Below are 72089 nucleotides of genomic sequence, written 5' to 3' on the forward strand. Positions count from 1 at the left end.
TTAGGCAATGATTTAATCGTACGCATGTAAGTAGGACCAATTTTAAAAACACTCATTTTGTTTTCTTTTCCTAAATCTTAATCTATTTTTAGTATTTTGATAAGGTAGACAGATATATCACACATTTAAAAAACACTTCATTCTATCAAGTATTTTTCTTATTCAGTGAGAGACTGGACAAAATTGGACAAATCATACAAACATCTTAAATCATAGTGTAAGTTTTGTCGATAATTAAATATTTGTTCCATTGAGTTGAAAGAACTCGATTGTTTTGAACAATATAAAATAGAGGTTTCAAACATTGTTATTAATTTTTTAAAACTAGTAATCCAATTCTTCAGATTTATGAACAATTACAGATAAGTTAATTTGATTTGTTCAAACTTGTGCCATTAGAGACCTTAATGACAAAGTTATTTCCTATGTAAAATAGTAACCATCGTCCACTTTTTAGAAGTCATAGAGGCTTTGTTATGAAATTCAAACAAAAAACTCATTTTCGCTCTTTCTGAAAAGTAAGAAAAAAAATTAATTTATTTACTCTTTTTTTTTTTCTTAAACATAGAAAAAAAAAATTAGAGAGAAAATTTATAATGACCAAAAATTAGAGAAAATTTAAGTTGGTGGTTAAATCTATGTAGTAAATTTTGAATAGTTATGCATGTGAATCTATCGGGCCATCCGTAGCAATTATTTGGTATTATGAAACACAGGCTTACCCATCAAACCTAGGAAATTGCTATGGACTATTAATTAGAATATTTTAAGACTCTTTTCATGCATATATTATAACTAGTGTAATAATGACTTCTAATTATATAAATCAAAATAAAAATTATTAAAACATAATGTTCAGATTTTCCTTTCAATGGTGGTGGACAGTCACAAAGCAGAAATGGCGATAAGTCCCTTCGTTCAATACCCATTTCAAAAACTATTTCAAATTTTCTTAAGTTTTGCGAGGAAATTTTAATTTCTACTATAATGCTATTATATGTATTCCAAATTCAGCTCATTAAATTTTTTAAAATTTCTATGACAAGATTATAAAATTAAATGTTAGTATTTTATGATGAAATGTCTTCAAATTATTCTAATATCAAAGTTGATATTTTTTATAAAAATTATTAATTTTATTGAATGTATATTAAAAATAATACATGATATATCAGTTTGGTTTGATTTTTTAAATTATTTTTTGATTTTTTTGAAAAATATAAATAAATTTGACAAAAATAAATTGTTTGGTTTGATTTTCCAAATGGTTGTGGAAGAATGTGGCACCTCCCAAAATTAAATTTTTTTGGTTGGTTAGCTTGGAGGGGCAGAGTGCAATCCGGTCTTACATACAATTTACAAATGCTTATGTGCTTATATGCCGACACCTGCAATAAGCTGTCCTAAAGTAAGGATTTAGATAGTTAACAACTAAGTGGAAACCTTTAGCGAAACCCAAATGAAATAAATCCTAAGAATTTTTTATCATATTTTGGGTGTCTGACCCCAAATACAGTGAAATAAACCAAACAAAACTAAACCAAACAAAGCTTTATATCCCAATCAAGTGGGCTACGATACGTGAATCCTTTTTTCGTCATTTCATACTATTAAAAGCTATATGCTCGGTTAAATTAAATAAATTCGTTTAATTTTTTTACTATCACATCCCAAGTCAATTTACGTCTTCCCCTAACATTTCCTTTTACAGTGATTCTATCACATTATTCTATACCATTTCATGAGCTTGTTGTTTCTTAATTGTCCAATATTATGTGAACTGCAAAGTATCACTGGTCTTACAATTGTTTCATAAATTAACAACGTCAATTTTGTTAGCATCATTGATCACATAATATGCCAAAGGCACTCCACTTGAACCTACTTTGATTCTATTACAGATGGAAATTTCTAACACAACATGAATCGTACACAGAGTTAGGGGTTAGGGTTGAACATTTTCAACACAAACACAAATATGACACTATATAATAACATGATAAATAAATAGAGTTATGTCCAAGTTGCACAATATAAAATTGACACAAATAACCCATTTAATAGATAATTAGTTACAAATTTTAATGTTATTTTCATTAAAGGATGTCAGAAATGTTTAAATCTCTTATGTAACCTACATAATTAAATAAAAAAAATACATCAAAAAGTATTTGCAGGTTAATATAATCATTTTGTCTTTTATTTGAGAGAACATGATCTTTTCATTTATTATTTTGAAGTCAATAAAAATATTTTTTTTGAATAAAATAGAGTCAAAATTAAAAAAAAAATTTATATAATTTCATTTAGTAGAGATTAGTTTCATGAAATTTAACTTATAAAAAAACGTTAATCTTTCCATACACTTATTATTTTTAATTGAAATTCATATTATATTTGTCATTTTTTTAAAAGATGAAATTGACTTTAACCCCATTTGCTTTACTCCATGTGTGATTTACCTCTGATATTTGAAAATAAGAACATAACCCCTTTATGACCTAGCACATGTTTCACACTTGATGTTAACTTGGATTGAACGTCTGACGGTATACTTCATTTAGGAGGCTTTTCCCAATATAAGCCTTTTTTACATTGTATTTCCAAAACTAGGCCGACTTCTGACGGAATTCCAAAACTAAGCTAAAGCGCCGTTACTATTCGCGCTTTTACTGTTAGGAACGCAAAAGTAGATGAACAGAAAAATCGCTATTACAAATAGCAACTTTGATTAAGAAGTCGCTGTTACAAATAGCGCTTCTAGGGTTAATTTTTTTCCCAAGGAAAACGCTGTTAAGAACAGCGCTTTTAACCCAAATCCATTTTTCCCAGAAAACGCTATTACGAATAGCGATTTTAACATGAATAAACGCTATTACAAATAGCGATTTTAACAGAATTTTTTTTTTTCGCCCAGCGTTTTTAACATAAACTTTGTTAGAATAAAACGCTATTTTCAAGATAAAACAAAAGAAAAAAAACATAAAACATATTTTAAAAAATATATTTACACTGTATATTTTAGTACTTGGCTTTACTAAAGCCATTATCATGTTAAAATATGTTTTTTTTTTCTTTTGTTTTTGTTTTTGTTTTTGTTTTTGTTTAGAATGTGTAATTCATAAATTTTACATAATATGAAAAAAAACCTCTTTTCATATATTAATTTTACATACTATTTTTCATATATATAATTTCAAAATCATATTCATGTAGATATTATTAAGCCAATCATGTTCATTTATTTGGCTTTACTGAAGCCGTTGTCATGTTACATTTTTCATTTTTTCTTTTGTCTTTGTTTTGATTTAGAAAATGTAATTCAAAATTTTTTTCGTCTTCACTAAAGTTGTTTTCATGTAAATTTTTTTTTTGCTTATTGTTTTGTGTTTGTTTTGGGTTAGAAGGTGATAATGTAATTAATAATTTTTTTTTTCGCTTTACTAAAGTCGTTTTCATGTAATTTTTTTTTTTCTTTTGTCTTTGTTTTGGGTTGGAAGGTGTTATTTAGAAAATTATTTTGGCTTTACGAAAGCCGTTTTCATTTAAACATACATATATATTTATTCTTTTGTTTTGGGTTAGAAGGTGAGAATGTAATTCAGAAAATCAGTTTAGTAAACCAGTTTAGTAAAACCGTTTTGTACCCGTTTTCATTTATAAAATTTATTTTTTTGTATCGTCTTTGTTATGGGTTAGAATGTGATATGCATGCTCTACAGTTCGAAGCACACCCACACACTGTGCAACTCGACGAGCAACGACGAAGGGTGAGACGCGAAGACCACCGCGGAGTAGGCCAAGAAGACAAAGGCCACAGCGAGAGCTCCTAAAATAAATTTTCTCAACATTTTTGTAATAATACTTAATACATAATATACGAAGTCAGTACTTTACAAAATACTCATACGGGCATGAAAACAACATAACTGAAGTTGCAAATGTAATAGTTTTCAGTTACATAGGTAGTACAGACATAATTCTCCCACAAAAATACATTATGGACACCATGAACTGAACACACATTACATACATCCTGGACACTTTTAACTGAACACACAATACATAAACGTAACAGTTAGATAGACAAACACCTAATTCATGACCTAATATTGCATATTAATAGCCGTAACATTTGACAGACACAATACATAAACATAAACTTAAACATAAACATAACATAACATAACAGTTATACTTACTCTAACACAGACATTACATATTAATGCAAGTTGTTATATTGCCGAAGTGTAGACATTAACACCTAATTCGCGCTTAAATCGGCAGGTGGCTCAGAGTCTGAACAATCCGAAAGCTCAGCGTCAGAGACAAGTTCAGGATCCACCATGATAGCCTTGATAGCCGCAACATTTGGTTCTGTTTTGTTCTTCTGGGCATCCTTCTTAAGTATGAATAGCTGCATATCGCAGGCCAATCTACGACCCATTTGAGAAATCTCACGTTGTAGTGTTTGACATAATCGATCAACATTATCAGGATCTTCCTTTTGGATCTCAACAGAACGTGCTTTTGGCACCTTCAGTCGTCTTTCCCGACATAATCTTTCGTTTTGCACTCGCTCTATAAATAGTGCGGGCCACTTAAGAAGTCTAGCCTTTGCATAACCATATCCTGTTTGATTTTCTGATGGATCCTCCACCAAACCACATGGATCTCGATAGTACTTGGGCATGACAAAATGTCGCTTCCCAAACCTATCATGATAAGCACAAGAGGCATCCAAGAAAGGAAATGGTGTTTCATCTTCAGCATCGCCACTTCCCCTTCCCCCTCCTCGTCGTGAACTTTCACCCCTTTGCAAGTTCCTACCACCTCTGCGACTCCCACTCCCTCCTATGAACCATGTAGCCATGCTAATTTTTTAAAACAAATGAATGATAATTTCTAGGGCGAAATGAGTTGTAAGGTTGTGTCTTCACCTTTACTCGTTTATATAGTTGATTATGAACAGATAAATGAGAATCCCACATATATGCATGCTGACTGTAAGGTAAATGCATGCTGACTGTAAGGTAAATCAGTGGATTCACTGTTGCCATGTGACTTTCTGAATTGAGAATCCCACATATATCAATACGAGATGAGTTGTCACTGTAATAAAAAAGTCGAGCAAAAAATGAAGAAAACCAAAGCATGTGCACCAAGTCACATGACTTCACAATCCATCTGTATATACGAACAAAATAAGGGCATGCTGACTGTAAGGTAATTCAGTGAATTCACTGTTGCCATGTGACTTTCTAAGTTGAGAATCCCACATATATCAATAATAGATGAGTTGTCACTGTAATAAAAAAAATCGAGCAAAAAATCGAGAAAACCAAAGCCTGTGCACCAATTCACATGACTTGACCATCCATCTGCATATAAGGACAAAATAAAGGCATGCTGTTTGTAAGGTAAATCAGTGAATTCACTGTTGTCATGTGACTTTCTGAGTTGAGAATCCCACATATATCAATAACAGATGAGTCGTCATTGTAATACAAAAAATCGAGCAAAAAATCGAGAAAACCAAAGCATGTGCACCAAGTCACATGACTTGACAATCCATCTGCATATAAAGACAAAATAAAGGCATGCTGACTGTAAAGTAAATCAGTGAATTCACTGTTGCCATGTGACTTTCTAAGTTGAGAATCCCACATATATCAATAACAGATGAGTTGTCACTGTAATAAAAAAAATCAAGCAAAAAATCGAGAAAACCAAAGCCTCTGCACCAAGTCACATGACTTCACAATCCATCTGCATATACAGACAAAATAAAGGCATGCTGACAGTAAGGTAAATCAGTGAATTCACTGTTGCCATGTGACTTTCTGAGTTGAGAATCTCACATATGTAAATAAGAGATGAGTTGTCACTGTAATAAACAAATCAATAAAACCAAAGACTGTGCACCAGGTCACATGACTTCACAATCTATCTGTATATACTGACAAGTCTCTCCACGATTTGACTACTCAATGTGTGAAAAAATGAAGCTTATGAAGCTTACGACCCGCTATTTGTATTTCATTGAAAAGTATGACTATTTGAATTGTTCTTGTCATTTGGGAAGCTATTCACCGACCTACCTGTTATGTTTTATGTGTTGTTGAAGGCGGTAGTTCGATTCACCGAGTTTAGTTTTTTGTCAACCCCTCATTCATTACCGGAGTCATCATTTTTACTGGACTTTCAAGAATTGGAAGGTGACTCTTTCTTCTTTCCCGATGGAGATTGAAATTCGTTGTAATTTCATCCTTATTTCAGCAGCCCCAGTTAAGGGAACCTTTTCTCCGAGTTGCCTGATCTATTTTATGTGTTTTAAGTATTCACATAATTGAACATACATTAATCCATTCATTAATCCAGAACATTCATTAACAAATTGCAATTCAATAAAGAAAGTCATGAACTCATAAATGTGTACTTATAAATGTAGTTATTTCATAAACTTCAGGTTCATAACAAAAATACTTGAAATACATCCGTACGTTAGACCAACAACAACATTGTCTTACACTCCAGTAACGAACATATGAAAGATAACGGTGTTTGATTTCTTATTCCTCATCTAACATGTAGTAGTCAGAGAGATATTTTTCATTGTTTAAGACATTATTTCGCTCAACCATTGTCAAATCTCTGTTGCTTGCTTCTGCCATTTCAGTGGCTAGCTGAAGCATGAAATGTCGACATCTCCGCATCAACATCCTGTTGTTCTCCTTCTTAATTCTGCTAACTGCTTTTTCATAGTCACTCACATTTCGTCTAGCCATGGTCAATGAACGACGATGAGGTACCGGTGCCCCAAAGTTACGTAGATCATTATACAATCCTTCTTACTGCGTTACCCTGAACGTCCATTCTGCTCGGATACCAGCATAATAATCCTTCGGACTCGAGTACTTTTCGCTCTTGTAGTCATACATAAATGGACGTAGCAGCCACACTTTCGGATTTCTTTGCCGGCGTGAACTTCCTGCACCTCTTGAAGACATTGTTAATAAAATTAAAAAAAATAATAATAATAGTAATTGTATATATATTACTATTGTTATGACTTCAACAAACATCATACTGGGGTATTTATAGACATCATAGTGGTGCTAGGGCACTATGGAATAAGTGATACACGTGATATTATTTGATGTTATTCATTTTATGTAATTTTGATTACCCGTGACTTTGTGTACCTGTGATGTAGTCACGGACGTGGTTGTAAGATAAAATCATAATTGTAGGCCATAGAATCACAATGCAATCCCTTCATATTCGAGCAATGCGTTGTCAAATAAAACAAAATGCAGTGAGTTGTCACATCGCCACATGAAACTATTTTGTCATGCTTACTTTTGTAATACAATAAGTAGTCACTTGGAATTGACGATTTCAGTACGTATAGGTGTTTTCGAGAAATTATAAATGAAATCGAAAAATGAGATTTTCTTTGTATTAAAGTAATATTGTTCATAAACTATCATTGTTTTTCTCACCAACATAATAAAATGGTCACCTGCTAGGTAAACACGATTGGAACTTTGGTGCCTATATTTTATCTTATTTTCAGTTAATGAACTTCACAGTCATCCGATTTTTATTGTCATTACACAACCGTCCATCATATTTTTTTACCAACATAATAGCATTTTCTGCTTCTTTTCACAGTCGTAATAATGTGACTTGGATGAATTCTGAAATGTGCGGAAAAAACAAAACATGTAAGTTGCACTGCAGAAGTCACATGCATCACGTAATGTCAAGAAAAAAGTCACAACGTATACAAGCATGGCAAAGTCAAAAAGTCACATGCATTACTGCATCACTGTATAAAGTGACATGCAGCATTGCATCACTGCACAAAGTCACATGCAGTGATGCAGTGATGCACAAAGTCACACGCATCACTGTATCACTGCACAAAGTCAGATGCATCCCTGCATCGCTGCACAAAGTCACATACCTCCTACCTACTGTGCCCAGTGGAATTATGCACAAAGTCACAGGCATCACTGCATCTGCGGCACAATAGCCGATGCTACAGGCCGTTGATTCGTTCATGACTGCACAAAGTTGAGTCCTGACAGCCGAATGCACTGGATAACGTCAGTGGCATGCATGTGATCGAACAGGAAATTGCATACATACAGCTACCATGTGTACATATGGTATAAATATCGTAGCATACCACAACAAAAGTTTTACAGCTATTTCTAGCGATATCATCATGACATATACGGTGGTTGATCTATATTCAGCAATGGGTCGCTATTGGGTTGCAGATGGAGATGAATTTCAATACCCATTAAATCCAAATTTGCGTTACTCACGTGCCACCGTCAATACCATGAGAGCTGAGTGGGAATTTCGCAAAACTCGAGCAAACGTTCTTGTTGAGCTATGCCGTGAAGTTAATCTTAAATTTCCTCGCCGGTTAGCCATGCGTATGCCAACTGACACTCCACAGTTGTTGCAAAGGGCATTGCATCGTATCCGCGACGAGGTTAATCGCATGACCCAACGTTTGCAAAGGTCCGAACTAATGAAGACCGCAAATGAGCGTGCCGAAGATGGGTTAATGGATGATGCACACCAGTACTACGCCTGGAGCATGGATGTTATGTATGAATCTGATATTGAGATGTCAGATGATGATGATAATGAATGAAATTGTTTGGATGAACGCCCAGGGCATTTCTGTAATGCATGCAATTTGTAATGCTTATCCATGACTTATCAATGAAGCGAGATATTTCAATTATTTTTAGCCTTGAACAAACATATTTTTTATAGCTTCTTTACACGTTTTGTTCAAACCAAACGCGTTTGTAATTTATGTTCTCCTAAATTACGGATAATGAGAGGGGTAGAGATGTGAAAGAGATTTGTGTGATTCATCAATATAAATAAGAATAAAAAATTGTGAAATTATAATTGCGAATAAATAAGTATGACACTTACATCAGCTGTACAAGTTTGACACATACAAACAAAAAAAAGAAAAAAAAAAACCTATATAGTCCATATCGCAACCGCTAATGCCCTAACCTGCCCCCAGTCCCACAACCCCGACCGTGGATCTCCCTCCTCGGTCTCCTACGGTAGACTCTCTGAATATCTGGCACTCTCTCCCTTGCATGCGGCCCTCCACTGACTGCCTGTGGAGCCTGTGAGTGTGAGTGTGACCCCCCCTCTCCTGCATCTGATGCCCCTGATCCTGCCTGTGCCTGTAGATCAGATACTGCTGTGAGCTGTGAAACTCCCACTCCCTCGTCTGGTGCAACTGTATCACGATCTGCAGCTGGACCCCGACCTCTGCCTCTGCCCGCACCCCGACCTCGGCCGCGACGTCCCCCACGACCATAACCTCTCCCTCGCGCTCTGGGAGGGGGCTCAATATGGGCCTCATCATCAATGTGGGAGATGTCAGTGAGAACTGCATCATGTGTACTCCTGGGCGCGGTCGAAGTAGTCCCCATAAAAGCAGGTGGTAACTGGGTGGGTGGGGTAACATCATGCATGAACCGGGGCGCGGTCGAAGTACTCCCCAGAAAAGTAGGCTGTAACTGGGTGGGTGGGGTAATAACATCATGTATGAAGCGGGGCGGTGACCAATCAGGGTTAGGGTCAGCATGCTGGGTAAGATGTACGTGTGGGGAATATGGAGAAATGTATGGGGTATCATGTGGTGGGGTGACTGAAGTCGAAGGACCTGCCGTGGCTGGCGCTGAACTGGAAGGCACTGACGTGGACGGGACTGATGTATCTGGAGCAGCTGCTGCACTGTGTACACCGTAGTCCCCAAAATGCAGACGATCTACCCGATGGGCATGCTGGATCCCCTCGTACAATAACTCTCTGATCTCTACAAGGGCCTGCAGGCCAAGCTATCCATCACGTCTGAAAATGGCGTCCTCAGCCAAGTGATATGACCTCCCAGCTCGAACCACCTGGAAAAAAAATCAGATATATTAAGCTATAGTTGACTGAAAATAATCAATTATGATATTAACAATTATCGAACATATAGTACGATACTCACCAATGCCTCAAGAGAAGGCCCAACTCCCTGATATCCGGCCTCGGACAGGTGGCTCGGATTACTGACAAGTAGGTGTGTATGTCGCCGATACTACAACATGTAAGGGTCGGGAGAGGGGAAGACCCCATCGCTCCAGTCAGCCTGTACAATAGTGTCGCGACGGGCATCCCACAACTGTATGTATCGCATATGATGCAGACTCCAGTCAGTGCTGGCTCGGCCACGTCTATCCGTCGCATGCAACCGCCACTCGGTGTCACACCGATCCGGCACGGCCTGGACCCGACCAAACTGTCGGAGGACACGATCAGGGAGATGCCACTCAACCACGTCAAAACAAATGAGTGGTACTCTCGCCATCCATATATCCTCACCTAGGCGGCAGTAGTCTGGGAGCGTCTGGAGGACATCAGCATAAGGCTGCCAGATAAACTACAATAACGACAAGTCTATTAAAAATCGCTCATAAACATATACAGTCCATATGACAATTAAAATTTAGGTATTTAAATTTGATACCTCGCCGTCTATCATCCGGTCAAGCTGGTCTCTATACACGACCACTACGTGGGTCGATACGACCTCGTGGCTCATGTCAACCCTCCACCGGCTACCTCGAGGTCCGGCCGGCATCTGCATGTCTCCCTGCCCGATGGGAACCTCACCAGGAGCAACTAGTTGCCGCCTAGACGAGGCAATGCGAATCAATCTCTCCCACGCCCAAATCTACAATAGTTTGAATGCAATTACAATACTGATATATGCCATACAATATGAATTGACATGTAATAAAATTCTTACTAACCTGTAGCAAGACAAGGGGTCCTCCGATCTGAGTCACACCCACCTGAGTGGCTCGACATAACATCCTATACAAGCATGCCAAAGCCGCGGCGCCCCAGCTGTACTGGCCGATGACGTCAATGTCTCTCAACAGTGGCAAATACATCAGCTTGAGCAGGTTCTGTGACTTATCAGGGAGAAGTACCCCCCCAATAAGCCACAGAATGTATGCTCGCGCATGCTGCTGTACTAACTCATCTGCAGCATGATCTGGAAAATCGCCCTGAAAATGCTCCGACAGCCACCTCACCCTCACTCTACCTGCCTGTAAGTCTGCAGGTGTAGGTGCTACTCCCAATAGCTCAGCACATAGCGCTATCCACTGCTCCGTCGTCAATGATGGGTCAAGTCCAGTAATTGCTCGCCCATCAATCCGTAGACCGTATAGGACAGATATGTCCTGCAATGTGACGGTGGCCTCACCGGTCGGGAAATGAAATGTATGAGTCTCTGTGCGCCATCTCTCGACGAGAGCAGTAATGAGTGGGTGGTCCAGTCTGATATGGCCTATACGATATACAGCATAGAATCCCGCGCGTAGTAGACACTGCAAGACTCTATGGTCCAATGGACGATAAAATAAACATTAAAGTTTGCAGAAGCCACAAATAAAAGCAACCCTTTAATTTTTTATCAATTTATATTTTCCAGGGTTGAAGGAACTGTAGAGGTGAAACATTAATTCAATTTGTATTTTGTCAACTATATATTTGTGTCTCAACTTGATTATTACTGTTTATTTTCTCATTTTTTTCACTTATTTTTATTCGTATAACAGAACAGCTGAGATTTCATCTATACGTGGAGTTATAGATTGTGTCTCATTTACTTCCTATGTGAAAACTCTTTTATCTTTTCAACGTGAATGTTCTTTGTTGTCATTGCTCTATTGTTTTAATCTAAAAAACACATAACAAGAAGTATACTTGTTGTCTTAATTCTTTCAAATTAGTGGCGAAAAATAAAATAGGTTGAGAGATATTTAGTAGAGGGTGACGCGATTGATTTGGACAATATAAAATACAGGGTGCAAACATTGAGAGATATTTTTTTAACTTGGTGATGTAATTGTTCAGATTTATGGAAAATATAAGTTAATTTGATTTGCTCCAACTTGTGCCATTACGGACCTTAATGACAAAGTTATTTCCTATGTGAACTAGTAACCCTCGTCCATTTTATAGAGGGCATAGAGGCTTTCTTATAAAATTAAAACAAAAAACTGATTTTGAATCATTTTGGATCGTTCTGAAAAGTAAAAAAAAAATTAAATTTATTTACTCCCTTTTTTTCTTACACATACAAAAACAAAAAAATAATTACAGAGATAATTTATAATGGCCAAAAATTAGAGATAATTAAATTGAAGTTGGTGGTTAAATGTATGAACTACATTTTGGATAGTTATCCATGTGAATCTATCGGGCCATCCGTACCAATTATTTGGTATTACAAAACACATGCTTACCCATCAAAGTGCCAATTTTTTTTTTCCCTACGAAATTGCTATGGACTATTAATTAAAATAATTTATTACTCTTTTCATGCATATATTGTAACTACTCTAATAATGACTTCTAATTATACAAACATGAATAAACATTATTAAAACATAATGTTTAGATTTTCCTTTTCAATGATAGTGGACAATCACAAAGTGAAAAACGCGATAAGTCAGTTCGTTCAATACCCATTTCAAAAACTTTTTCAAATTTTCTTCAGTTTTCTGAGAAAATTTTAATTTGTACTAGAATACTATTATATGTATTACAAATTCAGCTCATTAAATTTTTTAATCATATTTTGGCTGCCTGACCCCATATATAGTGAAATAAACCAAACGAAATTAAACCAAATTTTTTTTTTTTTAAATCAAATAGAGTCAAATTTAAATATTTTGAGAAACCAATAAAAATATTTCTTTTCAATAAAATAGAGTCAAAATTAAATATTTTGAGAAACCAATAAAAATATTTCTTTTTAATAAAATAGAGTCAAAATTAAATATTTCAAAGAACATGATCTTTTCATGGAGAGAAAATTAAATATTTTTTTAATCAAATACATTCAAAATTAAATATTTTTTTGTTTAATAATTATATCTTGTAGAAATTAGACATTAACAATTTCTGAACCATAATTTGATTCAAAAAATGTAGACATTTTGATTCACAAGCATAATTTCAAAATTCCAATTTCTGATTTCAAATTTCAAAATATAGACATTTCATAATTCCAATTCAACAATTCTCAATTACATGAATTTCGTAATATGACATTAACAATTACGAATTATATGAATTACAATTTTTACTAATTTTATTCTTAATTAAACAAAATTACTTTTAAAACCATAATTTGAAACCCTAATTTCCTTTTAATTCCTGTTAACAAGCAAAAAAAAAAAAAAAAAAAAACTCACAAGCATCATTTCAAAATTCCATTTTCTGATTTCAAATTTCAAAATATAGACATTTCATAATTTCAAATCAACAATTCTCAAATACATGAATTTCATAATATGACATTAACAATTATCAATTATATGAATTTCGGATTTTTTAATCGCAATTCTTAATTAAAAAAAATTACTTTTAAAACCCTAATTTCCTTTTAATTCCTCTTCACAAGCAAAAAAAAACAATTTCCAATTCAACAAATGTACGTTGGTTTATTCAATATTCAAAATATAGACATTTTGATTCACAAGCATAATTTCAAAATTCCAATTCCTGATTTCAAATTTAAAAATATAAACATTTCGTCATTTCAATTCTCAATTCTCAATTCTCAATTATATGAATTGATGATTTACGAATTTCATCATTCCAAATTTCAATTCTCAATTCTCAATTCTCATATTTATGATTTATTTAAAAAATTCAAAAAATTAAAAAAATTCCAAACCCGATTTATGATTCAAAAGCATAAAAATTCAAAAGCATTAGAACCCTTAATAATGGGAACCCTAAAATGACATCCTAATTTGAACAATCCTAATAATGTGAACAATCTGATATCGAACCCTAATTTCATCACCACAACCACACTGACAAAGCATAAACATTCATAACCATATTCAATTCACAAGCAACATCCAAAAATTCAAAAGCAAAAAAATTCCACAAATTCAAAACCATTCGCATTTCTGATTTCCAAACCCTGATTTCTGATTTCAAAAAATTCCAAACCCTAATTTCATAACCACAATGATAAAAACCCTAACACATTTAATAATTCACATGTAAAACCCTAACATTGACAGAAAAATACAACACATTTGCAAACACAAAAACTAAATACATAAAATTAGGGTTAATGTCATACCACGGAGAGAGAGAGAGAGCAGAGATAGAGAGTGAGAGCAGAGACAGAGAGCAGAGAGCAGAGACCGAGAGCAGAGAGCGAGAGCGAGCTGAGATGAGCTGAGATGGAGGAGGGTGAGAGATAGAGAGTGAGCTGAGAGCGAGATGGAGAGCAAGACCCGAAAAACCTAAGTCTGAAAAACGTATGCAAATGAGGGGGGGCTTCGTATATATGAGGGACGTTAAAAACGCTGATTGAAAAAGCGTTTTCATTTAAGTGAACTCGCTATTAGCAATAGCGTTTTTCTGGCAAAAAAATTTTATGTAAAATCGCTATTAGCAATAGCGTTTTTCTGGCAAACAATATTGTGTAAAAAGCGCTGTTCTTAACAGCGTTTTCCTTGGAAAAAAAATTAACCCTAGAAGCGCTATTTGTAACAGCGACTTCTTAATCAAAGTCGCTATTTGTAATAGCGATTTTCCTGTTCATCTACTTTTGCACTCCTAACAGTAAAAGCGCGAATAGTAATGGCGCTTTAACTTAGTTTTGAAATTCCGTCAGAAGTTGGCCTAGTTTTGGAAATACAATGTAAAAAAGGCTTATATTGGGAAAAGCCTCCTTCATTTAGTCCACAAACCACAAGAACATTATAGTTATTTTCAAATTATATGGGTAGTTTGCACATGCCCATTGAAGTGAAATTTGCACTTTATTAAATATGCACAATGTCTTGAATTGAATAAATACACCTGGAGGGTCAAATAGTATAGTGAAATAAATCAAGTAACAAATACCATTTCTCATATAGTATAATAGGCGGCAAATTCAAGTATACAACCCCACCTTGATATTACGTGAAATACTGAATAAAGGTGTATATATATGTAGTACTATTATAAAGAGAAGTCTTCTCTTGGTGTTTACGTCTCATATTTTGGATTTTTCAAAAAACACCCCTATATCAGTTATATGGGCAGTTATGCACTAAATTCATTTTTTTTTTTTTTCAAATCTCTGAACTTTTGATTTTTTCAGATTTATTTCAATTTTCAAATTTTGAATTCAATAGTTTACAGTCTTATTTTCTGAAACAAAATGATCATATATATGTAAGCATGTGGACCTCGAATTGAAATTGTCAGTCCACCTTAATTCCCTATTCATGAATTTCATAATATGAATTTCAATTCTCAATTCTCAATTATATGAATTTCATAATATGACATTAACAATTCTCAATTATATGAATTTCAATTCGCATAATTTTATTCATAATTAAAAAAAAATTACTTTTAAAACCCTAATTTCCTCTTAATTCCTCTGAACAAGCAAAAAATAAAATTTCCAATTCAACAAATATAGGTCGGTTTATTCACAATTCAAAATTCCAAACCCTAATTTCAAAAAATATAGACATTATCATTCACAAGCATAATTTCAAAATTTCTAGTTCAGAACCACGCTTTCTTCAAAAAACAAATTAAACGACATGCCCAGTGAAAGCGTGGTTTGGAACCACGCTTTCTTCAAAAAAAAAAATTATGTTAAAAGCGTGGTTTCTAATAGCTCTTTCACTGTTCATCAAATTTTCGGCCCCAAACAGTGAAAGCGTGATTTGTAATAGCGCTTTAGCCTAGTTTGGGAATTCCGTCCAAACTAGGCCTAGTTTGGGAATTAAGATAATAAATTGGCTTAATATGGGTAAAGCCTCAGTATTAAGATGTTTGCGTGTGTATGCATATGTATATTTGCAAGGTTATTGTACATTAATACAAAGTGAAGTTTTGAAAAGTGCTTTTAGAGCTAGATTTTGAAGTTACACCAAAGTGTGCAAGAACCAACAGTTGGTTAACCACAAAAGGTAAAATAAGAAAACACCAACCAAATTAATACATGAGCTACAAAATATGTTAACCAGATTTTTTATTTTTCTCGAATAAAAATGTTTCATCAAATTACTAAGTAAAATGCAACATTATTATAAGAGTAGAGAAACTATTGATTGAAACATTTAAACAAAAACAAAACATTAAATAAAAATACTATAAAAAAACAATCTAATTAAATAAGGAAAATACACACAGGATAATGAGAAGCGAAGAATACCTTTATTTTATTTTTTTCCAACTCCACTCATGCCATCAAAACTTCCAAGTAAACAACCTATTTTATTACAAATGAAAAGAAAAAATATATATAAGAAACTATTTACTCTTGTTTCCAAGCATTGAAACCTATTAGAAAATAAAACAGTTGCACTCCAAAAGTTCTTGTTCATTAATATAATATATATATATATATATATATATACTAATAACAATAATGCACGGCAAAAAAAAATAATGCAAATAGTGAACTTGAATCTAGACAAAGATGAACTAAAGAAAAGAATGTAAACCCCTAAGAAGTATTAACATGTCTAGCAATGACAATGAAGTAGAAACATTACCTGAAGACTGAGGGGGCATGTCTCCCAGCCCTTTCGAGTCTCAACCCATTAAAATGATGAAAACGATGTGATGAAGAGTGTGATCCAGTCTCTGTTTATTATGGAAAATTCTATTTCCACACTGTTTTGTCTCTGTGTACACAATTAATTTTTCAAAAAAAAATTATGACAATTTTATCATGAAGCAAAATGACCATAATAGACATCAATACACACTACAAATTAAATCTAGATTTTCTCTATACACATCTTTAAAAAACAATAATTCTCAATGCACATCTTTTAAAAAAAAAAATGAAAATTAAAACTTAGTTCCTACATTGTTTCTCACTACCTCTATTGTTTTCCATCACTTGCTACACTCCATTGTTACACTCTATCCATTGCTTGCATAAACTACTTTGATATCAAGTACTGAAAAATTGTAAAACATTCGGCACAACAGAACTGATTTAATTTAAAAAATTCAAAAATTAAGTATCGAAAATTTATAAATAATTCGGAAGTATATAATTGAAAATGTACAATAATTTCGAAATATTTTTTCTGATTGGTGAGTGACTTCTTGTTTCTGAATATTTTTTCTGATTGATCTTTCAGTTCATTCAGGTTTCAATGGCTGCCAACAACAGCCCCTCTGCCCTAGAAAAGGAACAGGTACTTCATAGATATACAGACACTAACACTATATATGTATGCTTATGAGATAGGCAAAACTATTAACTGGAAAAGATTACCTTTTTTTTATGATTTTGTGCAGATCACGAAACCCCTCTTCTTCTTCTTTTTTTCTTGAGATCGTGAAATGGAAGAACAATAACATATTATTGCTTTTATTGTTGACAAATACTGTAGGGTTACGGTGGGATGGTTAGGGAAAGAGGAGAGAAAGTGGAATTACCTGAAAATTTTGGGGTTTTCGCAGCAATTGCTTTGCTCTTTATCCTCTGTTTGCGGCTAGGGTTTCGCAGCAACCACTTCGTTTGCTCTGAGGGATCAGAGACTGGAGAGAGAGAGAGAGAGAGCGCTTCAATCTAAAATAGTTTTAGTCCAAAAAAACAAAATCTGAAATAGTTATGAAATTTAAAAGGAAGGTTCTAGATGACATAGTTATGTAATTTAATTTTTATATTATCATTAATGTATGGTAAGGAAATTATAAAGAATAATGGTGTATGTACCAATTGATATATTAATTAGTGTATTAATTGATGATATTGCATAATTTAAGAAGTTTTTGAAATTTGTAATGTGATTAGTGAGTGAGGTCGATAACAATGTCATAATTAGTGTCGGTACACTAGTTAGTATACTAATTGGTGCATGTAGCACCACCGAATTATAAATACATTTCTTAAGATTTATTTAAAGTATAAATTGCTTCTTGTAATTTGAAAGATTATAAATATTTTCTTTTGAAAAAAAAAATTTTGACAGAATTAACTTAAAAAAATAAAATTTATAATTGCTCTCCTACAAAATAATAAAATTATTTAATTATTAATTTAAATATATTTCTAACATCATTAAAAATTATTAATTGACTTTATTATTTATTAATAAAATAGGCGATTTGTTATAAAATTAGAAATCTCAGTAGATGAAATATAATTTTCAAAACCAAAAGAGGCGATTCGTATTTTAATCAAATCTCGTGGGATGTATTTATAATTTACCGAATGTATTTTTTTATTGAAATAGATAGTATTTTAAAAAATATATATTATTATAGTATGTGAATGGTGGATGAATTATAATTTTTTAAAAAATCAAAATTTTTAAGTTTTAAAATTTTTTATATTTGTCTAGTTGTTTAAATATATAATTTTTTTTAAAAAATTTAAAATTTAAAATTTAAAAAAATAATTTTTTAATTTTTTTCTAGTTGTCTAATTTTTTTAAAAAAAATTTGAAAGTCATAAAAGACAAAAAAAAAATAATCAAAAATTATTTTTTAAAAATTTTGCAGTGGCATGTAAATGGTGGAGTGAATTATATTTATTATTTTTTAAAATTTTTTATATTTATCTTGTTGGGTAGAATATAAATATTCAATCCTTTTTTTAAAAAAAAAGTTTTAAAAAGATGATAAATAAATTTTTTTTAAAAAACAAAGATAATAAAAAAACTACTCAAAAAATAATATCCAAACACTTAAAAATATGTGGAAAAGTTGTTTAGGAATATGCCAAAATGACATTACACCATTGGAATACCATTACTATAGTTTAACATTTTACTATTGTACCATGTCAAATTATAATTTTAACAATGCTACTATGACAATTAACATTGGAGATGCACTTAGGACAAATTATGCCTGTCCCTTATATTTGAAATATATATATGCATATAATAAATTCTATAATTTTAATATAATTATATTGAAATACTAAGTCTCATATTAATTAATAATTTATTAATTACATGAATAAAAAAAATGATGTTCTCATTTCTTTTACTCAACAACTTATATCTTAAATTATTTTATGTTTTTCTTAAATTATTTTATGTTTTTACATTAATTCTGATCCATTTAGCTATATTAAAAGAAAAGTTAATATAATTACATCAAAACTTTTATAAAAAAAAAATTTAAAATTTTAAGATTAGTGTAATGGGTTTATTACACTTTATACCCGGAAATTATCGTCAAATTGTCAGTCTATTAAATCACTAAAGTATGGAAAATGTAATAGGCCCCAAATTTTTTACTAAATTAAATGACCAAATATCTCGCATGGACCCCACACTCATGTGAGACACTTGGTCATTTATTTGGCAAAAAATTCGGTATCTCTAGCATTTCTCCTAAAATATATAGATTAAAATCTATTTAGTTCCCAAACTATCGATTAAATCTATTAAGTCTAAGATATTTAAATCAAACCTATTTAATCCTTGAAAAGATTATAAAAATAAAATATAAGCTCATAAATATTATGAATTGGTAAAAGAACCTAATATAATTAAAATTTTATTTCAAAAAAAACCTTAATTTTTTATTCTATCTTTAAAAAGTAGATGTTACTTCTTAGGGTGAATTTTCGTTATGAGGATAAGAGTAATTATATATAATATTTTCTTATTTATCTTCTAAAATGACTATGTGTATTTGCCTTTATTTAATATTATATGTCAAATTTTGTTTATAATTATTAATTTATTGTTTTTAAGCTTTTCACTAAGTACTTTTTATAATTTAATTAATATATTATTTTTTCTATTATTATTTGTAGCAGAATATTTTTATTTAAATTTTCTGTGGTGTTTTAGAAAGTTGGTAAAAAGTTAATTTTTTGACTTTTTTGGCTTTTTGGTGGCTTTTTTGGCTTAAAAAATTGGCTTTTTTGTGGCTTTTTTTATGTAAAGAAACTAAAAAGCCAAAAAACTAACTTTTTCCTAAGTTCCCAAATTGTTCTACTTTTTCAATATATCAAATGCTTATATAATTTTATTAGCAAGGCTGAGAAATCAGATTTTAATATTAATTTAATCACACAACAAAATAAAATACTTAATACAGACAAAATAAAAATCTTTGTAATAAAATTTTAATTAGATAGGGTCTTTTACTAATTTATAATATTCACCGACATATATTTTAATTTAATAATTATTTTAGGAACTAAATATATTTGAGTTAAATATTTTAAAAATTTAATAGATTCAATTGAGAGTTAACTAGATTTTAATTCATATACTTTAGGAACTTAGGAGAATCAATCGATAGTTTAGAAATTTAATAGATAATTTAATGATAATTTAAGCATAGAAAGTGTAATAAATCCTAGTGTAATGTACCCTATATGTTATTGGGAAGCCAAAACCCAATTTAGAACCTCTATATATAGAACACTCTAGATGGTGTGACTTATGTATCAGTAAAGCCTATAATGTGTTCAGGAATGAGACACCAAATAATCTTTCAATGTAAATTAATAGAAACCATATAGAGGCAATTCCTAAAACAACTCTAAATTAATCAAATCAGACTGGAAATAAAGAGCATCTATGAATAAAAAACAAAAGGCCTAAAGAACATCTCTGAATAAAAAACATAAGGCATATTTTATAAACACAAAGAAAATAATCAGATTTTTAATTAAGAGATTATTATGTTTAAGGCAACAAATTTGAAACTTATCTCAGTCAAGTTCATTAATTGAAAAAATATATATTCGAAAGTCTTTGTACAATAACTTATTTTATATTAGCCAAAAATTATAAAGAAAATCACTAAACAATGGGATAGGGGAAAAAAATATTATACAAACATTGGGGGTACTACGCAAACATTGTTGGAGTAAAAACTCCGAGTTGCACCCCTCCATACTTGGTTTTTTTTTTTTTTTTTGGAGAGGGGTTCTCAGTATTCAATAATTCCCCCAAAATTATATATAAATATATATACAAACATAATTTGCAAACCCTCATACCATGTCTAATTGTCCAATTATAAACAATCAATTTGTCAATAACACTCCTAGAGGTAATACTTACTTCCACCAATGGCTAATATGGATGATACAACACACTGATTAAACGATTCAGTGGCATCAAAAATATATATATATATATATATATATTTTGTTGAAGCTATTTATACATTACAAACTATCATTATTTATGTTTGAATCAGATTTTACTTACTGGCGACTGAATCATATTTTATAAACATAGTGCAAGCCAGGGAGAGACAAAGGGGATGAACATTTTACCGTTGGCTGTGACCTAGTCAACAATCTCTTTGGCCAGCAATGGTGACTTGAAATCACAAAATCTCGAAACAGAGAAAAACAGAGTGAGGGAGACTAAAAGAGGGAGGATCATCGAGAGAGAGAGAGAGAGCGAGAGAGAGCTTACCTGAATCATAGATGGAGATAATCCAGAGAAAGGCAAACAACGACATGGATTTAGGCCTAATGTTGTGGGAAAAAGCTATTTATATCTAAAGTACAAAACAACGTAGTTTTATGTTTTTTTTTTTTTTTTTTGTGTTTTTTGTGACAGTAACTAAATATTTATGGGAAAAAAAATGATAGTAGGGAATGAAAGGCGCCAAAATGGGAAAAAGGAGAAGTGGGAAATAAAAAGATGTAGACTAATTAAGACCGTGTATTTGCCAATGCAAAAAATTATCTTTTGAGATGGCAAATTCTTTTGACCCAAATAATTTTATGAAAATGTCTTTTTTGAGATGGTGATTTTTGCTAATGCCAATTCGATGTTTTGCGATGGCAATTGTTACCAAGGCAGATTATTTGATTCAAATTCCTCTTTTTTCTTGTAGTGATAGTGATCCAAGTTAAAATGACTTTGACAAAGTCTTCTTTTTTTTCTATTATAGCGTAACTTGTTATTTTGGCACAATTAAGTGACAAATTCAGTTAATTTTTAAACTTTTCAACCATTGAATTGATAGATGTAGCAAATTAAAGTTAATTATACATAAGAGATATAGTGAATGTTATTCCTATGCAGTTGTAGGTCTTCAAATGATAAATTGTGAATAATTTACTTAATTTTAATTATTTTTTAATATTATTGATTTTTTGTAATTTGTAGATTTTTTTTATAATTTTTAAATTTTTAATAGAAATTTGATTTGTAAAAATTGTGAATTTTTTTTCCCAGTTTTAGTAGGAAATAATGAAAATTAGTGAAAAAGTCCATTTTGAGCAACTTGTTTAGCTGAGATTCTATAATACTTGTGATACGATAATTATTACATACTCATCTAAAAAGAAAATGATATACAAGTCAACTTTCTAAACACATTAATGTGTCAATAAGATGATTGATTAGAAAATAGTATGTTTTATTTACAAACCCACTTTCTAAAAAAAAAAATTGATATACAAGCTCACTTTCTAGACCTATTTAAAAATAATATATTTTATTTATTAGAAATTGAATTATTTTTAGTTAAAAAATTTAACTGGATGATTTTCTTTGGCTCACTATAAACTCATTTTAGATCAGTTTTGATGATTCAAACTATTTATTTTGTATGATTTTTTGAGAAGATCATGCACACTAATCAGGTCGATTCGACATTGGGAGCTACTTAATCGAAACACATTTGCTTGAAAAATAATTAACAGAGAGCATAATTTTGAAAGTAATCTGTTAATTATTTTTCAAATAAAATATGTTCTGATCGAATGACTCGCAATATCAAATCGATATTTTCCTCCTTTTTTCTACCCAAGACGATAGTTATAACTACCATAATGTGGGCAGAAGAAAGGAAGAATGAGAAATAAAGGGAAAGAGAAGAACAATGTCATTTCAAGCATATCACAATATTTAAAATGCCACCTGCGAGATACATATTAAATTTTCACTGGTTTATGTAACGGATCATTAATAGAACGTTCACGTTGATACAAATTAATAATTTATTAATGTGAAAAAAATAACAATTTTTAGTTTAAGGGGACAAAATCATTATGGATGATAATAGTTCAAGGGTAAGGTGTAATTTACCTAGACATAAGTAGATAGCCGGTGATTAACAGAGAAGCTGTACTGCCCCAACTGTTTTGATCAAAGGGAATTGATATTTAAAGCACAAAAAGGTTTTTCCTGGATGAGCTAGAGCGGTTACAATTTTCCTTTCACATGTAACTCACATTTTTCTCTCACATATCCTTATCAACTCGTTGTAAAAATTGAATTACACTAGAACTATAACCCTCAACGACAAGAAAATCGCAAATCAATTTGTTTTTGTATACCAGTTTCATTCTATCTCCTTATTTTTTCCCCTGGATTTAGACAGTCATGACCAACACTGATGCTCCAAGACATCAATCTCATGTGCAACTCTGCAACTCATCCCCTATTTTGCAAACTCAAGTGTTAACTTATATCTCACCACAAGGGTCATGATTTTGAATTCACCACTCAAGGAGCACAATTGCTTAATTTACTAACCAATATTGTAAAACTATCCGACCATGCTCTGTCCCGGTGCTTTGTTGATTCTATTTTCCATCATCAACGCTCTCACTTTCTCGACTTCATCCCATTTCCCTCTTTTTGCATAAATATAGCGACCCCGGTCTTTTCCCATTTGGTTGTTGTATCCGGAATTACGTTCCGTTGATCCTGTTGTTATATATTTGTTGTTGTCATCCTTTAATTTCTTATTTTTGAGTTATGGGATGTATTGGGCAGGTTCGTTACAGGTTGGGAGTGTTTGGGAGCAAAGGGTTGTTGCCCAGAATTTTGGTCCTTTGCTCGAGCGAGCATTTTGTCGCTCGAGCGAGCTCTTTGTTTTTGGTACTTCGCTCGAGCCAGGGTTTATTCGCTCGAGCGAGCGACTGCGTCTAGTATAGACCTGAGAGCTGTGTTTTTTGGCGAGAGCGAGCTTTCCTTCGCTCGAGCAAGCCAGGTGTATGTTTTCGAGTTTTTCGCTCGAGCGAGCTTCTGGGTTGCAGACCTGAAGCTTCGAGTTTTTGGCTCGAGCGAGACTTTCTTCGCTCGAGCAAGTATTTCTTGTGTCTGGTCGCTCGAGCGACCAATCCTTCGCTCGAGCGAGCCTGTTTTATATAAATACGCAACAGCGGTTTTTAATACATTTTTTCAGCCTCTTTTTTATTTCAAAACCCTAGGTCTGTGTTTTCTCTCTCTCCACTTACCTTCTCTCTTAGGTTTCATCTAGTTTTAGGGTGTTTCTACCCTAGGCTCTTTGTTAAAAAGATAGAGGGACACGAGGGCTTTACTTTAATCTAAACGTTTGGCGATTTGGAGCATTTTGGATTTTGGTCTCCATCTCCTTTTGAGTTCTTCACTTCGAGGTAGGGATACCCTACTCCATATTATATGTTTTGTCCTAAGTTTTTGGTCATTTTGATATGTTGGTGTTGTTTGAAAGTTTTGGGAAAAACTAGGGTTTGTATTGTAATTTGGGAAAATTGTGGAATTAAGTTTAATTCGTGAAATTGGGGAACTATGGAATTAAATGGTGTAGTTGGATAGTTTAATCATTCACCTATGAAAATGATGAGATTATATTTGTTGATACATTTATTTCCAGTTTAGAAATAACTGTTTTGGGCTATCGGTGGAGAATAGTTGTGATTGTTGTAGACATTGCATGTTGATTAGGGAAAACTGAAACTAATCACATTGAATAAGTCATTGAATATGACAGTTGAATTAATACAGCAAATACGTGTATTGTTTGAGTATTGTGTATGACAAGTGTTTAATACATTGTATATGCATATTGTTTGGGAGGAGATAGAGGATGTACTCCACGGTTTGGGAGGAGATAGGGGATGGACTCCTAAACCGGATATTGTTTGGGAGGAGATAGGGGATGGACTCCATTAGTGCCACTAATACGTGTACTTATCGATTTATGGAAGTGTTTCAGTATGAGCCTTAGTCTCATTTGAATTGTTGATATTGGAAGTAATGTTAATGTAAGATGTAGTCTCCTTTGTAGTTTGGCCAGGTTCTGAGCCATGTATGTATAAATGGAAAGTTGAATAATAATGGAAAGTGAAACATGTCATGGACAGTATTGTCATGAAACCAAACGGTGTTATAATTGATTTTCTGTGTTAACCATCTATCGAATGCTATTTGCTTTAGTCAATTCCTATATTTGGTTTAGTATATTTCTACTGGGCTGTGGCTCACCCTATACGGGAACATTATTTTCAAGTCCAGGTGATATGCTACCTCCAAGGACTTATCTTGGAAGGATTTGGATTTGAAGATTTGTTTTAGTTAGTTGTTATTTTGTTCTATTTGATTATTACATGTAAACTCAAGCCAGGGGCTTAATGTGTAATTGAGTTAGTACTCAGTCTTTTGTGTCCAAGGGTTGGCTTGGAAAGATGTAAGCCCGTAGGGCATTTACTTTCGTTATAACATGTAATGTCTTTGGATAAGATTACTCTGATGAATGAAATATTGTTTTATTTTCTTAATTAATGCATGTCATTATTGTATATGTTATGGGTAAATTTTGAGGGCGTTACAACTTGGTATCAGAGCTAGGTTTGAATACTTTGGGTACGTGGGAAGTGATTAGTATCACAATGGGTTCGTCTCGCTTGATAGAGACTTAGATGTACTGTTATATGCTTATATGATAACATGTTTATGTAACTATGTGGGTATGGAATGTAGTTTCTAGGATGTTGATTGGATCCTTGAGTTTCTAGTAGTCTTGTTGGAAAGGCACTTGATCAATGCTGCTTCCAACCGGAACTCTAGTAACGCCTTGGGACTATCATTATCCAGGAATGAAATTCGTAGGTGCTTATGTGATTACGTGCTTACGTGGATTGAATTATTGTTGTCCAATGCATTAGGACGCGAGTGTTATAGCTTCGGCACATTTATTAATGTGCTAACGTCTTTGTTACCTTTATTAGAATGTCAGGACGAGGACGAGGACGTGGTAGGCAGGGTAGGCAGGAAGTGCCTATGCCGGAGGAGATTCCGGAGTAGCAGGAAGGAGTTGGCCAGGCCAATGTGGCCGAGCCAGTAGGCCAGTAGGCTATGGGCGCTTTGGCCCGAGAGATAGCAGGGGCATTCAGGGAATCCGTGGGTATTCTCAGGGCTGAGAATCAAGCCTAGGTTCATGTTGCAGATGCAGGACCTTCCTTTTTGAAGAGGGAGTTCTTCCGGTCTAATCCGGACGAATTTGTAGGTGATCTGAAAGAGCCACTTAAGGCAGATGAATGGCTTGAACAGACAACAAAGACGTTTGAGATGCTAGGCATCGAAGACGGGGTGTTGAAAGTGACCTTGGCATCTTTCCAGCTGAAGGGGGATTCGGGTCAGTGGTGGAAGTTCACGAAGAGCCGTATAGGAGGGACTTGGGAGGCTTTTGTAGGTGCTTTCCAGGAGAAGTTCCTGTCTCCGGCTGTTAAGGAGAAGTTGAGGGATCAGTTCTGCCAGCTTAAGCAGCTGAGTTCTTCAGTGGTCGAGTTTGAGGCCGCACTTACTAGTTTGTCCAGGTTTGCACCTGAGTTGGTGGCGTCTGAGGAACGCTGTTGTATAGAGTTCGAAAAGAAGTTGAGGCGTGGCCTCAAGCTGAGAGTTGGAGGGACTATGATTCGAGATTATGGGCGTATGGTTGATGCTGCAGCCCATATGGAGATCATGATGCAGGAGGAGGAAGAAGGGCAGAAAGGCTCCAAGAGGAGTCAAGATGGCCAGAGTGATGGCAAGAGGCAGAGAGGTTTTAACCCTCAGCAGTCTCAGGGTAGCTTTGCTAGATCGACTTTTCTAGTGCCTAGTGCAAGTTCTGGGAAAGGCAGCCTGGGAGACGTTACTTGTTTCAAGTGTGGTCAGCTGGGCCACAAGTCTCCAGTTTGCCCGCAGAAGGGAGGAGTACCGAGAGCAGCATCATCTTCGACTCGATCTCAGAGCCAGAGTCAGGGTAGAGGCCAGCCGCTCTCGTGTTATCAGTGTGGTCAGGCAGGGCACCTGAAGAGGTATTGCCCACAGTTGAGTGGCACACCTGGTGCATCTAGTTTGAGGCAGACTTAGAGTCATCAGCCAGCTCAGTCAGTTCAGGCCTCGAGGGCCAATCAGGGGGCTTCATCGTCCCAGTCTGTGCAGCAGTCTTATGCTCCTAGGGGTGAGCAGGTAGATCAGAGACCATCTGGGCGCGTGTACGCTGTTACCGCGCAGGATCTTGTACCGGCTCCATCTGTTGTGAGAGGTACCTTTTTGTTTTGCAACTCGGTTGCTAATGTGTTGATTGATACGGGAGCATCTCATTCTTTTATATCTGCTGCATTTGCATCTGTTTTGGGATTGGAGTTGACATAGTTAGCATTTCCTATATGTGTAGTATCACCTGTTGGGGGTGAGTTGATTTTGAAACACGGTTGTAGAGGTTGTGATATAGAAGTCGCTGATCTTCGGCTTCCGTTTCCTTCTGTAGTCATGCCCATGTCGGGATTTGATGTTATTTTGGGTATGGACTGGTTATCGTCATACCGGGCAGTTATCGATTGTTACCGCCAGAGGGTCACAGTATGTACCTTGAGCGGGGATTATTTTCATTTCTTGGGGGATCGGGTTGGTAGTGTTTTGCCACCGGTGTATGATCCGCGAGGGCGGAGTGAGTTGAATGGTCTTCTTGCTAGCCTTTTGAGTAGTGAGTGTAATGAGACCCAGACTGTGTTGCCGAGAGTGGTTTGTGAGTACTCAGACGTCTTTCCCGAGGATCTTGTTAGTTTGCCACCTCACAGAGAGATCGAGTTTTCTATTGACTTAGTGCCCGGCATGACGCCGATTTCTATGGCACCTTATCGTTTTGCCCCAGCTGAGTTAGTTGAGTTGAAGATTCAGCTCCAAGAGTTGCTAGATAAGGGCTATATACGCCCTAGTGTTTCGCCGTGGGAAGCACCGGCCCTCTTTGCTAAAAAGAAAGGTGGTGCCTTGAGACTCTGTATCGATTACCAGAAGTTGAATCGGGCTACGGTCAAGAATAAGTACCCTATACCTCGTATAGATAATCTGTTCGATCAGTTGAAGGGTTCCCGTTGTTTCTCTAAGATGGACCTGAGATCGGGTTACCACCAGTTGAGAGTCAGGGAGGAGGATATTCCGAAGACGGCATTCCGTACGCGGTATGGCCACTATGAGTTTCTGGTGATGCCATTTGGGCTCACCAATGCACCGGCAGTGTTTATGGATTTGATGAACCGGATCTTTCGGGAATTCTTAGATTGTTTTCTAGTCGTTTTTGTGGACGACATTCTGATTTATTCACCTTCAGAGGAGGAGCACGAGGAACACTTGAGAGTGGTGCTTGAGTTACTTAGAGCCCACAAGCTTTATGCTAAGTTCGGGAAGTGTGAGTTCTGGCTAGAGGAGGTGAAGTTCTTAGGCCATGTGGTATCTAGGGAGGGGGTGTCTGTTGATACATCCAAGACTGAGGCAGTGCAAGATTGGGCACAGCCTAAAAGTGTGTTTGAGATCCGTAGTTTTTTGGGTTTAGCTGGGTATTACCGCCGGTTTGTGAAGGATTTCTCCAGGTTAACTTCGCCGTTAACTAGACTGACTCGGAAGGGAGTCAAATTTGTATGGAGTGAGACTTGTGAAAAGTCGTTCCAAGAGCTGAAAGTTAGATTGACCACCGCTCCGGTCTTGATTATTCCAGAGAGAAGGTTGGGTTATGCGGTCTATTGTGATGCCTCACGAGAGGGTTTGGGTTGTGTGTTGATGCAAGAAGGGAAAGTGGTTGCCTATGGCTCACGTCAGTTGAAAATACACAAGAAGAATTACCCTACACATGACCTAGAGTTAGCAGCTGTGATCTTTGCCTTGAAGATTTGGAGGCATTATCTTTATGGTGAGAGATTCGAGGTGTTCTCGGATCATAAGAGTCTGAAATATCTGTTTACACAGAAAGACTTGAACTTGAGGCAGAGGAGGTGGATGGAGTTTATTGAGGATTACGACTTCGAGTTGCATTATCACCCCGGGAAGGCCAATGTGGTGGTCGATGCCCTTAGCAGGAAATCTGTTGGTGACGTAGCTAGTATTGCCATCCGGGAATAGGAGATGTTGGGTACACTTGGGGAGTTTGATTTGCTTCTGGGCGAATCCGTTGAGGCTGCGGCCTTATTTTCTGTTGTTGCGCAACCTACACTTGTGACTCGAGTGTTAGAGGCACAGAGAGGTGACCTTGAGGTAGATTCCCTCTGAGAGAAGATCTCCAGTGGGAAGGTTGAGAGGGGTTTGACGGTGTATCCCGACCAGAGTGTGAGATACCGAGACCGTCTGTTTGTGCCAGAGTCTCGCCGAGAGGAGGTACTCCGAGAGTTTCATCATTCACGCCTTGTGGTGCATCCGGGAGGTACTAAGATGTATCGGGATTTGGGTCGCCAGTTTTGGTGGCGAGATATGAAGAGAGATGTGGTAGTTTTCGTGTCTAAGTGCCTTACTTGTCAGCAAGTGAAGGCCGAACATCAAAGGCCAGCGGGTTTATTACAGCCCTCGCCTATTGCCGAGTGGAAGTGGGAGCATGTCACTATGCATTTCGTTGTAGGTCTTCCGAGGACTTAGCGGGGTAGTGATGCTATTTGGGTGATTGTAGACCGGTTGACTAAATCGGCGCACTTTATTCCTATGCGCATGAAAGATTCGGTAGATCATCTTGTCGACTTGTATATTCGAGACATAGTGAGGTTGCACGGGGTCCTAGTGACAATCGTCTCAGATAGAGATCCTCGTTTTACTGCCAGGTTGTGGCAGAGTTTGCAGAGTGCCTTGGGCACTAAGTTGACCTTTAGCACGGCTTATAATCCTCAGACTGACGGGAAGTCCGAGCGTACTATTCAAATCCTTGAGGATATGCTTCGGGGTTGTGTTCTTGACTTTAGTGGGTCGTAGGAGAGGCACTTGCCTTTGGTGGAGTTTGCCTACAACAACAGTTTCCAGTCTAGTATCGGTATGGCACCGTTTGAGGCCTTGTATGGCCGACCGTATAGGTCTCCAATTTGTTGGGCCGAGGTGGGTGATACACCTTGGTTGGGTCCGGAGTTGGTGAGGGAAACGACGGAGAAAGTTGAGCTTATCTGTAGGAGGCTTGTTATAGCCCAGAGTCGTCAGAAATCTTATGCCGACCGTAGGAGGAGACCTTTGGTGTTTGAGGTGGGTGCTCATGTCTTTCTGAAGATATTACCTAGGCAGGGATTGATGAGGTTTGGCAAGAGCATGAAGTTGTCCCCTCGGTTTATTGGTCCTTTTAAGATCCTTGAGAGGATTGGCGAGGCTGCCTATCGTTTAGCTTTGCCGCCGCAGTTATCCGGAGTTCATGACGTGTTTCATGTGAGTATGCTTCGGAAGTATGAGCCGGATCCATCACATGTGTTGGATTGGACCGACTTAGAGATTGACGAGGATGTCTCGTATGAGGAGAGACCGGTTCGGGTCTTGGATAAACGGGATCAAGTTTTGCGAGGCAAGACCATCCCTTTGGTAAAGGTTTTATGGAAACATCACGGGGTGGAGGAAGCCACTTGGGAACGTGAGTTGGAGGTCCGAGAGAAATATCCGGATCTATCTGTAGATGCTTGAGCATATGTTGTTTATGTTGTTGTAATATTGAACCTTAAGTGTATTGAATATAACTTAGGTTGTGAAACATGGTTTATGTTTTGGTTTAATGGAAGTATTTTGAAACTTGCCTCATAATGGAATTTTAGTCTAACATTGCATATGTTGAATGTGTTGTAGAATTGGAGTTATATCATTAAATTGAATATGATATGGAAAGGGAAATCACATATATTGAAAACTATTGAAATTGAAAGGGGATTGCATAATGAGAATGCAAGTTGAAATCTATGTTGTTTTACATATTGTGAAATGCCTCTTGGTAAGAGATGGAATGACCGGTAATGGGTCAGGTGGTTGATTAATGCAATGTCATATTATTTTCCAAAACTTATGCTTAATTTCGGGGACGAAATTCTTTAAGGGGGGAAGGTTATAGCGACCCCGGTCTTTTCCCATTTGGTTGTTGTATCCGGAATTATGTTCCGTAGATCCTGTTGTTATATATTTGTTGTTGTCATCCTTTAATTCCTTATTTTTGAGTTATGGGATGTATTGGGCAGGTTCGTTACAGGTTGGGAGTGTTTGGGAGCAAAGGGTTGCTGCCCAGAATTTTGGTCCTTCGCTCGAGCGAGCAATTTGTCGCTCGAGCGAGCTCTTTGTTTTTGGTACTTCGCTCGAGCCAGGGTTTATTCGCTCGAGCGAGCGACTGCGTCTAGTATAGACCTGAGAGCTGTGTTTTTTGGCGAGAGCGAGCTTTCCTTCGCTCGAGCGAGCCAGGTGTATGTTTTCGAGTTCTTTGCTCGAGCAAGCATTCTATCGCTCAAGCGAGCTTCTGGGTTGCAGACCTGAAGCTTTTAGTTTTTGGCTCGAGCGAGACTTTCTTCGCTCGAGCGAGTATTTCTTGTGTCTGGTCACTCGAGCGACCAATCCTTCGCTCGAGCGAGCCTGTTTTATATAAATACGCAGTAGCGGTTTTTAATACATTTTTTCAGCCTCTTTTTGATTTCAAAACCCTAGGTCCGTGTTTTCTCTCCCTCCACTTACCTTCTCTCTTAGGTTTCATCTAGTTTTAGGGTGTTTCTACCCTAGGCTCTTTGTTAAAAAGATAGAGGGACATGAGGGCTTTACTTTAATCTGAACGTTTGGCGATTTGGAGCATTTTGGATTTTGGTCTCCATCTCCTTTTGAGTTCTTCACTTCGAGGTAGGGATACCCTACTCCATATTATATGTTTTGTCCTAAGTTTTTGGTCATTTTGATATGTTGGTGTTGTTTGGAAGTTTTGGAAAAAACTAGGGTTTGTATTGTAATTTGGGAAAATTGTGGAATTAAGTTTAATTCATGAAATTGGGGAACTATGGAATTAAATGGTGTAGTTGGATAGTTTAATCATTCACCTATGAAAATGATGAGATTATATTTGTTGATACATTTATTTCCTGTTTAGAAATAACTGTTTTGGGCTATCGGTGGAGGATAGTCGTGATTGTTGTAGACATTGCATGTTGATTAGGGAAAACTGAAACTAATCACATTGAATAAGTCATTGAATATGACAGTTGAATTAATATAGCAAATACGTGTATTGTTTGAGTATTGTGTATGACAAGTGTTTAATAGATTGTATATGCATATTGTTTGGGAAGAGATAGGGGATGTACTCCACGGTTTGGGAGGAGATAGGGAATGGACTCCTAAACCGGATATTGTTTGGAAGGAGATAGGGGATGGACTCCATTAGTGCCACTAATATGTGTACTTATCGATTTATGGAAGTGTTTCAGTATGAGCCTTAGTCTCATTTGAATTGTTGATATTAGAAGTAATGTTAATGTGAGATGTAGTCTCCTTTGTAGTTTGGCCAGGTTCTGAGCCATGTATGTATAAATGGAAAGTTGAATAATAATGGAAAGTGAAACATGTCATGGACAGTATTGTCATGAAACCAAACGGTGTTATAATTGATTTTCTGTGTTAACCATCTATCGAATGCTATTTGCTTTAGTCAATTCCTATATTTGGTTTAGTATATTTCTACTGGGCTGTGGCTCACCCTATACGGGAACATTATTTTTAGGTCCAGGTGATATGCTACCTCCAAGGACTTATCTTGGAAGGATTTGGATTTGAAGATTTGTTTTAGTTAGTTGTTATTTTGTTCTATTTGATTATTACATGTAAACTCAAGCCAGGGGCTTAATGTGTAATTGAGTTAGTACTCAGTCTTTTGTGTCCAAGGGTTGGCTTGGAAAGATGTAAGCCCGTAGGGCATTTACTTTCGTTATTACATGTAATGTCTTTGGATAAGATTACTCTGATGAATGAAATATTGTTTTATTTTCTTAATTAATGCATGTCATTATTGTATATGTTATGGGTAAATTTTGAGGGCGTTACGATAAACAATTGACAACAACACATAATTACCGGAATTCCAGGGTTCAAGATCAGTAGGCTCCTTCACTGCACTTTCTGCAAGCTCCATGTTATCATGAGTACGACAAGCCCTTAGCAATGCACCCCAGATAGTAGCATTAGGGTTCATAGGCATGGTGCGAATTAAATCGTGAGCCTCCTTCACACATCCACTATGCCCAAGAAGATCAACCATCGATCCATAATGTTCAAGTTTTGGTTCAATTTGATGCTTTGTAGTCATCGAAGCAAACAAATCCAAACCTTGTTGCACCAATCCTGCATGTGCACAACATGCTAAAACTCCCACAAAAGTGGCATCATTCGGTTTCACATCTTTCGACAACATCTCCTCAAATAAATCAACTCCAAGCTCACCCTTTCCGTTAAAAGTCAAACCGGAGATCATGGCATTCCAAGAAACCACATTTTTTCGGGGCATGTCCTTGAAAACAGTGAAAGCTGTTTCTAAAATCCCGCATTTGCAATAGAAGTCAACTAGTGAATTCCCTATAGAGATGAAATCTCGATATAGTCCACTTGACTTGGTGTAAGAGTGGATCCACTGTCTAATATCAACTGCCTCCAAACAGACACAAACTGGCAGCACAGAGACCACAGTTGCTTCATCCGGTTTAAAACCATTGTCCCGCATTTGGCAAAAAATCTCCAAAGCTTCATTTTCCCGACCACTTCGAGCTAAACTTGAGATCATAACATTCCAAGACACAACACTCCACTCGCTCATCTGCCTAAATAGACGAAACCCCATTTCAAAATCACCAATTTCACAAAACCCACGAATCATCAAGTTCCAAACAATCACATCCCTATGAGGCATTTCATCAAACACCTTCATCGCATCCTCCATCATCCCACAAGACACATACAATTCAACAATCCCAATCCTAATCGAGCTAAAGTTCTCAAACCCAACTGAAATAACCTCCTTATGAACTCCCTGACCCATTTTGAGATCAAGAAGATTGGAACAAGACTTGAGCAAAGGGGCAAAAGTGAATTCATTGGGACAAATTCCTCGAGACTTCATTATTGTGAAAAATTGGAGAGAATTTTGAAAGGGTTTGGAGAGGGAGTGGCCTTTGATCATGGAATTGAAGAGGAAGATGTTTGGGTTATGGGTTTGGTGGAAGATGAGATTGGCGTAGCAGATCCTGTGGAGTGAGAAGCAAACAAAGATAAAGTGACAGAGGATTTGATTGGATTGGTGAAGGTGGTGGCGGAGGAAGTGGGCGTGGATTTGAGTGAGTTGGGTTCGGGTTTTACACCCGTGGAGGAGGTGGAGGATCCTCCGCTCCACCTCCCGCTAACTTCCGCTCATCTTCTTCTCTCTCTATATGCTGTGTCTTTATGACAGTTTGTATGTTTCTATAGAAGAGAGAGAGAGAGAGAGGTGGTTGAAGAAGTAACTAGAAAAAAAAATATAAATTCAGATTTGATGGATCGTCTGGAATAAATATAAAATAAAATTGGGAAAAAAAATTCAGAATTGACCCTATTTATTTATTTATTTATTTTTGTGGGGGTATATTTTCTGAGTACCAACACGTGGCATGGTGACGCCGACGTGTCAGCCGAGGTGCCACGTGTCGTGGTAGTTATGCCGAGGATATCTTTGGCGAGGCCGAGGTGATCTTCGAAGATATCGGAATCCGAGATAAGCGGATAAGGGACAAGAATCCTAGAGTAAAGAGAAGACTTAGCCAAGATAAGGATAAAACTCTTAGGGAGTTTATCTTTATCTTTATCTCTTGAAGAGTCCAAAGTCAGTACTGAATTGGAGTCCATAGAAGTCAGGCTTCTAGTAGGACTTGGATTGAGTAAACTATAAAAGAGAGGCACCCCCATGGGTCTAAGGTACGCAATTTATGTTTTGAGCAATAAGTTTAGCACTTGATTATCTTTGAGAGATATACTGACTTGATCGTCGGAGTGTCCCCGGGTGGAAGAACCACCGCCGGAGCCTTTTCTTTCTGTTACAGGTTAGCTAAAGCCATCTATTCTGCCAGTGCTCTCCAACTGATTACTAAACGGGCAGTGTGGTCAGATTTTCACCCACACAATTTGGCGCCGTCTGTGGGAATCTTAGAAGAATAGATGGCCAGTAACGGACAGAGAGAAAACATTGGGGTGACACTCCTGCTGGGAGTGGCAGACCAATTGACCTTGACATTGAAGGAGACAACCATAATACAGAAACTCATGACCAGGGCCACGGAGAGAAAGACGTCGGCCAGGAGGGCGACGCTTCGAAGAGGATAGACCAAAACAAGTATTATAACGAAGATAACCTTCAGGTATGGAGGGATAGGTGCCTACGGAGGGATGAGGAAGTAAAAGACTTGGCAAACAAGTTGGCAGACCTACAGTCAGTGGTCAACTTCATGATGCAAAACAATGTCATGCAGCCACCATACTTGCTGCAGGATACGCCGATGCCAGCAACTAACACCCAGAAGGGAGGAAGAAGAACAATCCCCGAAGTCCCTCAGCACACCAGGAGCGGAAGGCACTCTCACCGACCTTCTAGGGAAGCCGGACGAGAGGAGCCGAGACGAGAGGAGTCCCGAAGAACGTATCACACGAAGGATCCAGAGCCCAAAGAACATCGGCATGTTCAAGGGCAGGCGCTTTGCTTTGACACAACACATGGAGAGAAATCAAAACGAGCCCACCACGAGGCTGAAAGTAGTGTGCCAAAGAGATTGAAATCCAGAGATAGCCGAGCTCCAGGAAGGAGTAAAGAAGACTTGAGAGATTACCTCAAGAGGAGGCAACAGAATGCTGAAGCCGAGGTAACTTCCCCAGTTAAGCCGAGGACACCATTCTTGGTGGAACTGGACAAATTTCAAGCACCAAAGCGATTCAGTATGCCGAGGTTCCAAATATATGATGGTAAGACAGATCCCAACTTCCACGTCGGTCTATATCTGAATTCGATGGCATTATATAATGGTAACGAGCCGTTGCTCTGCAAAGTGTTCGCCTCGTCCTTTGGGGAAATTGCATCAGATTGGTTCCATAAACTACCGAAGGGAAGCGTAAAGACTTGGGAAGGCCTGTCCGAGATGTTTGTGGCCAGGTTTGTAACAAATAAACTACAACCCTTGAGGGTCGACGCACTGATGGCTTTAAAGATCGCCAAGGACGAAGGCCTTAGGGCCTATGCAAAAAGGTACTACGAGGTGTTCAATCGAATACCTGATTGCAACCAAGAGGTGGCGGTCGTGTCCTTTAAGAACGGCCTGAAAGATGACTGCCCACTACGGAAATCTTTGGCAAAAACATTGCCAAAAAGCATGGAAGAACTCATGGTGAGAATAAAGAAGTACGCCAGAGCCGAGGAGGATACGTCGGGAAATAAAGAAACAAAGCAGGAGAAAGGAAACGGCTCGCCGAAGCGAAGCCGAGGCAACAATGGACCAACCAAACAAGAAACGGAACTGAGGGGTAAACAGGCAGTAACAACTATATTCCGAGTCCTGATCCACAAAGTCTTGGATCAAATACGAAACCAACCCTATTTCAGAGCCCCAACAAGAGCACTAGGGGAATTCATGGGAAGAAACGTTGGTAGGCGTTGTGCTTACCACAACAAAGAAGGGCACCCAACTCAGGGTTGCAGAGCCCTAAAAGCACACTTAGAAGACTTGGTAAGGCAAGGCCATCTGAGGGACCTTGTTGATGAGGCCAGGACAAGAGAAGAACAGGCAAGATTGCCTCAAGCACTAGCAGCTCCGCCTCCCTCAGCACAGCAACCACAGGCAGGAGGACCACGGGTGGTTAATGTAATTCACTCAAAGGTAAACGAAAGCGACATTCGGGGAGAAACCCAAAGAGTAAAACACCTACAGCACGTGAACCAGGTCGGACATAAAAGACCTCGGCCTGAAGAGTGCCAAGGACCGATGATAGCCTTCACTGAAGCTGACCTAGAGATGGTCCAGCATCCGCATAATGATGCCTTGGTAGTATCCCTCCAGGTTGGGGAGTGCCAAGTGAAACGCATCCTAATAGATCAAGGCAGCTCTTGTGACATCATGTACGTTAGATGTTACAAGGAGATAGGCCTTCACCCAGACGACATGGAGCAATCGAATGGCCCGATGGTCGGCTTCAATGGAACGCCGACGTGGTCACTAGGGGCAACAAGCTTGGAAGTACAAGCTGGCACTAAGAAGATCAGGACAGAATTCATGGTGATTGACACACCTTCACCATATAACATCATTTTGGGAAGACCATGGTTGCATGCAATGGGGGCAGTTCCCTCAACATTGCATCAACTACTGCGGTTCCCAACAGAGCATGGGATTGAAGAAATCAGAGGAGATCAACTGCAGGCAAAAAGTTACTCCATGGCAGCAATGAAGTCTACTTGCAGCGTTCGAGAGCCAAAAGAGGCAAAAATTGAAGATGAGGACATGGAAGTACTAGAAGACGTCGGCAAAGAACCAGCCGAGAAGAGCGAAGAGACACTAAAGAAAATCCTCGTCCAGGAGGGCGACGAAGAGCGCTTCTTTCTTCTCGGCTCAGGCTTAGCCGAAGAAGAGGAAAGAGAACTGGAAGATTTTTTGAGAACAAACATAGAGGTGTTCGCCTGGACACCTTACGAAATGCCTAGCATTGACCCCGAGGTCACTTGCCACAGACTGAATGTCAACAGGTCGGCAAAACCTGTGATTCAACGAGCCAGAAGACTGACGTTGATGCACGTCGAAGCAGTAGAAGAAGAAGTAAATAGACTTCTGGAGGCCAGGGCCATCCGAGAAGTTCACTACCCGACATGGCTGTCCAATACAGTAGTGGTAAAGAAGAAGAACGGCAAATGGAGGGTCTGTGTAGACTTTGCCAGCCTCAACAAAGCCTACCCCAAAGACAGCTTTCCGCTGCCCAAGATTGACCAGCTAGTAGATGCTACTTCAGGGCATGAAAGGATGAGTTTTCTAGATGCATACATGGGGTACCACCAGATTCCTATGTACCCTCCAGACGAGGAGAAGACCGCGTTCATCACCCCTAAAGGCCTGTACTGTTACAAGGTAATGCCTTTTGGGTTGAAAAACACAGGAGCAACTTACTAAAGGTTAGTAACAAAGATGTTCAAGCACGTGATTGGCAAAACGGTAGAAGTCTACATCGATGACATGGTCGTGAAGACCAAGGAATCTAAGGGTCATCTTGCCAACCTAAAAGAGGTCTTTGATATACTCAAAACATACTGGCTCCGACTCAACACATCAAAGTGCGCATTTGGAGTTGGATCAGGTAAGTTTTTAGGGTATCTGGTAACAAGAAAGGGCGTTGAGGCCAGCCCAGACCAAATCAAGGCCATCCTAGAGCTGAAGAGCCCGACGTCGGCAAAACAGGTTCAGATGCTTACTGGAAGGGCCGCAGCCCTAAACAGATTCATCAGCAGAAGCTCAGATAAGTGCAGACCCTTCTTCAACCTGGTGAAAAAAGCCATAGACTTTCTGTGGATAGAAGAATGCGAAGCCGCTTTGACCGACCTGAAGAAGTACTTAACCACAACTCCGGTTCTTTCCAATCCAGAACTAGGGGAAGAACTGTTTTTGTACTTGGTAGTTTCAGAACACGCAGTCAGTGCAGTACTAATCCGAGAAGAAAAAGGGGAGCAAAATGCTGTTTACTATGTAAGCAAAACCTTGGCGAACGCAGAAACAAGGTATCTACCACTGGAGAAATTAATGCTAGCCTTAGTAATGGCTTCAAAGAAGTTGAACCATTACTTTTAGGCGCACAAGATTGTGGTCCTAACAGAACACCCACTGAAGTCCTTGTTGCAACAAGGAGACTTAACAGGAAGAATAGCAAGATGGGCAGTTGCCTTGGGCCAGTATGACCTGGAGTTCAGGCCCAGAACAGCAATAAAGGGCCAAGTTTTGGCCGACTTCGTGGCAGAATTCACGCCTAAAACCATCGAACATCGGGCTCCGTTGAGCCAGGATGAGCATTGTCCCAGCAAGCAAGGAGAATCCCAGCCAAAGGCAAAAGAGCAAATGAAGGAAAAACTCAGACCCTACAGCATCTACATCGGCGACTCATTCAGACTATTTGTCGATGGAAGTTCAAATCGACAAGGAGCGGGGGCAGGAGTACTACTGATATCTCCAGATGGAGAAATAATAGAACAGTCCATCCGTTTAGGGTTCAAGGCCTCAAACAATGAAGCGAAATACGAAGCATTAATTGCAGGGCTAAAACTGGCAGCAGCAACAGAAGCAGATGAGGTAATTGTTTTTTGTGATTAACAACTTATTGTTAACCAGTCAACAGGAGAATTTGCAGCCAGGGACGAAAGGATGTCGGCATACGCAAAAGAGGTCATCAGATTGGCAGCCCTATTTCAGAACTGCCGACCACTCCAAGTTAGCCGAGATGACAACACCCACGCCGACGCGTTGGCTAACCTGGCAAGTTCAATGCAGACTGGAAAAACAAGGACAATTATGATCGACTATATGTCGGGCCCAAGCATAGAACCACGGAGCACAGAGCAGGAAGTAATGTGTGTGGACATGGGGCCAAGCTGGATGGATGCAGTTGTTGCATTCCTGAAAGAAGGAAAGCTGCCAAAAGTTCGTAAGGAGGCACACAAAATCATATTGAAATCAGCAAGATTCAGTCTGACAGCAGATGGACACCTCTACAGAAGGTCCTTCACTGGACCCCTTTTAAGGTGCATACACCCTTTGCAGGTTGAAGATTTCCTATATGAAATTCATGAAGGAATTTGTGGAAGCCATGCTGGGGGCAGATCATTAGCCCACAAGGCCATTACCCAGGGGTATTGGTGGCCCTACATCCAAAAGGATGCTGAAGCCTACGTGAAGAAGTGTGAACAATGCCAAAAGTTTGCACCTTTAATTCATCAGCCAGCTGCTGACCTAAACCCAGTATCCAGTCCTTGGCCGTTTGCCCAATGGGGCATGGATCTTATTGGGCAACTTCCCCAGGCAACTAGGCAGAGAAAATACTTGCTGGTAGCAACAGATTACTTTACGAAGTGGATAGAGGCAGAACCTTTACCCAAAATCCGAGATGTGGACGTCAAGAACTTTATATAGAGAAACATCATCACTAGATTTGGGATTCCAAGAGCAATAGTCGCCGACAACGGAACACAGTTTGACAGCAAACTCATCAAGAACTTTTGTGCGAAATTCAAAATCAAGAATTACTTTTCAACACCAAGTTTTTCCCAAAGTAATGGGCAAGCAGAAGCATCCAACAAAGTAATTTTGGATGGAATAAAGAAGAGGCTGCAGGCAGCAAAAGGAAAGTGGGTAGACGAATTACCCTACGTGCTTTGGGCATATCGGACTATGCCGAGAAGATCAACAGGGGAATCCCCTTTTGCCATGGCTTATGGCACAGAAGCAGTCATTCCACTGGAAGTCGGCATCCCAGGGATCCGAACCCAGGGAGTTGAGAATGGGACAAATGACATACTCTTAGCCCGAGATCTGGATCTTTTGGAAGAACGAAGAGAGAAAGCTGCAATTCAGCTCGCAGTATACCAGCAACAGCTTGCCAGAGCTTACAACAAAAAGGTCAATCCAAGAGATTTTCAAGTCGGCGACCTGGTCCTGAGAAAAGTCGTCGGCAACAAGAAGGATCCCAGAGAGGGCAAGCTTGGCCCAAACTGGGAAGGACCCTACAGAATTACTTCGGTATTAGGCAATGGAGTTTATCGGCTTGAAGATAACGAGGGCAAAGCACTACCAAGACCTTAGAACACTTGTAATTTGAAATTCTTCTATCATTAGATGTGCATTATTTTTGGCCGATGTCATCAATAAAATCTTTTTCCCTTTCTTTAAACACATATGATTGATAAAGTTACATATTGGTGTTTTTGGAGACATGAATAATGAGAACCCAAATAGAACTCAGGTTCACATTGGGGGCAGAGAGAAGACAGAAACACTTAATTCACTTGTTGAAATTTGTAGCAATTTTACAAGTTGAAGCAAAGCCGAGATGGTTCCTTATCTTCACTTGTTGAAATTTGTAACAATTTACAAGTTGAAGTTAAGCCGAGATGGTTCCTTATCTTCACTTGTTGAAATTTGTAACAATTTACAAGTTGAAGTTAAGCTGAGATGGTTCCTTATCTTAACTTGTTGAAATTTGTAGCAATTTACAAGTTGAAGTTAAGCTGAGATGGTTCCTTATCTTCACTTGTTGAAATTTGTAGCAATTTACAAGTTGAAGTTAAGCTGAAATGGTTCCTTATCTTCACTTGTTGAAATTTGTAACAATTTACAAGTTGAAGTTAAGCTGAGATTCTTCCTTATCTTCACTTGTTGAAATTTGTAGCAATTTACAAGTTGCAGTTAAGCCGATATTACTGTTTCTCTTCACTTGTTGAAATTTGTAGCAATTTACAAGTTGAAGTGAAGCCGAGGTCATTACTTAAACCCTTATAGAAATCTACCGGTTGGTTAAACCTAAAGAAGATGCTTAACACTTGTTGAAATTTGTAGTAATTTATAAGATGACGTTAAGCCGACATATGATCATCTGTTGAAATTTGCAGCGATTTACAGGTTGAAATAAAAGCTAAGTATATTGTTTAAACACTTGTTGAAATTTGTAGCAATTTACAAATAGATCATTGTTTAGCACTTGTTATAACTTGAGAAATGTTTGCAAAGATAGCATTGAATAGTATATACTTGTTGAAATTCATGAAAAGTTTGCAGGTCAGTATCTTGCCGAAGTAAAGCTTGTAGTTACTATACCCGAGGTCTTTAACCCCGAGAAGATTGCACAAAGGAGGCAAAGTATGAAAGACATGCCAAATATTCTAAGTATAGAACCATACAGAAGCAATCAAGAAAAAATAAAGACTAAAGCATTCAGAGAAAAACAGTTGCAGTTGTGTACAAAGAAGGCACTACGGCCTAACCAAAAGCAAATTCCTCGGCAGTAACAAAGATAGGCACATTGGCCACAAAAGGAAGCTTACATTGTCCAGAAAACAGAAAAGTAAAAAAGTTCAAACAAAGAAAGACATCGGAGTCAGGCTCCTTCAGCATCAACAGCTGGATGGGCTGGAACCTCGGAGGATTCTGGTGGAACCACCTCGGCAATCTTTTCCGCCGCCAACTCGACGTCAATTTCGGCAAGTGTTTGATCAAGACTTCTATCGACTGGAGGAACATCAGATGATGCTTGCTTAGGAGTGGTCTCCTTGATAACCTCCTCATCCTCCTCATGAGTCAAGTCTAGGACTTGATCATCTTGAGGAGGGGACTTGGCCTCACTAGCATCTTTGGGCTTCCTTAGCAAAGCCTCATTATCATCCTTATCCTCATCCTCAGATTCAGACTCAGATTCATCTTCAGCTTGGCTTGGCGGTGGAGGTGGAGGAAATGGAAGAGGAATAGCGTCGGCTTGGCGCAGTGGTGAATTATCAGGAAGATTAAGTTTCTTTGCAAGGGCCATCCAACCAAGGAAGAAGCCCCTGTTGCATGCCTGCCTAACTTGTAGTTTGTATTCCTCTATAACGTCGGCCATTCCTTGAGCATAGGCCTTTTCGTCGGCCTCTTTGATTTCGGCATCTTTAGTAGATAAGGCCTCCTGAAGTTCCTTTTCGGACTGGGCCTTTTTATCCTCGGTCTCTCTCTTTTCGGCCTCGGCGACCTTCTTAATAGCCTCGGCAGATTCAGCCTTTTCTTCGGCTAGGGTTTAGGCTTTGGTGGCAGCCTCAGCCTGGTCTTCAAGCTTCTTCATCTTTGTCAGAAAAGTTTTATTTTCCTTTTTTAGCGCAGAAACCTCCCGCCTCATATCGGCTAACTTCTCCCTTGTTTCAAAAGCTTGCATGGAGAGAGAATGGGCATGTTGAATGGCCTGAAAGAACCCAAGGGAAAAGTTATTACACAAACTTTACAAGTATAGAAAAAGAGGCAGAAAGACAAGTTGCCAAATGGGGGAACTTACTTGAACAGAACGTTGGAGCATGAGGGTGTAGTTCTCGTACTCGCTCATCTTGGCATTCCACTCAAGATCGCCAGGAAGGAGAACAGCAGTACTAAGTGCCACGCGACATTGATGTCATCGGCACTGTCACAGGCTAGAACAGGCTTATCTTCCAGGGTGATTTCAGGCACCCAGGGGACTCTTGGTATTTTGGAACCCGAGGTCGTCGCAGACGATGACCTCGGTTTCTTTGATTGAGTGGACTCTGATGGCTGTGTCTCAGCAGACCTTTTTGTGGGAACGGAAGCGGTCTTCCTACTCTCAGCCAGTTTGGATATAGGTAAAGTGTCCTCAGATTCAACCTGAGTCACTTTAGCCTTTGGTTGGGCTTTCTTGGTTCTCTTCGGCTTTGGTGGGGGCATGGTTTGCGTCAGCTGAGCGTCAACATCCGTAGGAAGGTCGGCTAGGAGATCTTGGGCAACAGGCTCCGAGTGACCCATCTCAGCAGTTTTGACAAGACATCGCCGACGTTTTCTTTCTGGTATTGGGATTAAGTATGGGGCTGAAGTTGATGGTTGATCGGCTAGATCAAAGGTTGACCCTTGATCAGCCCGAGATGTTGATGCGGATTGTAGAGTAGTAGCAGAGGGAGGAGATAAGCTCTTCTTCTTTCTCTTCGGGACGTCGGGCAGTGTAGACTTGTACGTCGGAATAAAATTCAGTACCAGTGGAGCCTTGCGCTTTTGGATTGGCAGATCTAGAAGCCTCTTTAAGTCTTTGCTGGGAACGTAGGATTGACGAAAGTCTTTTGGTGGCTTACGAACGTCTGCAAGAAGAAACAGACATTAGAAACAGATAAAATATTGAAGACTTGAACAGAAACAACTAAATATTGACACTAGACTCTTACCCTTGCCCTCTTTAACTGATTGGGGAAGAGGGTAGAGATGGGTGTCCTCGTCTGCGCCAAACTCCCAATTTCCTGAAGCAATAACATAATCATCTCCAGCCCCCTTGTTGGAGTCTGGAAGGTCGGCTACAATTTTGAATTCAGTGGACCTCGGCTTGAAGTAATAGACGTAGCTTTTTTCCTTCAGGTTAAAGGGGCACATGGTATAACAGTACTGGATGTCGGCAAGGGTGATCCTAGCGTTCTCCTGCCTAGCTAAAACTATGATGCCATTGATCACTCGATAAGAGTTTATGGCAAGTTGCATAGGGTTCAACTTGTAAAAGTGAAGAATTTCGCGAAAGAGAATGTTAAGTGGGAGCCGGAGTCCGCACTTAGTAAAAGCTACTATGGGAAAGGGCATTGAATCATCTGTGGGCATGATGGAGTCGTTATCTTCAGCCAGCCTCAGATGGACATCAGCAGGAATAGAGAACTCTTGCCTAAAGTACTCAAGTTTGGTCGGGGTGTCTACCCTATGTCTCCACATACCCATAACGTCGGCCCTAAAATCAGAGGGCTAGGTTTCAGAAAGAAGATGCTCTTAAGAGGATTGTCGGACCTCGGCGAAACCCTAGGTATATGCTGGTAAGGATTGTTTCAGTTTTTTCCTAAGAATTGATAGGTTCTATAGACAAATCCCAAACCTAAATCTATGAAGGCGAAGATTGAAAGCAAAAATTGAAGGTAGAGATCTGGCAAAGACACAAAAAATAGAAAACAAAGGCGAAGTTTCAGAAACAAGAACAGGGATGGGCTATCAAGAACATGAAGAATACGAGAAATAAAGGACTAAGATCAGTGGCAAAAATACAGTGAAGTGGTGCAACGGTGCGTGTGTTCAAGATATAGGCAAGGGCCAAATCAAGGAGTAAACACATTCAGATGTATGATTCACAAAATAGATATTTGAGCAAGGCAGTAATAACAGGAGATTCCAGAAATGGTCAAGAATTGAAATCAGAATGAACAGTTGCTTACCAGAAAAAATGGAGCCGATGTGAGGACTGCCGAAGTCAATCGGTAGTTACAGATGTGGCAGAACGACGAAAGTTCCACCAGGAAGACAAATACAGAGCTTGAAGCTTCAGCAATGGTGGATTCTAAAGAACGAGTTTAGAGAGAGAAACAGCAAATGCAATAGCGAAGAAATGAAAGAAGAAGGAAGAGTTTTTGTCAAAAACCAAAAACGGCGGCAAAAGGTCATCAATGCGCCTGGAGCAGCGCATACGTCAGGCGGCACACGCAGGAAAAACGTGGTTTATAAGTGCGTCATAAACACGGACCAATAAGGTAAAGACGCGTAAGAAAAACGGTTGCGAAGTAATGCATGACCGCTCATGCGCGTGGGAAAGTTCATTTGAGTTCTTGTTCTTGAAAATCGAAACATGTCGGCTTAAAATAAAATGATCTCGGATGAAAAGTTTGTAAGCCAATGTATAGAAAGAGATATCGATATAGGTTCCATCACCTCAGGATGCCGAGGTAATAGAACCTAGGGGGCAGTTGTGGGGGTATATTTTTTGAGTACCAACACGTGGCATGGTGACGCCGACGTGTCAGCCGAGGTGCCACGTGTCGTGGTAGTTATGCCGAGGATATCTTTGGCGAGGCCGAGGTGATCTCCGAAGATATCGGAATCCGAGATAAGCGGATAAGGGATAAGAATCCTAGAGTAAAGAGAAGACTTAGCCAAGATAAGGATAAAACTCTTAGGGAGTTTATCTTTATCTCTTGAAGAGTCCAAAGTCAGTACTGAATTGGAGTCCATAGAAGTCAGGCTTCTAGTAGGACTTGGATTGAGTAAACTATAAAAGAGAGGCACCCCCATGGGTCTAAGGTACGCAATTTATGTTTTGAGCAATAAGTTTAGCACTTGATTATCTTTGAGAGATATACTGACTTGATCGTCGGAGTGTCCCCGGGTGGAAGAACCACCACCGGAGCCTTTTCTTTCTGTTACAGGTTAGCTAAAGCCATCTATTCTGCCAGTGCTCTCCAACTGATTACTAAACGGGCAGTGTGGTCAGATTTTCACCCACACAATTTTTATTATAGATTTGACCTTGCTAGCAAACTATTCTAATTTTTTAACTGTTTCAATTTAGTATAGCATAACTTATATAAGTGCATTTATTTAGATAAAATGTATTTATTTGAATTATATCACCCCTCTCTATTTTTCTGTATATTTTTTCGTAAAAAATTAAAAAAACATACTTTATTTAAATAATTCCAAATATCCCTAAGAATGTGCAATTTAAATAATTTAATTATTTGATTTTCCTTTATTACAATTGACAGACGCCTCCCACCCTTATTTTTGATCATCACCGCCCTTCCTTTTCTCCATTCAACACTACTACTCTCTTTTCCTAACTCACTGTCACCCCTCTCATTTCTTTACTAATCCATAACAAAAGGTGATTAAACTGTCCAAATTGCTCATGTTTTGCTAGATATAACTAAAAAGAAGAAAAAATATATAAAAAAAAACTCAAAAATTGTTTTAAAAAACTTTAAACCAAACAAAATGAGAAACTTATTGAAACGTGAATGTGTTTACTCTTTTTCTATCTGAAAATTTTAAACATTATCATTTTTGTTTCAAGGGCTGCTGCCTTCTTGTCTTCAATTAAGAAAAATATTTTAATGTCTGACAGTAGAACTCAGCTGGAATGTTTACCTTAGGGCTCATTGAGTCCTCCAATCTCAATTTGCTAAAGTCTCTATTTACCCCCTCTCCCCCAACCATAATCGCCGCTTTATCTAACCAAAACAAAAACAAATTTCTAGAATGCAAAATGCTATTACCAGCCTTGGCAACAATTTTTATCTCAATCTTTAGATTCAAATGTTATAACAAGCATGCTTAACCATATTGAAAAGCAGTCGAATGGTAAAAGTGTTTTCCAAAGCAATATCACCTCAATCGAGAAGAAGCGCATCATCGCTCATCTATATTTTTGGTAACATATCCGGTAAGATGAAATGTACAAAATTGGAAATGATATTCAGCCCCAACAGTTAACCTTATAACAACAGCAATGTGAACACTTTCGTTACTATTTGTTACAATATGAAAGGAAAGCCAAAAACTTGAAAAGTTGCCCTTTCTAGTAGAATTAAGGAGGTCTAGACTAGGGATAAGCATATTAAGATCACTTTTTGGATGAAACAAAACCCGCAAATCCTATCATTGCTGCAACATCGGCATCTACCTCAGTTTCCTCCTCTGCTGCCTCCTATTTCTGATCCATATGACAAATCAACAATCAAAAATCATATTATATTTCTCCTCAAGTAACATAAATTGGAGCATGTGCATCTCGTCAATTTTCCTTTTTCCTTCATTAAGTTTGTGTATCTATGCTTATCAACAGGAAGAAAAAAAGGGAAAATAGATTTGGAACTAACCTTCTTCTCTTTCTTTCTCTCTCTACGTTGACATTTCCTTTCCTCCTCTTCTTGCTGCTGTTTTAAGATCCGGTCATCAAAATCTATCAGAGAAAAAGAACAGAATCAATCCAGTTTTTCCTCGTATATCCTCGTAGCAATGGAAATATGTCAGGCAGAAAAAGAGTTAAATCTGAACATAAGAGAATTGAGCAAAGAAATGGAACTCGTAACACTTTTTTGGTTCACAACTGAGCAATCAATATTTATGAATTGTATTAAAGAAGTACACACAAGATATACAACTAAGCAATCAATAATACTGTTGATACTTAAAAATTAAACATCTGAACTCAACTAGCCTTAAATTCCAACTAGCACAATACTTTCTTATTTTCAAGTCTTACCTTGCTCAGTAAAGGGTCCAGTATCTTTCCGCTTCTTGAGAAGTTCAAATCACTCTTGTATCTGAAAGCCGAAGAAGGGTAGAGTATTAGAACACACTATAATGCTATGAATAACTTCGTGCCCAATATGGAAACTTGGGGTCCCAGATGAATAATTTGCTTTTCAGAAAAACTGAAACATTTGGGAGTAGCGAATTTTTTCATCACATAATGTATACATATTGCAGGCACTTGTTTGTTTAGTAGGATTATTAGGAGGGATTGGATGTTCCCAGAGATATAACGCCAGAACTATTATATTCTTTAATCTAGCCATATCTGATGTTTAGTTGGGGCAGGATAAGAGATGGCATGAGGTGGACCCAATACTTTTATTGCCATCAACTTTTATACCAAGCCTTAACCACCATCTATCTAATCCTCAGACTAACAATATAAGCCCCATGGAGGCACAAACAAAGGGGACAAGTGACCCCCATCAACTATTTTCAACCCAGACTATTTGATCCCGCATGTAAACGCGGCCATTATACACAAATTATTTTGTTTATTCATACTCAGCTCCGTTTATCTACATTGTGTCCTATACTCGTAACAAAAAATGTACAACACGAAGAAATTTCTAGTTAGGATGCAGACCGACCATGGATATAATCTGAAGACTACTGAGAATGTCATGCATTACACAATTGATGTCTAGAACCAAATATTAATCCCGTCAAATCTGATGCTTCTCACTTTTCCCTCCTTTTTCATTTGTCTTTACAAGATCGAAAGAACATATCAAATATTCAAGAAAAAAACTATAAGCAGTGGATTACAATCATTCAATTGGATAAACTTTTGGCCAATTATCATTCAATTCATAAGCGATTATTGCCTGTTGCAAGATTCCCACATGCAGTAGAATGCAGCAAGGAGGCAACAGCTAATTCTACCTCACCAGGTATCCCCTTCCTAAAGAAGACTGCCAACATTTTTGGAATGTAAACTAAAAAAATTGTATCGCAATTTTTTTTTCTTTTTGAAAACACCTTATTTTTTAAGAAAAACTTTAAGCTAGGCAAAATTACAAATCAAACCCTGAAGTTTTAATTGTTTCAATTTGACCCCTACGTTTACCAATCTTGGCCATCCATCTATTTCCATCTAGAGAGTAACAGAGAATTTTTTTTTTCAACAGGTGTCAATGTCATTCTCTTATTGTTATTTCAAATGCATATAAAATAAAAATCAATTTGTACCATAGACCCTATTACAGAGAATCAACCTCCTCTTCTTCCCAAACCATTCCCCAACACTACCCCTCCATTCCCAAACGGCACCCCCTTCCCCCAGCAACCCCCCATCTCTGGACACAATACATGGCGGCAACTTTCTTCTTGCAGCCATTCTTGCCAAAGAATGTGGGGCCAACAATGGCAGACGGGGGTTGTTGAGTGGTTGCACTGGTGGTTGTTGAGTATATATACATGTACATATAATATACAGTTAGAAAAATATATATTTGTATATATAGTAAAGGGAAAGTTACCAATAAGTTCTACAATTTTAATGTGGACAATTAATTCAGTCCTATTTTTTATAACTTGTTCCCAAAAAGTTCATTTCTCCATGGTGGTACGTTTTATTCTAAGTTTATTCTGTACATTAATATATGAATAATGATTTTATAAAACAAATAATTTATTTAAAAATCTTTTTAAAATTTTAAAAATATGCAAGTTCTATCAAATAAAAGCATAGGCATAAAATTCATTATTTTCTGTTATCTCACACTTTGAAAAATATATGAATTTCCTATGGTATTATTTCTCACAATTCTCAGAGAAATATTAATAAAATTAGGACTTTTGGATTGTTTACCACATATTTTTCATAATGCAAGACAACATAAATTGATGAATCTTAAGCCATAGTTTTTTTATATTAAATTATTGTTTATCATTTTGTTTGATGAATTTGTTTAATTTTTACTATTAAAAATATAATTTTTAAGTAAATTAAAATTGTTTATACAATTTTTTTATTTATATTTTAATTAGAAAGGTAGATTTGGAAGAAAACATGCCATTAAGGAGAAGTGAACTTTTTAGGAATAAGTTATGAAAAACGAGACTTAATTGTCCACAGTGATATTTGATAGGACTCACTAGTAAGCTTGATATCAAAATAAAACTTATTGGTAATTTTCTCTACAATAAATGGACGAAAACACTCATGTTCTGTTAGTTTTATTTAACAGAAATAAACAGAAGGTTAGAATTGTACCCAATTTAAAATTATGGTTTCAAATTGAAACAATTAAAACTCCCATCCCAGGTTTGATTTGTTACAAGGGTCAAACCCCCTCTTTTCTTTTCTTTTTAAAATTTTTTTTTGCTATTATCTTAAAATTGCAAAAACTATTTTGCACCCAAAAAAATAGTTGTTTTCAAACTTTTCATTGTTTTTGTTTCCAAAAACACAAAAAACAAAAAATGATAACATTGAAAATGAAAACGATACCAAACAGTCCCTTAATTTTTATTTTTGTCCCAAGGGTAGAGGAAAAGTGTGACAAACCCCTATAGAACATGAGCGTGGAAATCGTTGCATATCAATGGTGGGTACTTTCACTAATTGAGGCAGGACAAGCAAATTCTTTGGAGTTTATAAAGTGAGAGATCTACGGTGTCCTGTCTTTTAATATCCCACATGACACTTCTCATTATCCAGTGAAAGGTATTGCTTTTGTATGCACTTCATAAGCTTCATTATTATCTTATTCAACTAACAACAACTTATTAGCTTCTCTTTATTCTCCTTTTTTCTCATATTTCTATAATTCCATTGTAAAATTTAAATTACTTGCAAACATGTAGCTGCTCAAGAGAGGCCTGTTCCACCCGCATAGACATGCCCAAAGCTCTTTGATTTAGAGAAATAAAATCAAAAGAAGCATAAGAAGAGAAAACAATAAAATAAAAAACAGAAGCTAGTGGAATCAGTATGCATACGGATGACTTACGTTTCTTCCCATTGATATGGTCCAAATAGTTAAACCTTCACTACACATTCATAAACTGAGCAGTAGTACGCTGCCTGCAAAAAATATAATTATAAAACAAAATGCCAAAGCAAAGAGATTATAGGATAGAAGCAAATGATAAAATTATAGAAAATCATTCTTCTTTGCTTTCAAAATATTCCATGGATGTATATATTACATTCACATATAAAAAGCACCAGTGTCTCAATCCAAACTAGATATCCTTAAGCATAAGTTGATATGAGACCAAAATTGCCTGGCATGGTTATTTATCAAAAAAAAGAAAAAAATTACCTGGCATGGTGTTGCCAGAGTCTAGAACCACATGTGGACCAATTACAACCAGACATCACCTTACCCCTGATGTTAAGCCATTTAATGTTTCACATGATATCATTGTTCCCACACTTGAATGATACTAGTAGAAGGTGGTGGCGGTAGTGGTAATAATTGTTATGGTGGTAGTAGTGGTTGTAATAGGAGTAGTATGGTTATTCAACAATTACCAGATAATGACAAGGTACATATCCAAGACCACAAAAAGAACGAGAAGATAGTAGTAGTAATAGTAGTAGTAGCAGCCGCAGCAGCAGCAGTATGGTTATTCAACAATTACAGGATAATGAAAAGCTACATATCCAAGATCACAAAGAGAACGAGAAGAGACATGATATTACTATATTAATATGTGATTCGAGAATACCTGTTGGCTTAGGGGTGCTATTGGAGTAACAACCTGCCAGGGAAAAGATAATCATATATTAAAGTAAATACAAAGAAGTAATGAGCCATGTGAGAAAATGGCAAAAGCCAGAATCCAAGTATATCCAATATATGAAGTCAAAGGTTTTTCAATAGTTTAAGGTCGATAAAGAAATAACAACCATTCTTATCTCTTATTATAGCAGGAAACTGATAAATAATCCAAGAGCATAATAAATTCCATCATCCCTCAAATAGCATCCAAAGAGTTATAGCAAAAACCAAAACTTTTACCTTCAAAGCCACAGGAAAGAGTTTCATACCCATATGCAGATGTTCATGTGCTACAATACATCTAAGCTAAAAATTTAACTTGGGGACTTGACAGTGGTTCGAATGAGGTTTTGAAGATGATTGATAAGATGGATACTCTTGAGGCAAGGGGAGCTTCGATGAGGCTCTTAGGATGAAAAAAATGGGTTTGGAGATCAAATTTGACAAATTTGTGTATATCAAACAAATCTCTTGGAGCCAAAAAGCCAAGATCAAGAGTTTCATGGCCATATGCAGACAATTATATTCATGTGCTACAATATGTCTAAGCTGAAGGTTTAAATTGGGGACTTGAGAGTGGTTAGAATGAGGTTTTGAAGATGATTGATAAGATGGATAATCTTGAGGCGAGGGGAGCCTCAATGAAGCTCTTAGGAGGGAAAAAATGTAGTTGAAGATCAAATTTGAGAAATTTGTGTGTAGAGAGCAAATCTCTTGGAGCCAAAAAGCCAAGATCAAACGGTTGAAGGAAGGAGATAACAATTCTAAGTTGATTCATAATGTAAATAGGAAAAAAAAAAAGACGTTATAAAAAGGTTAACGTCAATTGTGGAGAGGGAAGATCAAATTGTCAATGCGATCTTTTCTTTCTATATAAGGTTGTACTCTTTGCGTGGGGCTAATGGGCTAGGTATCTCAGGTTTAGAGATGTCTCCTATTGATGATAGTTGATGATAGTAAGTTTGGATGCTTAGAGAGGCCTTCAATGAAGTGGAGATTACTATGGCCAGTTTGATGTGAGAGGGACAAGTCTCAGGGCCCCAATGGCTTTACTATGGCCATTTTTCAGGATTGTTGGGAGGTTGTAAAGAATGATCAGATGAAAGTTGTTGCAGCATTTTTTGAGAATGGGATTGTTAACGCTTGTACAAATACTGCATTTATATGCTTGATTCCTAAGAAAGGAAATTCTTTTAAGATGGCTGATTTTAGGCCAACTAGCTTAGTTACGTCTTTGTATAAAATATTGGCAAAAGTATTGCAAAACAGGTTGAGATTAGTTTTAGGGAGCACCATTACTCCTTCTCAAGGGGCTTTTGCTAAAAGTAGTCAAATTTTGGATGTAGCTTTGATAGTTGAAGAGGAGATAAACGAATATAGCACTAATAAGGAGGGTATTATTTTAAAGTCGATTTTGAAAAAGCATATGATCATGTGAACTGTGTTTTCTTGGATTTTGTTTGTAGTTTAAGGGGTTTTGGTGATAGGTGGAAGAAATGAATTCCACTCTATTAGAGTCAAGACTCTAGTTATTGGGTCCACTCTCAAGAGATGGGGGTTGTCCTCATCAGTGTTATTAAAGGGGCGCCTAGGCTCAAGTCCCATCCAAGCCCAAAATTTGCGCCTTATAGTGTTCCAGGCCAAGTGACTTCAATAAGGCGCACCTAGGCCCAAGTCCCATCCAGGCCCAAGGTTTGCGCCTTGTAGTGTTCCAGCCCAGGCTTCAATAAGGCACACGACTAGTCCATGGCGCATTAAGGCTCAAGTCTTGAGGGGGTTTTTTTATTATTGCTTTAATTGGTTTTGTTTAAAATCTGACCATTGATTTAAGATGATGCAACTACAAAAGATCCATACTCTTCTTACACACGCCAATACATTAGGCATTCAACCATAAATCAATAATAAAATAAAAATTAGCCATAATTCCAAATCTCCGAAGAACACTTTACTATACTGCATGCCTTCATTATCCAGTCCAACAAATCCAAAAATTCTTCATCACGTTGTTGTCTTTTTTCCCCCCTTCTTTTCTTATGTTTCTGTCCCATTCTCTTTTCTTCTTCTTGTCTACATTATTGTTTCTCTATTTTTCTCTTCTACGTTGCTATCTTCTTCTTCACATGGCTATGATGATGTTGCCTTCTTCATCTTCCATCTTCTTATGCTTATTCTCTAGCCTTCTTTTCTTTCTCATCATTCTTTAGACTGATCTATTCCCCCCCCCCCCTTCTTATTCTTCTTCTCCCCTCTCATTTTATTCATATTTTATGTTAAATTTTGAAATATTGTTCATTTGCCTATTTTAAAATAGTAGTATTTGTTGGTATATATATTTTTAAATATTTAAGATTTTATTATGCTTATGTTGAACCCTAAATTATTTAGTTATATTAAATTATATATTTTTTTACGTACAAGGTGCGCCTCACTTCAATGAAGCCTGTGCCTCGCCTTACGCCTTGAGCCTAGGCCCTAGGCCCTAGGCCCTAGGAGACCTTGGCGCCTTGGTGCGCCTATCGCCTTTAATAGCATTGGTCCTCATCATCATCCATGCTTGAACCTATAAGAGGCATGAATATTGAAACTGATTTCCTCTTCTCCAAGTAGAAGGAGCCAACCAAAGTCCATATTATTGTTGTTTAAGAAGCAAGTATGAGTCTATGACATTCAAGTTGATGCCACAAGATTTTCTCTTACTTGATGCCACTAAAATGGCTTAAAACCCAGAAAAATTGTTTCAACAAACTAACAATATCACCATTTGTTAGTTTTCCAAAAAAGAATGCATGCTAAATCAAAGAGCTAGTTTTCCAAAAGAATCATTATGTGCATTCAGCAATCCGCATGGACAAGAATAAAATACTCAATCAACAAATAATTGAAGTCAGTGCTCAATTTGTATGATTTCTTATTTGCATGTCAATAGAGAATAGGGTCAGAATACATCTTCTAACTTCAAAGATATCTACTACAAAATCAGATAACAAGTCCTATGATGCAGCCTATATTTGCAAACTTGGTTTATTTCATTTATTTTGGAAATGAGTAATAGTTTGTTAACTTCTGTTAGTTGTTTTTGGCATATTTATAAGCTTATGGGTGGGATGTGTCCACAACGAATCGAAGCAATCACATGCTAGGCACATGTCTCTTAAGCTACATAAGATCATGACACATTACCTATGACAAACCAAGGACTAGGATCTATGAATTTTCTTTTTTATACCTATTCCTAACACTTTAGGGACATCAGTTGGATAATTGGGGGAAATTGTAAAGGTGGAGTCTGTAACTCTCTTTATTACTTCTCTTGCACTTCCTCTCTTCATTCATTCCATCTTTGTCTCTCAACCTCTCTTAATCAAGTTGGTGTTGCCAATGCCAGTGATTAGAAGCTTTTTCGGCATGGCTTGTTGCTCTTTCCTTTGCTTGTCACACTGTCATTGCCAAGGATGAACCTCAGTTCTCACCCTTCCTCCATACCTGTCCATTTCGTCTCGAAGTTAACATTTTATCAACCGATTTGTAACCAACTATAAAAGCTGGAGTGGTGTAATTTTAATAGTTTCAAATCCAATTAGACCTTTATTTGTAGTTGTAGGTTATTAGTTTGTTTAGTCCTGCACATTGAAAAATTTAACCATTTCTTTTCCCATTGGTCATATCTTAAGTTCATAATTACAGCACGTTTAGTAAATGTTTTAGTGATGTTTCCAATTGTAAATATAACACGCCTTACTTAATGAATTATATTTCAAAATCAATATTCTTTCTTCTTTTTTTCTTTTTCTTTTTTTTCCTCTTCACTCAATTTCAATTGTCTTCCTTGTTGTCTTTTTGGTTTTCATGCAAACTTAATTGATTGGCAGGTTCTGGTGCCTACCATAAAGTTCTCCACAATTTATGTCTACAAAGGCTTAAACAACCCCATTGCTGCACTGCTCTTACATTTCACTTCTCAAGTTATTGCAAAAGGAAAATAAAATAAAAATCAATCAATTAAACAGCAGAAGATAAATCCATGTCCTCGTCAGTTCTATGGATTTGAAACATGCATTCCAACAACCATTACAATAAGAAACTAATCAAATCTAGTTTCTAACAATATCATATGCCATTTAACATGCCAATTGAAATTAACTATTCATCAGCAACTACAATGGAAGGCTGACATAAATTAAAACAAAGTTGTCAACTTGAGTCTTTCCCAAACGAGTCAAGGTCCACTTCATAATCCCTGTGTTTCAAAGGTTTCCTTTGTATTGGGGGACCTTTTGCTGCAAAAGATGCAAACCCATCAAATAAAACTCCCATGCAGTCAAGACTTAATAAGTACACGCAATGCATATGCATAGAGGATCAACTATAAATCAACCATCATTTCAAATTCAAAAATTAAATATATAAATATTAGTTAAATTTGCTTACAGTTGGATTCAGACCGAGATTTTGTCTCCTACATTACAACAAAAATCAACCCATTAATTAGACAAATGAAAAAAAAAAATTGCCCTTTGTGTCATTTTGGTCCCTGTAATTTCAATTCACTTGATTTTGACCCTTAATTTTAGATTTTGTGTCAATTTAGTCTAATTGACAATGCTGATTAGGGTTTTTGAAGGAAAATGGTCACTAAATTGGTTGAGGTTAACTCACTGAACAAATTTACAATTTTCCCACAAAAGCATAACACGCCGCTTATATGCGCATTTTCCATTGAAAAAACAATTGTAATCCACTGGACCAAATGGAGACAAAAAAATAAATCAAGATCAAAATTGAGCCAATTGAAATTATAAGAACCAATCTAAAATGACACAAAGGCTTTTATATAAGAAATATCGGTATAATTTGCCCAAAAAAAAATTTAATACAGTGATCAAATAAGTTCTGAGAGACAAAGAACCTTTGGTTCGCGTTCACGAGCACGTTCCAAATACTCTTCTCTATCGAACTTCCTCCAAAAAGTGTTGTCAACTCCAGCAGCCTGCATACAAACAAACACAGTTGATTTTAAGCATCATTTTTTTTTTATATCACAAGAAAACACCATTATAAAACAAACAAGGGGCACATCCCAGCACTTCAAAACAAAACAAAACAAACCCATACACTAAAACATGTCAGACAACAAACCCAAAAAAACAAAAAACAAAAAAAGAACTATAGAACCAGAACAAATACAGGGACTAAGCTTTATGATTGTAGCATAGAGCAAGGCAAACCCCACTACATACAAGCTTGCCAATTTTGCAAAGAATTCTTAACTCCCCTCATTGAGCTAGCTCTAGCTCTAGCTCTAATATCCTTAACCATTTCAGCCACAATCACATCTTGATGTCTAAATTTCTGAGCAAAAACTCTTCTATTCCTTTCTACCCAAACTTGGAGCAATTCACTTACAATACTTAGTTGACATTCATAAAAAGTATCTAATGAATTATGAGTTCAATACATCCTGTTTAGCAAAAAGACGGATATCCTTGCTCATTATCAGACAATCACTTATTCGCAAACCTCGTGTGGGGCTAATAATTTTCATTTCCCATCTCATGAAAAACCCTTTTCGACAAACTCCTATGTTCCTTTCATTTCGTTTAACTTCCTGAGTAACAAGCCTATATGTTTTTATAGAGTACAAGCCAAAGAAACTTGAACATAGTGCATCTCAGAATGCTGTTATTACAAGACCAACATAAAGGATCACTGTAAATATGATTCAATCTAAGCAGCTTTGCCCAAATACTCTCAGTAAAAGACATAAGAAGAACAGGTGTTCATGATTTTAAGCATCATTGTTTGAAACAGCATCAATATACATGGATGTGCATGAAAGAAGAGTATGGAGAGAATTGAGCTTACATTTTTGCTGGGATGAGACATTGGAATTGGAATAGAATCTGAAGCTGAAGCTGATTTACACTTTTTCTTGAGAGAAATTCGATTGTAAAGATGAATTCGAGAAAACCTTAATGAGAAGAAGAGAGTAGACAGCGTTGATTTAGGGACATATAAACCAAACCGAACCGAGGTATATTTTCGGATATTTTTAGTAGAAAATAAAAAATAAAATGTGTTTTTAAAAGAAAAAGAAATGGAAAATTCCTTTAAAAAAAAAACTCAAAAATTGACATTTATAATCAAATAAAATTTTAATTTTATCAATTAAATTTTTTTTATAACCATTAAACTTAATATAAGTGTACATGAAATGTCAAAAATATTTTTTATTTATTTATTTTAATGATTAAAATATATTTTTCCTGTCGGTTTTATTTAAAGAAAATAAACAAATATTTAGATTGAATTTTTTTTAAAAATTTGTATTTAAATTGATAAAATTGAAAACTCATAATTTATTTTGTTATAATGGCCAAAATCTATGAATTTTATGTAATTTTCCCAAAAAAATATTGTTACTTTTTTTTCTTTTAATGTTTTTTTTTTCACATTTCAAATATATGAAATTTCACATTATTAGAAATTATAATTTTAAAAAAACAATTCAGAAACCAAAAAATTTCACACTTTTAAAAATATTTTTTGGAAGTGTGAAATTTTTTTTTTCCATTTTTTATTCAATTGAATCTTATTTAATAGATCTTATCGAAAAGTTTTAAAATATATAAATGTTATAAGAAATGAATTTGTACATTAAAAATTGATAATAAAATTTTATATTTTGGAACATAAAAAATGTTGATAATTTTCTCTCCATTTGTGATTTCACATAAATAAGGTTAAAAATGTCAAATGCTATGTTAAAATTTTGAAAAATGACTTAATTTTCAAAACAACATATATGATGAGACTTTATTATTAGTTAAGAAAAAAAGTCATTAAACCTAATAAAAGACAAGTTCATGCAACTTGATTTTTTTTTTACTAATTTTCCAATTTTTTATCCCATAAACCATCAGCAATTTTTATGTTTTTATTTTTTGTGTTTCATCTTTAAACTATTGATTTTGTCTATTATCTCCCTAAAGTTTTTGATTTCTGTCTATGCGATCTAATTGGAGATGATTGTACAAATCAATATTAGTCAAATTATAATTTGATATGTGAAAGGATAATTTTATAGCCTAGACAATTTAAATCATACAAATAAATATTAATTAAATCATTTTTGTAGACAATTGATCCCGATGTGGCAGCAATCCCACACTGAACTAATTGATTTTCCAATAGTTATTGTAATCTATGTTGTTAGAGTCTCATTTCTTTAACAACAACGGCTATTTGAGCCCAAGCGATGCCTGTCCTATTATTTTTTAAATTGAAAAGAGACCTGTACTCACAATTAACCCAGCAAGAAGTTTTATTTTAATGTAGATATTTACTTAATATTACATATTTACCCCCTTTCGTGGTGAAGAAAAACAAACCAAAAAATAATAACGAGAGCTATCCCATTGCATGTATTTTTTGAAAGAAAAAAATACCATGACAGAGAGTAGACTACACCACCTCCATCCTTCACATATATCATAATAGTATAAATGTAAAAAATGTAACGATCCCAGTTTTGCCACTTCACTGAGTATGTCGGGATCGAGTTGCCTAATCAACTCGCGGGGGTCTAGGGGGCAGCGCCCCTTGACGGGTCCTAGGGTAGTGCCCTAGCAGGGTTGAGGGGCAGCACCCCCAAAATAAAAATGCAAAATGCATTCGAAATTACTTGTCTGCTCAAGCGGGAGAGCAAGCCACACGTGCGGATTTTAGGGGAGAGCACAGCTTGCACACTGCTAAAAAGGCATGTGCGGGAGTGAGGTGCGATGGGTTGGTGAGATCTGAAATTTTTTCCCTTTTCTTCTTTCTTTGGGCTGAAGTTGAATCACTTTTGTATATATCTCTCTCTCTAAAAACATTTCCTCTCCATTCTCTCTACATTTCTTACTAAAAACCTCACAAGATCTTTGATTTCGTCAAATCCTTTGGGATTTAGATCTAAGTTCTTCATCAGAGTTGGTTAGCTCCTTGAAGGCTTCGTTGTGTACAGTGAAGATCGAGTTTGGACACCGTTGATTTTGAGGATTTCATCTCATTTCTTCTTCAAAATTTGAGGTAGGGATTTTCTTAGAGTTATATATATATTTTTGCAAGATCTAGATGATTTTCGAAATCATCCGTCGATAGCTTTGAAAATTGATTGTTAATTCAAGAAGTTGAGCGATTTTGAAAGTGGGTTTGTCTCTTGTTCTTTTAAAATGATCTTATGGGTTTTGATCTTCGTTGATTGAAGAAAAGATGATTTTGGAAAGTTTTCTTTCAAAAGATTTGAGTTGTATAGTTTGGTGAGAAAACCTAGAATTTGGAAAAAAAAATTTAAGAGACTGAAAATCCATAAATGATATTGTTATATTTATTTTGTGTGTCAAAATAAATGGATGTTTGGAAAATTTCTTATTTATATTTATATAAATGATGAATTTCAGAGAATATGAAAATTGTTGTTCATTTTGGAAATTATTGTTCAAAACGTTGAAATAGTTTTGAAATGAATTATTGAGGATACTTGAGAAGAGGGAATTGTGTTATTCATTGGATGATGAATTGGAATAAAAGTATTTATATTCATCTTGTGTTATTAGCATATCAATTCATTTGATTATATTAAACTTTAAAAGTTGATTTGAAAACTTACATTGAGAAAAGAATGTTGAAAAACAAGTTTCCATGAATTAGTTTTGGGGTAAATACGATGGTAACTGATATTTGAAAGATTAATGAGAGTATTGTTGGACAATTTTTACTGTATAAAGAATAAATTAGGTTTGTATATTTAAAAACAAACAAAAGAAATAAAGAAAATGAGAGAGATTGCTTGATTACAAAAATCAAACCAAAATATAAAATAAAAAACATATTTTTATTTTGTTACAAAAACAAAATCAAAATCTGAAACAGAAAAAAATAAAACAAAAGTAAATTAATTATTTACCAAATTAATTTCTTGAACAAATTTTTGATCAAGTCTAATGTTTAACACTGTATCCTTAAAACAGATTCGTCCTCTTCACGGTACTTTCAAATTGTGGACGTTTATCTCCCAGGATAAAATGATCAACTACGAATAATAGCAGCACTGCAAATTATTCGCACAACGAACACACTTTGTGTTTACACTCTTTCTCACAAGAAAATAATGCAGCAAAATGTAGAGAGAGCAATGGCAAAATTTGGATGAAAAATTTAAATGAAAAATCCAAATGAAGGACTGCCTATTTATAGATGCAATGGTACCTTTTCAGTTTGAATTAAATAGGTAGTAAACCTATTTGAATAGGTACTGAACCTATTGGGTTTGAATTTGAATAGATACGGAACTGTTTGGGTTTAAATTTGAACAAATTTGAATTTGGACTGATATAAAACCTGTACAGAAAATTTGAAGAGTTCCAACCGAATTTTGAAACCAAAAACCGGACAGATTTTTATTTTCCAAAAAATAAAAATAAGTTTAAATGTTTTTGGCCCAAAAAGAATTAGTATTGGGCTGGACAAGCTGTAACAACCCTCGTTACTGTTTACCGATTAACCACTGATTACCGTTAAACTGAGACTGATTTTGATAAGTAACCGAATCAACTGAAACACTGAACTGATTGACTGAAACTGAAACCGAATTGATTGAGTGTATCTGTTTGAATTGCATTTCTATCTGTTGCCTGTTTAATTATCTGTTCATGTTTTTATGTTTGAATTGCGAATTGAAGGCCTTATCGGCGGTATCAGAGCGATACTGGCCGGTTACGGTGCTAAACCCATAGGGCCGGGTTTGGGTTGTGATAGAGTGGTATCAGAGCAATACTTACCACGAGTTATACCGCACACACGTGTCCAAATGAGCTATAGGATGTCCTAGAAAAGCGATTAGGGCATTACATGAGCATGATAAGTGTGTGGTGACTGAACATATATTAATGTGTTAATCTGTTTAAACAAATGACTGCCTATGTGATAACTGTTTAAGTATGCAACTGCTTATATTTATAATTGATATAACTGCTTATAGTGAAATGGATAATGCAAACACTGCTACTGAACTTGAATCATCTGAGGCCAGAATGGCCAGACTGGAAAGAATGATGGAACGAATAACTGAAAGACTAAATCAACAACAGAATCAACAGCCCCCACCTCCTCCTCCTCCGGTACAGCCGGAACAGATTATGAATGTTAATGATGGGGACATTATTGCTCTCACCCATAAGTTCAGCAAGATGAAACCGCCGTCCTTTCAGGGAGGCCTTAAACCGTTAAAGGCTGACGCGTGGGTTCTTGAAACAGAGAAACTGTTCGGAGTTTTTCCATGTTCTGAAGCACACAAAGTTCTACTGGCCACCTTTACTTTGCAAGAAGAAGCTAGAAGGTGGTGGATGTTAGTCCGCGACACCAATACTGTAATGACTTGGGCTCAATTCAAAGAAGCCTTCTTCGAGAAGTATTTCCCTCAGTGTGTTAGGGACAGAAAGGTGACTGAGTTTGAACAACTGAAACAAGGCACCATGTCGGTAGCAGAATATGAGACAAAATTTACTGAACTTGCCCGTTATGCACCGCACATGATTGACACCGATTACAAGAAGGCCATAAAGTTTGAAGGCGGCCTTAATGTTGCAATTCTTGACAGAATAAATGTTCTGAAATTACCGAACTATGTAAATGTTCTTGATCGAGCTTTGATGGCTGAATCGAACATCGAGGCACTGAAAACTGAAACACCAGCGTCTGAATGGCGTGGTAAAAGACAGGGTTTCAAATTCAAGAAAGGCAAGCATAACCCATTGAATAAGAAACAGAATACGGGGTCAACAACTAGCCCCAGCCAAGGGAGTGGTTTCATACCACCCTGTTCTGAGTGTGGCAGGAAGCACAAAGGGATCTGTTACAAAATATCAGGAGCCTGTTACAGGTGTGGCAAGGTGGGCCACATGGTTAAAGACTGCCCCTCTGCTCCGCAGGCCAGTAGTAAAGCTACACCAAGCGCAACAGCATCAACTGTTGCACCAAAACCGAACCCCAAAGCTACCGAGAAAGAGCCTATGAGGCAGGGCCGAGTGTTCGCCCTAGTACCGGGAGATGTGCAAAATACTGAGACCGTTGTGTCAGGTATCCTCTCTATTTGTACTCAAAATGCATGTGTACTGATTGATTCGGGGTCTACGCATTCATATGTATCGCATGCCTTTTCTCGAAAATTGAATAGACCCTTAGAACCCATGAACTATCTGTTAGCTGTATCTTCACCCGTTGGGGGATCCATGACCTGTGCATATATGTATCCTGCTTGTGAAATTATTGTTGGAGATGTACATCTGTTTATTGATTTACTGCCTCTGAACATAGACCATTTTGATGTTATATTGGGGATGGACTGGTTAACGAAATATCATGCCACCATAGACTGTGTAACGAAACAAGTAGTTTTCCGTCCACCGGGTTTACTTGAATTTGTGTTTAGTAGAAGTGGAGTAGTACCTCCTCCATATTTGATTTCATCTGTGAAAGTTGTTAAATTGATTAGAAAGGGATGTAAAGGATATCTGTGTTTTGTATTGACTGTATCTACTGATGGTATTGCTAATATGAACAGTATTCCCATAGTCAGAGAATTCCCAGATGTTTTTTCAGATAATCTGCCAGGGGATTTGATTGATAGGGAGATTGAATTCACCGTGGATGTGATTCCGGGAACACAGCCAGTTTCTAAAGCTGCTTACCGAATGGCTCCAACTGAATTGAAGGAACTGAAAGTGCAGCTGCAAGAACTGTTAGATAAAAAGTTTATCAGGCCTAGTACTTCATCGTGGGGCGCACCTGTTTTGTTTTTGAAAAAGAAAGATGGCTCACTGAGACTGTGTATTGACTACCATGAACTGAATAAGGTAACTGTAAAAAATAAATACCCATTACCGCGTATTGATGACTTGTTTGATCAGTTACAGGGTGCCTAAGTATTTTCTAAGATTGATCTCAGATCAGGATGCCATCAACTGAAAGTTAAATCAGATGACATAGACAAAACTGCTTTTCGAACGAGGTATGGACTTTACGAATTTTTAGTTATGCCTTTCGGAGTTACCAATGCACCAGCTGCATTTATGAACCTTATGAACAGAATCTTTAAACCATACCTTGATGACTTTATTGTTGTATTCATTGATGACATACTGATTTACTCTAAAAGTATAGAAGAACATGAATATCATCTGAGACTTGCCCTACAAACCTTAAGAGAATAGAAACTTTATGCTAAACTGTCTAAATGCGAATTTTGACTTAATCATGTTATGTTTTTGGGGCATGTTGTTAGCAAAGATGGAATCTCTGTTGATCCACAGAAAATTGAAGCTGTAGTAAACTGGCCTAGAACAACAAATGTGACAGAAGTTCGAAACTTTTTGGGATTGACAGGATATTACTGAAAATTTGTCAAAGATTTCTCCAAAATTGCCTTACCATTGACTCAACTGACACAAAAGGGGATATCATTTGACTGGACTGACCAAAGGGAATTCGCTTTCCAAGAGTTGAAAACTCGACTTGTGACTGCACCGATTCTTACCCTACCTTCAGGTACGGATGGTTATACTGTATTTAGTGATACTTCTCACAAGGGTTTGGGGTGTGTTTTAATGCAGAATGGGAGAGTAATTGCCTATGCTTCCCGACAACTGAGACCACATAAAAAGAACTACCCGACCCATGATATGGAACTTGCTGCAGTAGTATTTGCACTGAAAATCTGGCGTCACTATCTGTATGGGGCAACATGCGAAGTATATACCGACCACAAAAGTTTAAAATATTTCTTCACCCAAAAAGAACTGAATATGAGACAGCGGAGATGGCTAAAACTGATTAAAGATTATGACCTACAGATTTTGTACCATCCGGGAAAAGCCAACACCGTTGCCGATGCATTGAGCCGGAAATCGATTGGGAACTTAGCATGTTTGCTTACCAGACAGAAAGAGTTGCTTTGTGATCTTGAAAAATCAGAAATTGAAATTGTTTTGCGAAAACAAGGTGGAACCTTAGCTGCTATTTCTGCTCAACCGGCACTGATCGAAGAAATTAAAGAGAAACAACAATTGGATGACTTCTTGAAGAAGATCATTGAAGAAAGGGAATTTAAACCGAGACCGGGGTTCAAATTTGAGAATAATGTATTGAAATTTCAAGAAAGACTGTGTGTACCAAATGATACTAAACTGAAAAGAAGAGTTCTGCAAGAGGGCCACAATTCAAAATTTTCTATCCATCCAGGGAATACGAAAATGTACCAAGACCTGAAACTGAATTTCTGGTGGTCGGGAATGAAGAAAGAAATTGCTAATTTTGAATCAAAATGTCTTCATTGCCAACAAGTCAAAGCCAAACATCAACGACCCGCAAGCTTATTGCAGCCCTTACCGATACCGGAGTGGAAATGGGAACATATTACTATGAATTTTATCGTTGGATTGCCTCGCTCCAGTAAAGGTATGGACTCAATTTGGGTTATTGTTGATAGACTGACTAAATCTGCTCACTTCTTACCTGTCAAGACAATTTATAATGCGGACAAATTGACTGTAATTTATATTGATGAAATTGTTAGACTGCATGGAGTGCCTGTGTCCATTGTTTCTGACAGGGATTCGAAGTTTACATCGAGGTTTTGGCAAAGCCTACAGACTGCATTGGGTATTGAACTGAGACTGAGTAGTGCCTATCATCCTCAGACAGATGGCCAGTCAGAGAGGACCATCCAGACTCTGGAGGATTTACTGAGAATGTGTGTCCTTGATTTTCAGGGAAACTGAGAAAGCCATTTGCCCTTAGCCGAATTCACCTACAACAACAGCTATCATTCAAGTATCGGTATGGCGCCTTTCGAGGCATTATATGGCAGAAAATATAGATCTCCGATTTGCTGGGCAGAAGTTGGAGATGGGCCTTTGCTTGGGCCCGAGATTGTATATGAAACAATCGAGAAAGTGAAACTGATACAACAGAGACTGAAAACCGCACAGAGCAGACAGAAAAGTTATGCGGATGTTAGAAGACGAGACAAAGAGTATAAAGTGGGTGATCACGTTTTTGTGAAAGTGACACCGATGAAAGGCCAGACTCGTTTTGGAGTTAAAGGCAAGTTAGCGCCGAGATATGTCGGACCGTATGAGATTATTGAGAAAATCAATCGGGTGGCGTATCAAGTTGCACTTCCTCTTGAAATGGAGCATATGCACAACGTCTTTCACATCTCTATGTTAAGGGACTATCTCCGAGATCCTTTCCATGTGATAGAGCCGACTCGTGTAGTGCTGAGTGACGACTACACTTACAAGGAACGGCCTATTCAGATTGTAAACAGACAGATTAAGAAGTTGAGGAACAAAGAAATCCTGTTGGTGAAAGTCGACTGGCAAAACCATGGTGGCGTGTATGCCACTTGGGAAAGGGAAGATGACATGGCCAAGAGATATCCTGAACTGTTTCCACTGAATCCTGTTTTCTTCCAGAATGAAGGTAATTCGAGTTTAGAGGACTAAACTCTTTTTAAAGAGGGGAGACTGTAACAACCCTCGTTACTGTTTACCGATTAACCACTGATTACCGTTAAACTGAGACTGATTTTGATAAGTAACCGAATCAACTGAAACACTGAACTGATTGACTAAAAACTGAAACCGAATTGATTGAGTGTATCTGTTTGAATTGCATTTTTATCTGTTGCCTGTTTAATTATCTGTTCATGTTTTTATGTTTGAATTGCGAATTGAAGGCCTTATCGGCGGCCGAACCGGAAATCGATTAGTGTTTTAGGATCATCGGAATTTATGTGATTTTATGGTGTAATTATCTGAAAACTGATTAGGTATGATTAAATTAGATTAAAATGATGATAAATTGCATAAGTGGCCTTATTTACGGAATTGCCATGTGAGTGGCCCACTCAATATAGCATAAGTGAGCCTTATTACACTTCATCAGGACACTTTCATCAGCCTTTTGTTGAGCTCAACCGACTAGTGAGAGAATGAGAAGAAAGAAGAGTCTTCAACTTGATTTCATCTAGAGATTTGGCTTGAATGTTGAAGGAATTGTTAGAGAATTGTCAAATTGAGCTCCTAGACCTTGAATACAAGACTTAAGGTAGAAATTCATCTTCTCATTCTTATGTTTAATTGGATTCTAGCATGTTTTAGAGGATTGTTAAAAGATAGAGCCAAGACATGGCTTATAATGTGGTATTGTAGCTTAATTGTTGCATGCATGTTGCCATTCATGAGTTTTGAGGTTGTCCTTCATAGATTTTTACATGCATGTCCATGTTAATGCTAAGGACCATGTTTTCACCATGTTTTTAAAGATTTAGACTCATTTGAGCATGAAATTAAGCTTTGAAATGGTTTAAATCCATGCATGTCATGTTTCTAGCATGTTCATGAAAATTGGTTGAAATTGAGTTTGAATTAAACACCCTTGGGCTTTGATTTCTCAAATTGAGTTTTGAGTCATGTTTAACTATGAGTTTACAAGAGTTTTCCAGAAAATGGGCCCAAGAGGATCGAATTTTTGCATCAAAAACTTGGTTTTAAACTTGGAGGTGCAATCTGGATTTTCTAGATTTTACACTCCCGCTCGAGCGGAAAAAGTGACGCTCGAGCGGGGAATTCGAGCATCCAGCATCTCTTATTGTTTTACAGTCCGCTCGAGCGGGGGATTGGACGCTTGAGCGGAGGCATGTGTCTTACACTCGAGCGGGCGTCGAGCGTCCGTCGAGCGGAGATTTCATCTATCCAGTACTTTTACAGTATGCTCGAGCGGGGGATTTGCCGCTCGAGCGTATACTTTTGTTGCATGTCCGCTTGAGCGAGGAAACCTGAGCTCGAGCGGAGCCCTGTTTTTCTGAAAATTTTGGAACTGTTTTCTGAGCACATCTTTGCATCATCATCCCATCCTAGGTATTCTTAGGCCTAGTTTAAGACATCTTAATGAGGATATAGATGTAGAACACACCGAGGCAAATTAGGGATTAAGTTATTGTCTTTCCCAACTGTGTAGCTTAGTATGTGTTCAATCTGTAAATTGTGTAGGGTTAGTGACCGAGGAGACGCTCTAGCTTACTGTAGCCCAGAACTCTGTGAGTAACAACTGTGTAAAGATATGTTCGAACTGTGAATATTTCTGACTATATAACTGAACTGTCTTCTGAACAGATACTGTTAATTGAATGAATGTATGCCCTCTATTTTGAACTGTATTGTGGCATCCTTAGCAACTACCGTTTACTGTTACTGTTTACTGTTACTGCTACTGTTATAGAGATCTCTGTTGGTTCCCATGTTGGAACCACTACCGTTTACCGGTGTGATGGCCATCATTTACTGTTCGGTCTTTTAAGACCTACTGCTTACTGTACTGTTATGCTAATAGATGTACCACATATGACTGAATGACTTATATACTGAATCAATGAACTGTTTTCATTACTGTAAGGACATTCATTCTTAACCCCTTTACGTATTGTGTTATTCACTGGGCTTTAGCTCACTTCTTATATATATATATATATATATATGTAGGTGTACAAGCACCAGACCGCGTGTCACGACCCAAACCCGGCCCTATGGGTTTAGCACCGTAACCGACCAGTAATCCGAGATTACCGAAGGCCTACTTAACAGTAATACAGTAAAACAGAGTACAGGGCCTGGCGGAAGCCAATACAGTAAATAAACAATGTCCAATGAGCTGTGACAGTCTGTATGCAAAAAGACCTTTCATATATATACATATAAACAGTCAGTAACAAAACAGTATATACAATATTTACAATCATTCCGATTAGGGACTCAATCCCTATTAACAGTACAACACAGTCTATACATCCTATTCAGTTAACACAAAACAGTACAGAAGGGGGGGAAAACTAAAACACCCCATAGCCTTAGCTTGACAGGCTTGAAACCTCGCAGTGAGGCACAGTGGTTGGCTTGACAAAACTGGAGTTTACCTCGACGCTTCTAACCACGGTCTGGTGCCTGTACACCTACATATATATATAAGCAGTGAGCTAAAGCCCAGTGAATAACACAATGCGTAAAGAGGTTAAGAATGAATGTCCTTACAGTAATGAAAACAGTTCACTGATTTAGTACATTAGTCATTCAGTCATATGTGGTACATCCATTAGCATAACAGTACAGTAAACAGTAGGTCTTAAAAGACCGAACAGTAAATGATGGCCATCGATCAGTAAACAGTAGGCGTTCCAACGAGGGAACCAATAGAGATCTCTGTAACAGTAACAGTCAGTAACAGTAGTTGCTAAGGATGCCACAATACAGTTCAGAATATAGGACATACATTCATTCAATTGACAGTAACAGTAGCAGTTCAGAAACAGTTCAGTTCGGTTATTCAGAAGATAATCATTTTTGAACATATCTTTACATAGTTTTTACTCACAGAGTTCTGGGCTACAGTAAGCTAGAGCGTCTCCTCGGTCGCCAACCCTACACAGTTAGCAGATTGAACACACACTAAGCTATACAGTTGGGAAAGATAATAACTTAGTCCCTAACTTGCCTCGGTGTGTTCTACATCTATATCCTCATTAAGATGTCTTAAATTAGGCCTAAGAATGCTTAGGATGGGATGAGGATGCAAAGATGTGATCAGAAAGCATTTTCAGATTTTTCAGGAAAACAGAGCCCCGCTCGAGCGCAGGTTTCCCAGCTCGAGCGGACATGTAACAAAGGTACCCACTCGAGCGGCAACTTCCCCGCTCGAGCGTACTGTAAAAGTACTGGATATGCGAAATCTCCGCTCGACGGACGCTTGACGCCCGCTCGAGCGTGAGACACATGCCTCCGCTCGAGCAGACTGTAAAACAGTGAGAGATGCTGGATGCTCGAATTCCCTTCTCGAGCGCCACTTTCCCCGCTTGAGCGGGAGTGCAAAATCTGGAAAACCCAGGTTGCACCTCCAAGCCAAAAACCAAGTTAAAATGCTCCAAATTCGATCCTCTTGGGCCAATTTTTTGGAAAACATTTGTAAACTCATAGAATAACATGATTCAAAGCTCAATTTGAGAAATCAAAGCCCAAAGGTGTTTAATTCAAACCCAATTTGAAACCAATTTTTATGAACAAGATGAACATGCTACGTGCATGAATTCAAACCATTTCAAAGCTTTAAATACAAGCTCAAATGAGCCAATTCCTTCAAAAACAAGATGAAATCATGGCCTATTCTCAAAACATGTACATGCATGTGGCAAATTTATGAAGAACAAGCTCAAAAATGCAAGAGTATGCCATGCATGCAAAGATTAAGCTTCAGTTCAACACTTTGAGCCATAAGTTGACTCTAGACTTCAACTTTGCTCAAAACCATGCAAGAACAAGTTTAAACATAACAATGAAAGGTTGAATTTCCTACCTTAGTCTTGAATTAGGGGTATGGAGGCTCAAATTCACAATTATCTTCTAAGATCTCCAAGTCTACAAGTAATTCTTCAAGTCAATGCACAAAATCAAGTTGGATCACTCCCCTAGTTCACTCTCTCTCTCTAGTTCGGTGGTTCTTGAGGAAATGAACTGATGAAATATGTTTGTGTGCAAGTGTAATGAGCTCAAAAGTGTCTAGATAGTGGCCACTCTCATGGCAAAGGTGTAATTAAGTCAAACTATGCAATTTAACCCATTTTAATCTAATTAAAACATACCAAATCAATTTTCAGATAAATATGCCATAATTTCACATTAATTCTAACGATCATAGAACATTAATCGATTTCTGTTTTGGCCGCCGATAAGGCCTTCAATTCGCCATTTGAACATAAAAACACGAACAGATCAATTAACAATGAACAGATAGAAAATGCATTTAAATAGATACGGTCAATCAATCAGTTCCAGATTCCAGTCAGTCAGTTCAGTATTTCAATTAGTTCAATTACTTATCAGTTATCAGTCACAATCAGTCTCAATTTAGCAGTAATCAGTAGTTTATCGGTAATCAGTGACGAGGGTTGTTACACCGCGATTAGAAGCGTCGGGGTAAACTCCAGTTTTGTCAAGCCAACCACTGTGCCTCACTGCGAGGTTCTGAGCCTGTCAAGCTAAGGCTATGGGGTGTTTTAGTTTTCCCCCTTCTGTACTGTTTTGTGATAACTGAATAGGATGTATAGATTGTACTGTACTGTTAATAGGGATTGAGTCCCTGATCGGAATAATTGTAAATATTGTATATACTGTTTTGTTACTGACTGTTTATATGTATATATATGAAAGGTCTTTTTGCATACAGACTGTCACAGCTCATTGGACATTGTTTATTTACTGTATTGGCTTCCGCCAGGCCCTGTACTCTGTTTTATTGTATTACTGTTAAGCAGGCCTTCGGTAATCTCGGATTACTGGCCGGTTACGGTGCTAAACCCATAGGGCCGGGTTTGGGTTGTGACACAAGCCGAATCCAACCTCACACCATGCACCTACGCCCAAGCCCTGGTTCCGCCTAGACGGACGATAGCGTACGTGCGTATGTTTATTTTTGGATCCAATGGGTCTAGCTCACTTTATCCATAACCTCTCCATTTTACAAACTTGGGGTGCCCCTTAGGGCCCTCCCCAAGTTGCAAACTCAAGCTTTATAAACCCACAAAAGTTTGTCCACCAAACCAATATGGGACAAGCCTTAAACCAAACCTTAAGGAATTTCCATCAAAAACTCCATTTCTATGGAGCTCACTTTGGCTTCAATTTTCCATTCACCCGATAATGGTTTTGATCAACCAAATATACTACGTGAATCACAACGCGACATAGAACACGTTAGCACTTAGACCCGCCAACTTTGGCACATGGGTCCCACCTAAAAAATAGACTAAAGTTAAGGAAAAAACTATTTTTCCAAAAACCATTTCCTACAAGTATGAGTATAAATATGAATATGAGCTTATCGCAAAGGTAAAATGCAGTACTTTTGTAAGTATTCAAGGGTAAATACTTACCATTTCAATATAGATATTTGTAAATAAGTCATACTAAGAACTAATATTTGTAAGTACTTATGGTATGATATTTTTTGATTTTATGTTATTTGTGTTTTTTACTATAACAATTATTATTTATTTATTTTATAAAGACAAATGAATGGTCTCTAGTTATGAATAGATAATAAAATATGTGATAAAAAATGATGTATTTTTATTATTTCTCATATGTAAACTGAAGTTCTTAATATTGAACTCCTCCACTCAAAACACCAATCAAAAAAAAAAAAAAAAAAAAAACTAAATAAAAGAATATCCAAAAGATGGATTATAGTGTTCAACTATGAGTGCACAAATTAATTAGAAAATTTGAGAATTGAACCAACTTGACAACCCATATAGATTGGATTGGTTCTCGGTTTAGTTAATTAAATCAAATCAATCTAAAATCCGAACCCATATA

The 72089-nt window shown here is 37.1% G+C and overlaps 1 protein-coding gene and 2 pseudogenes across 5 annotated transcripts; all 3 read right to left on the reverse strand.

The window, feature by feature from the left end:
• Positions 1-8882: 8882 nt before the first annotated feature.
• On the reverse strand, positions 8883-17721 carry LOC114255831 (serine/threonine-protein phosphatase 7 long form homolog). Of its 4 annotated transcripts, none has more exons than XM_082915858.1 (8): positions 17551-17721; positions 17387-17440; positions 16650-16781; positions 16307-16363; positions 10857-11451; positions 10571-10777; positions 10052-10483; positions 8883-9959 (listed from the first exon to the last, which is right to left on the reverse strand). In XM_082915858.1, exons 5-7 carry the CDS (start codon positions 10998-11000, stop codon positions 10142-10144), a joined length of 693 nt encoding a protein of 230 aa, XP_082771984.1. In that variant the 5' UTR covers positions 11001-11451; positions 16307-16363; positions 16650-16781; positions 17387-17440; positions 17551-17721; the 3' UTR covers positions 8883-9959; positions 10052-10141. The 4 variants fall into 4 exon arrangements, with proteins under 4 accessions (XP_082771984.1, XP_082771987.1, XP_082771986.1 ...); XM_082915861.1 differs by having other exon boundaries at positions 17387-17432; positions 17551-17713; XM_082915860.1 differs by lacking the exon at positions 17387-17440 and having other exon boundaries at positions 17551-17701.
• A 5281-nt stretch (positions 17722-23002) lies between these two features.
• LOC145820404 (pentatricopeptide repeat-containing protein At1g09190-like) lies at positions 23003-34458 on the reverse strand (annotated as a pseudogene).
• Positions 34459-47195: 12737 nt separating this feature from the next.
• On the reverse strand, positions 47196-57649 carry LOC114313882 (uncharacterized; annotated as a pseudogene). Its single transcript, XR_014360213.1, has 9 exons — positions 57490-57649; positions 56534-56614; positions 56056-56083; positions 55824-55904; positions 51572-51604; positions 50848-50921; positions 48718-48804; positions 47452-47534; positions 47196-47279 (listed from the first exon to the last, which is right to left on the reverse strand). The product of XR_014360213.1 is annotated as an uncharacterized LOC114313882 (transcript).
• Between the last annotated feature and the right edge of the window lie 14440 nt (positions 57650-72089).

The sequence above is a fragment of the Camellia sinensis genome, chromosome 2, assembly GCF_055761805.1.
Source record: "Camellia sinensis isolate YWXY chromosome 2, ASM5576180v1, whole genome shotgun sequence".
NCBI lineage: Eukaryota > Viridiplantae > Streptophyta > Magnoliopsida > Ericales > Theaceae > Camellia > Camellia sinensis.

Coding starts and splice junctions, on each gene's coding strand:
- LOC114255831 (XM_082915858.1), bottom strand. CDS start 11,000: ATGTATTTGCCACTGTTGAGAGACATTGACGTCATCGGCCAGTACAGC. Junction 10,778..10,856: donor GACCCCTTGTCTTGCTACAG/GTTAGTAAGAAT, acceptor AAACTATTGTAG/ATTTGGGCGTGGGAGAGATT. Junction 10,484..10,570: donor ACCGGATGATAGACGGCGAG/GTATCAAATTTA, acceptor TCGTTATTGTAG/TTTATCTGGCAGCCTTATGC.